A 72,089-nucleotide genomic window follows, 5' to 3' on the forward strand; every position below is an offset into this window, starting at 1 on the left:
TCTGATTTTAGGCACGAAACCGCATTTCCGAAAGTAAGTCCGGGCACCATAATTCCTTTCCAAATACCCCTCAAAACCTCATACCTGTTGTATCCCACAATGCCCTATGCTTCATTATCCCGGCATTTCTTCGCCCTTTGGCCTTACGTGATTGCTCATGCTTTCCAATGTATGCCAATTACCCATACCCCCAGATATTGATATTCAGCTACTCTAGGTATTTCATGGCCTTCTATTTTAATACCCTGATCAGTTGAGCCGTTGAAAATCATCAGACCCGACTTGACTGCACTAAAACTGAAGCCCGCAGCGACACTTTCGATAACGACGCAAACTCGAAATACGGACACGAGTTAACTTGATCCATCTTTTTTCTTTTTTCTGACGTCCGCCTGTGCCGGTGCTGTTGCATCACAAAAAGAAAGTTTATTTTTTACCTCAGTTCTCTTATTTAAAAATAGGGGCAGGTTTGCCTAAAAGGCCTTGTATGTCGATGTGTTTTCCATCGAAGCCTGGCCCAGTCGTTTTTCTGCGTGCAAACGGGCCATCCTCGCATTCGTTGAGAGAAAGCTTTCCCTCCTCTTTGCTGTGGACGGCAATGGCGTCTTCAATGAGCGTTATAAAATATTATCGTTTATAAGCATCCTCTCCGCAGTCACGGGCAATGGGCTGGAAACTCGACCTGCGAAAAAACGAACAAACAAACGCACTCAGTAGTTACACGGCGTTGCCAGTTCTTCGTTCAGGTGGCTATAGTATGTTCACAATGGATGACATCAAGTATAGAGAAATGTACATAGTTTTCATTTACTCCTTCTGTTATAGGGATAACCTTTGCAGAGTGTCGGTGATCAATACAGATGTTGACGGATGCTTTGTTCATCACTTCTGTCTGGGAAGTTGGTTCATTCTCAGATGTACAGATCGCTTCGCCTTTACGGCATGGTAAAGGAAATTCTTGGACTGTAAACTTTTGACAGAGGCTGCATACGCATTTTACACGCAAAGAATAAGAATAAATGAACTTATTTCTTAATTTGTCTTCTTTTCTTTCGGAAAAAGCTCACATTCAAATGGCCTTCGCTATCGTACGTATCTAGAACCAGAGTTGTCGGACGTAAATGTCGCATTTAACTATTTCGCTACCGAAGAAAAACTGGTTCGTCCACAAAGTTTGTACCGATACCGCTACGAACTAGAACATACAGTGTAGCAGACGGGAGAGATTTCCCATGGGGCGCCTGTCCTCGAAAATGAGAGTCGGCGCTGCTGTCGGTCACTCTTGAAAGCGTTTACGTGCACTGCTATCGCGTTCATGCGTTCGTCTGCAAACAGAATCGATAACTTCTGTTGTACTGCGTGCCTGTCGCGTAAAGCAAATAAATATTTGATTTTAACTGCGTAGTAAGTACTCCGACAGTGTTTAGAGAGCAAAAACAGCAACTGCTCAAGCGCGACTGTAACCCGTACGTTTCTGGCGGCGCTGCGATCGCACTTTCTTGAGAGTGACCCGAAGAGGGCGACATTTTTGGGGTCACTAGAAGGCCCCCGTCCGCTGCACTGTATATTCTAGTTCACTGTACCACTACCCCCGAAGAGTACCTGGGCATGTCATTGCTCGCGCAAGTTCCCACCCTGTAGTAAAGATCAGTTTGGCTGTCCCGCTGCGATCAACTTTACCATTAAAATAAGACAACACAAAAATATATGTAACTGGGCCGGCAAATCAAGACGAAAATAATTTGAACGCTTATACCAGGCAACTAGATATTCGCTTCCTGCAGTGAGGCGACTTATTCGCAGACAGGTCTGGTCAGAAAAAAAGGGGACTGAGAATGAAGGTGTGCTAACATATCCTCAGATTCAGAAGCTAAAATCAATACGGCTTTTGATAATAAGAGTAGGGCCACTGAGGTTTTGTGATTCGCTTCGGTATGGACAGATTTTGAATACGGCGAAGATTCGGCGTGCCGGCAGTGCACGAGAGTCAACTTCGATTTTACCTCGTCTTTGTCTTCATATGTTTTTAATTTAGCGATAGGAAAGAAGTGCATCTGGACTTCAGGCTGGACGTAGTGAAGAGCCGGATGACAGAAGACCTTTAGCCTCACAATCAAAATGAGAAATAATGTTCGTCCGACGATTAGGCGTCAGATCTTTGGTTATCACTTTCTCTGGTGCCTAAACGCCTCTTCTTCATTTGCTTCAAGTGATAAAAGGGCAACAAAAATAACCCGAATAGAAGCCAGGACGTGGCGCGAAGAATACGGGCTGTTCTCGGTACCCTGCTTCAAGAACACGATAGAATACGAAAGGATAGTTGCCAGACCGACTTTTTGACGTCACTTATTACTCGCAACCACTTTTCTTGACGGTAACGTTTGGAAGCGATTATTCTGGGCGAACATTTTAACCATAACCACGAAATCCTGAATGAGTTGCACAACGAGGCCCAACTATAGCAAGAATTTTGCACTGAAGCTGAACGTTTTGTAGAATTTGCAATAATTTAATTTAGTATATTATGCGCAAACAAAATTCAGTTTGGGGCTGTTTCTGCAATTCATGTTCTTTGTTGAGTCAAGTGGTGCAACAAAAATTTGATTTTTTATCACTTTTTTTTTCGGGAATAACGATTTTGGAGGAGTTAATTCTGCCGTATAAGTTTCCACCTTTCCTCCTCTCGCGCACATACTTCTGTCATCTTCAACACTGTCGTCAATTTGGTGCAGTGCTTTTGGCGCTCGACTAGTGTGCTCAAGGATGCGGGATCAAATCCCGGCCTCGGCGGCCGCTTTTCGAAGGAGGCGAAAAGCAGGGCGCCCGCGTGACGTGCGATATCAGAGCACGTTAAAAAACCCCAGGTGGTCGAAATTTCCAGAGCCCTCCACTACGGCGTCTCTTATAGCCTGTGTCGCTTTGGGACGTTAAATCCCATAAACACAACCCAACTTTCGCCAGTTTGACCTCTCTCCTTGTGTTCCCCTGTCTTCAACTAGCTACAAGGTGGCTCCTTCCTCGTACCAACGCATCCCTCCTTCCAGCAGCGACCGGTGCGAGGGCCACCCGACCACATGGTTTCAGAATATGTCACATCGTCCCTTGTGCTCCCCCCCCCCCCCCCCAACTCTGCTCCCATGATTAAGCCTGTGCCATCACTTGGCGCGAAAGTCTGAGCTCTGAAACTTGGCTGGCGCCAAGCGCGTATCTAAGGGAGAGCAAGCACTCCCCTGTCGCTATCGTAAAGTGATTGCTGATTGCGTGCCTGCTGCGCACAGGGTGGAGCTGGTTGGCCGGATCTATGGAGCCTTGGATTGGGGTTTCTGAGCATCCATTTCCCTTTACAATAACATTTGCTACTTCTTACCCTATTCTAGTTAATAACCTCTGTTACTACTGTTCTTGACACAGGGCCAAAATTGTTTCGTTTGAGAAAAGCTGCCGTCGCAGCCGTCGAAGAGATATTGATCCAGGCGATTGGTGTACTTACAGCTCAATATTATCTGGACCAGCTCCGTGACGGGCACCATGAACTTCAAGGCTCTGGTCTTCTCGAAGAGTTTTATCATGAGGGTCAAAAAGTTGCACGCCACGTCCTTGACCAGCCTCAGCACATTGAAAAACGGCAGCTTCTTCAAGATGCACTGCAATGACGTCGTGAGAGTACAGAACAATAATTAGAACGAGCGCGTTATTTGCGTGAGTATATTGGCATTACAAATATTTAATGCTTTTGTGAATACTTGTAAGCCAACATCTCTGTTCTTTTTCCTTTTGTTTTTTTGCGTTTTCGCAGAATGACAAATGTTGACAGTCCACACTTGCTAACTTTTTACACAATTCTATATGGCAGTGTGGAACAAGAAATAGAAAAGAAGAGAAGGATATGATACAATACAATACAATACAATACAATACAATACAATACAATATGGTACAATTCAATCACCCTTAAGGCACATGTTTCACAATATTTGTACAGAGATCGGGCTAGACATATATAGGGCTCTCAAGAAACAGTTGGCAGCCGTGAAGTGAAACTTTCTATTGATGAGCAATTAACCACTTCATCGGCTAAATCATTCCATTCGCGGACCGCCTGGAGAGAGAAAGAGAACATGAACTTATCGCTGTGTGCGCGATACTCGACTAGATGCTTGGAATATCGTGTTCTTTCGTTTCTATGTGGTGAGAGTGAAATGTGTCTATTGCGGTTTAAGACTATACAAGCCCCATTTTTTAAGTTACTATGTTGAGCCTTTTACCACTAGATATAAATGAATCTTTAGCGGCTGGACATAAGCTCAAATAAGACAATGAGCAAGTTTGAAACACGTGAACGCTCTTTTTTATTTCGTCGCTCACGAATCACGAAGGAAGCGAACCTGTCTTTGATTTATTGCTTTATTTTATTTATTGAGTGATGACAGCCATCTTTTGGTAGTCAAGGCAAGGATGGCGCAATGACACGTCTCGTGATACATACTACGCGCTCAGTATGAACTACACCGCGCGAGCCAGAATGTCCAGGCTTTTTCCTCCACTGCTAAAATTTAATATTATTTATTTATTCGGAAATACTGCTCTTTTTATTGATTTCCAGTATTGATGTACAAAATTTTAAAACGAAACTATGGCAATGGACAAGTTTGACGTCAGTTGACATTGCGTCTCCTTGGTCGGTCCATGTTCTTTTTGTCATACAACGATCACGAAAATCGGAGGTCACAGTAACTGATTGCTTTCTGATTGTGAGAAAACCTTAGCCGGTGTCAGTTGCTGTGATAGATGTCCCAGTTCATTCGCGTTTAACAAACCAACCGAATCTTAAGTGCTCGCCTTGTAATCTACATTGTGCCCAAGGAAATTGATCTTAAACGTCAATTAGCAGCAGTCCGTAACGTTACACCAATGCCGCTTGTATCCCTCACCGTTCGGCTCTTGTATACAGACAGGAGGTGAAAAACAGACGCCGCACAGTGAAGAACACAAATACCCGAAGCAGCTCAAGTCTACTCACCACCACCATGGACAGAACCGAAGTCACCACAGATGATCCGATCTGAAATAATAATAATAATAATAATAATAATAATAATAATAATAATAATAATAATAATAATAATAATAATAATAATAATAATAATAATAATAATAATAATAATAATAATAAATAAAAAATGACGCAAAATGGAGCGACAAGCCGAGGCGAGTTTTTTTTTGCGCTTGTTTTCTCCATTCGCGTGAAACGAATTTATACTCACGTCCAAGCTGCCGGTCTTGCTGCACATGAAGTGTTCAGGGCGAACGCACTGCATTGTAAAAAAACAAAAAAACAAAAAGAGAGAGAGAGACAGTGTAATAGCTGTAGTAGCTTTTACTTCCCCCAAGCCGCCGCATTGGCTTGTGTGAGCACAGTCCGTGTTACAAGTATTTGCGTATGCTTGTATGTCTTGAAGAGCGTTAACCTCCCCAAAAATCCTAAGTCCGTTTCGACGATTCACACTTTTCGCATTTTGAAACCTCCTGCTGTTATTTTTCGTTTGTCGAAGTAAGGCCAGAGTGCGGTTTTATAGGAGAGGTCTCGCGTTAGTTTTAATCACCAGGCTTATAGCGTTGCAAAATGGATTCTTTTCTTGCTGCGAGTAGAACGAGACAACGAGCTGTATTTAGGGGACGGAGGGTGGCGAAGTGCTGGAATGGGTAGTCCGATTTGCAGAATGCATTTCTTGCAATATATATTTTTTTTTTGGTCCATAAAATTCTAAGCCAGTGTAGTTCACTCCCTTAAAATTTCTAGCCTCCGCCCCCTCCCCCTCCCACACGCCGTATTCTTAAAATTGGCCTTTTTCTTTTTTCGTTTCGGTTTTACCAATCGGTTAAGTACATGCGAAATTCCAGTATCGAAAGTTGTTTCCTCATTACCTCAACTCAACGTGTGCACATGTGTGCTCCTTATTGCTGTCAGCTGGTGTTCTCAAGAATGATTGAACAAATCTTACTGTCCGCGGGAAAAAAAGTTTACCTCGAAAAAATGTCTGTCGCCCCTTTTACGCCGCAGTGTACTCTGTGATTGCTTTGAGCAATGGCGCTCGCGAGTTCTGAATTCAGCTTTACACTAGTTGCGAAGAGAAGAAACCACCGTCACTTACATCAGCAATTCTGAGGAAGTCGGGAAAGTAAACTGGAATCGTGTCGTTGCAAGGTCTCGACGTGAACAAAATCTTGCTGGGTTCTGGCTGCCTTCTTCTCCTAAACAAATTTTTCACTCTCTGCCAGAATGGGTACACAACAGACGTCGCTGGAACAAAATAACAATATTTTGAGAACGTGGGAGATACTGACACTCTCAAGAAAGGATGTCAGAAATACCGAAACTGTGCCGCACCGTGCAAATGCGTATGCAAGCAGTGGTAGCTGGCCAGTGCCTAGCATTAACTAGCATGTTTCTATAGAATACGGCGATGCAGGCAGTGCATGTATGCATTCGGCTTGCCCGAGAAAGATTCGCTCGCTATCCATCGTGCTATCTGGAGTTACCGATGTGAAGCAGTCGCGTCATAGTGTGAGATGTTAACGGATCACATCTACAGGAAACGAGAAGCCACGTTAGGCAGGTAGATTTCTTATCCTCTAGGCATGCTCAACATTTTACAACAAGAGCAGCATAAGCAGGCGCCGGTGAGGGAAACCGCACCCTGTACGGCTTCGGAGGTTAAGTTGTGGTCGCCAGCCCTCCTGCGATGGAAGTCCTGCAAGGCCGCTGCTCGCGAAAAACAGCCCTCTTCAGGGAGAGTTGGCGTTCACCCCAGCTCTTCTGTCGCCGGGTTTAGCGCATTAAGACGTAATTTAAATGCTGCGTAAATTTTTGTGCCAAAAAAAGGTTGCCGAAACCCGCAAGATCTATGTACCTGTAAGCAGGATCGTGCATTTACTCCCTTAAGCTGCCTCGGAAGGCTAAAGGCGCGCTAAGTTCCTTTGGCACCTCCCAAGTGGTACAACGATCCAGTTTCTTGCTGTCCACGTAATTGCCTGGGTACGGCACAGTATCTCTTTTCAGTCAAAGCAACTTATAACAGTGCCGGTTAGGACAATATATTGGATATAACGATGGCCTGCCGCGGCAGCATATCTGTGTTTTCTATGGCAAAATAAACCGCTTATACAAATGTTATCATAGCGCATCGTCGGTTATGATAATTAAAGCTGGTCATCGAGAGCCTTAAAAGATAAAAACACAAAGATGCTACAGCCACGGATGCTAAACTAGAGCGTGCTACTCTGTAGCAAAACAACGCCCACAGTGCGCGGAGCCGACCGATGGATCGAGCCGATGCTGTGCCCGCGTGGTCATGTACTCGAGCGTCGTGCTTTACGGAGACGTTTAGATGCCGCGGTGGCTTCGGGGGGGGGGGGGGGGGGGGGGGGAGAAGAAAATACTGAGACGTGTCTGTGGGTGTGCCTCTCGCATGAAATGCGCTGGGGCGCCAGTGGCGACGCGCGTGCGACATAACTCCTTCAGTCACCGAGGTGCACGCGCCTTCACTGCTCCCTTGGCCCTGCAAGCTCATCAGATATGCTTCTTTACTTCCTCTCACAAGCTGTTTGTAGCTCTGCGAAAGGCAAGGGCGCCCTCGACCAATCAGGACCATGCGCACTACAATGGGTAATTGTGGTCCGCTGTCGCCCCCGCTAATTCGGGGGCGAGGGGCCCGTAGGATCACAATGACCTATCATAGTGCGCATGATCCTGATTGGTCGAGGGCGCCCTTGCCTTTCGGAGTGCTGCAAATATCTTGTGAGACGAAGTGTAGAAAGTGGGCTTCGTTCGTAATGCCAGTGACGCGAAATCATGCGAAGCTCCCATCGATGTAGCTATGATAGCGGCGTGTCCGGACTGACAGAATTTTCATATTTTAACTATTCAGCCGTGAAAAAATTCTACGAAAGATTACGATACCCCCTAATGGGAAATTTTAGCCTAAATATATAAGCGTATTGAGATGTATTGAGACAAAGAATTTGAGAGTTGATTCTATATGTATACATGTGCAATTACCAAGCACTCTTTACTTTACTCAGGAGCCAACGAGGATTTCTCAGAAAAGAGCCACGATCGAGCGGCACAGAGCTCGTGTCTCTTCTTTCACTGATTATGAGAAATTATCTTCGGATCGTGACTCTTTTTCTCGCTCGGCATCACCTGCAACGGCATCACCTCAGCTATCACCTGCGCTTACAGCGACGAAGAACAGGAACTCGTGCAAAAGAGGCCTTACAAATGACAGAGTCCCTCCAGGACTTTATATTTGTTAAAGGTTCCCCTCCCCACCTCTCTTTCCCTAATATATGCTTTAGTTAGGCTCCCTGTAGAGAGGTATGGATGAAATATGCCGTGAAGCAGTCAAAGCTGGCTGATAAGTGTTTTTTCCTGCTAAGAAATCTACATTGTAAGCTACTTATCTTATTAAATGCTCTGAAGTTTATGCCACTTTGTTTTTGCTTAACCCGGTTATAACAATTACTGGACATAATGATATTATCACGGTGTTGTTGACCAGTCATAGTACAGTCACAGTACGGTCACAGTTTAAAATACGTCCTACGAGGGCGGAGCTAAAGTGCGTAGCTCACTTTAGCGGAGCGGAGCCTATTCACTTCAACGTCTTTCGCTCCGAGCGCCCCCTGGCAATATTTTCTTAACACTTCAATATTGTTACAAGTAGGTTTAACTGTATTTTTGTTCACATCAGTATTTACGCGCTTAAAGTTCTTGTAATATGAGGGGGATCGTTACTGATGTCATGCAGGGCTGTGAATGAAGAAAATAAAAAATATATGAAACTTCGGCATGGCTTAGGCTAGAAATGTGCAACATAGTGTGAAGGCCAGTTCCTTCCAGGCGAATATAAAGTGTTAAATATGAGGGCAACAACAACAACTACGTATCTGCAGAAAGCTCAGGAAGCACCCGATGCTTGAAGGGATGCAAAAGCAGTGAGAAGAACAGCATGTTTTGCTTACATCCAGGAAAAGCGATCCTCAAGACAAACCGGAGGCCAGCTCTCAGCATGCCCAAGATGATGGTCAGGAAGTTTTTGGTGGCCAGCGATGCCACCAAGCACTGCGAATAAAGACGACAACGCGTTTAACGAAACACAGTTCACCGGCGAATACTCGAACATCTTTACTCCTGAAGCTCTAACTATGAGTCTTTGCATTATAAGCTACGTTCTTTACGTGTTGTTATGTTTCTATCGAAATGACTGTGTGGCATGTACGTTTATGACAATGGCTATTACGAGCTGTGCCCTTAACTAATCAGCTGATATCCTGCTCCTGGTCCTCAAATTCTTCAGTTCAGTTCAGTTCAGGCGTTCAGTCGTGTCCGACTCTTCGTGACCCTATGGACCATGTCACGCCACGCTTTCCGGTCTCTCACTATCTTCTTAACATCACATAGCTTCATCTGCAATGCCTCGAGAATGCCATCTAACCATCGCGTTCGCTGCCTACCCCTTCTCCGGCGACCCTCAACCTTTCCCAACATCAAATCTTTCTCCAGCGACTCCTCTCTTCTCATCAGATGACCAAAGTAGCTGAGCTTTAACTTTAGAATTTGACCCTCCAATGAGCAGTCAGGGTTTATGGTCGACAATATCGACTGATTTGATCGTCTGGCAGTCCAAGGAACTCTTAAGAGTCTTCGCCAGCACCACAATTCAAACGCGTCGATTCTTCGGCGGTCAGCCTTTTTCACAGTCCAACTCTCGCATCCATACATTACAACTGGAAAGACCATAGCACGGGTTATACGGATCTTGGTTGGCAGACTAATGTCTCTGCTCTTTACTAGGCGGTCAAGGCTAACCATTGCTCTCTTTCCCAGAAGCAGGCGTCTCCTAATTTCATGGCTGCAGTCTCCTTCCGAGGTAATCTTGGCGCCCAAGAACAGAAAATCTGTCACAGCTTCCACTTCTTGTCCATTGATGCTCCAGGACTTGATAGGGCAAGACGCCATGATCTTCGTCTTTTTAATGTTCAGTTTAAGCCCAAACTTCTCACTCTCTTCTTGTACGCGCATCAGAAGTCTCTTGAGATCCACTTCACTTTCTGCCATTAAAGTGGTATCATCCGCATATCTAAGGTTGTTGATGCGTTTTCCAGCGATCTTCACTCCAGCTGAAGACTCGTCCAGACCTCAAATTCTTAGTGTGTTAAATAAATAAATAAATAAATAAATAAATAAATAAATAAATAAATAAATAAATAAATAAATAAATAAATAAATAAATAAATAAATAAATAAATAAAAACATCGATCAAGAATTGAAACATGGTTCTTTGGCTTAGTCTTCGGCTGTTCATTCCAGTGTTGGCGCGGAGCGCAAAATGCTCTCGCGTTCTGTGCGATGCCTGCGCGTAGTTTACCGTAATTATGGACCGTCAAAACCGTCAAACTCTCATACTTTGGCCAAATCAGCCCATCGTTTTTTGATACACAAACACTGTGAGAAGCTTCCCAACTGGCAAATATATAGAGGTCTGGCCTATAACTACTCAATAAAACGGAGGTTTGAGCTAGTTGGTACATATTTGAAAGGAATAACAGCGCAGAGACGAGAGACAAGGAAGGAAGACAACACTGGCGCTGTGCTGTCTTCCTTCCTTGTCCCTCGTCTCTGCGCTGTTATTCCCTTCAACTATAACTACTCCTTATTGCGCAATCTGAAGACTTATTCCGGTCTCTAGAGCTTCCTTCATTCCATTCATTATTCTCCTACATTGTGTCCATTTACACATTTTACTTAAACTCAGAATTTAAGACGACCTTGGCTGCTCCCCGTGAAGGTTGCGTTTGACCAGTGGAAGTTTCTCTTCCCAATAGCGACACCAGATTTGTTCACCTATTACGATCCTGAATCATTTCATAGACTTCCACACCAAGTGTTCGCGGCTACTTCAGTTTGCGCGTTAGAGTAAATATGAGGAACTTGTCTATAGCGTTTTCGCGAGGCTTGTCTTTGTCTTCAAACATTAAACAAGTGGCATACTGTGCGCTGTAAATTAGTATAATATATAATATACTGCTTTGATTCCTCCCTATTTGCATCGCACGTGTGACAAACGTCGCAGAAAGTTGTCTTGAACAGTGGCGCAATAAGTTGGGTATCATGCACCAACTAGCCCCACAATCTGTGCGCTGTGACTAGCCAAAAGTTTATCGCTTTTTTTTTTTCTGGCATTAAATGTTATTGACATCGTAATCTTTTGTTATACTCCGTGTTTTGACTTTGGTGCTGCGCGCATAAGCGGTACTTTGTACTTGACTCACACACTCACCTTGCCAAGTGCTCTGGATGCGCTCCTGCGGGTTTGCTAGAAGGATGAAAAAAAAAAAAAAAAGCATAAAAAACAGCCTTACGGCTTTCTATCACCTTGCTACGTGCAGTCGGTAGATTGCTATAAGAATTATTTCAAACGCGCACTTTTTTCTTTGTACGTTGTTTATAGGGAAGCAAGCAAAGCTTCGAGGTTTCGTCATCGATCCTGATATTTAGTTAGATTTTTTTTCACTAGCAGCGGCCTGTTCTCTGTCTTGATCTACCAAAAGTTACGTAAGTGACGAAAACTCTTCGGTGGCTCAAGAGAAGAAAAAAAAAAGCGAAAACGGTTTTCTCTGCAGTGCTCTATCCGATGAAGTGGTGTGTGCGCACTTAGTGAAAGCTGGTGGCGTAATAACTTTCTTTGAAGGCCAATAAATAGAACTACGTAAATCGTAGCGTGATGGAAGCAACGTAGCTAGTTATTCTTCGAAGCGATCTATAACTTTTGTATTGACATTTTTTCCTGAAGCCAGTAACTTAAATCTTTCTCACTAGTCTTTACTAACTAATTATGTTTGGTGTACGAAACCCCGAAGATTAGAATAAGCGACCCTGAACAACTCTTAGTTTGGTTTCCCTGGGCCAGGGCACGCCGTAGGTTTTTAAAAAATGTTGGTTTAGAACACTTAGCTCTGAGGCTTAGCTAAACCTACAATCCAGTTCGGCCCAAGCAGGAGTGGCGCAATACACAAAAGCTAGCTGTCAGCTTGATATACGAGACATATTGCCCAAAATTAAAGTACACGCAAGAACATACAAAAACATAGGAGAAAACCATGACGAATGAGTCACAATCAGGATTAAATTACATGAGATAATTGTCAAGCCGGTTTGCAGAATTATTCGATTCAGTTATTGTTACTGGCAAGCAATTCCAATCTGCAATATTTCTGGAAAAAAAGCTGTGTTTGAATGCTTCTGTGCGCGCGAAAAATTGGGACTAGGCTACGTCTGGTTCTTCGCGGTGTTCTTTTTATTTTGCTGTTATTTTTCATCTTTATAAATGACAGCTACTCTTGTATTGCTTCTCATATATTTGTCTGTTCCCGGATGCTTCTGTGTTGTATAAGGTTATTAGCTTTTCGAATGATTTCATTGCGTTACAGGATGATTTGAATGAAATTGCCGAGTGGAGTAAAAATGGGGATGTGTATTACTTGCAAAAATCTGCATACATGAGCGTCACAAAAAAGAAAAATTCATTTCTTTATCAAATCAATCGAATTCATCTTTCATCAGTATTCGAATACAAATTCAGTATTCCAATACAAGCCTCTACATTACACTCTTTAATTTGGGGTAGCACACAGTAATTTAGTGCAGGAGCTTACTGTGGTTACCTTGCTTGTAGCTGTTTATTTAATCTCTAATAATGCTATAGAAGCTAAATGACTGAAGCAGCATTGTGAATAGCTACTTTTATAGTGAAATATGTTCGTGGTTATGCTTTGATGTGGACTCGCTGCTACTTTCATAATTAATCTCAATCTTTTATCTTATTTTAGTTCAATGGGTAAGGCTCCCTCTCATGTTTAACGGGTACCAACCAGCCTTACAAGATATATTAAGGGGCAAAGATTACTCGTGAGTGGGCAATTACCGTGATGAGTTTGTGTGGCTCGTCCTGATCTGTGCTTTTCTACTTTCCTGGTACTGTGTTTTTGCGCTTGCAGTTTTTCATTGATGTCAACGCCTCCTCTTTTTTTTTGTGCGTTTCAATTCCAGTGGGCATGAGTCAGCGTAAGTATATGCTCTGTGGCGTCCCTCATTGGTATCGGAGATTGAATGTGCAGCGTTCAGTTCTTTGTTTCGGTAGGTCATAACTGACACATTACGTACGCACACTATACTCTAAGCAGCTAGGAACACACATGCCAAACTGGCGGCCTTTTTTACTCAGTTAATACCACGACCTTAATTTACAGTAACACGGCAGTTCTGTTTCTGGTCACTATGGTTTTAGCGAAATGTTTATCGTCTGCTTCTGCTCAAAAGAGCTGCAGTACTGGAGCTTTACTGATGTGGGTTGATAAGGGCAGCTAACTTCTTGGCATGGTAACCGCTACTTCCATGCAGGTTATTATCCCCACAGTTAAAATTTTGCTGTACTTTTGCTGTACTTTTGCTGTATGAGGTGTGTTTCTTACTGAATATTTATTTCCTTCATCTGTTATAACTGCAGCGGCTTTTTTTAAACATGCGCACTTTTATTTGCGAGTGAGCAACACTTAAATCAACCTCTGCTTGGTAAGGTACTCGTAATGACACCTAGCGTCATTGCCCGTATCACTAAAGGTGGGGCAGGTCGGGTCACATTTGTTTAGAGCGTCAGCTTTACTGCGCACATTCAGGTAGCTTGGGACGATGTCGCTATAGATCCTTGACATTACCGCTACAATAGATGTTTGCCTCAGCGTTGAAACAGTGTACCTACCACGTTACCTCATGCATACCGCGTGATCCAACATCATAATAATAAAAAAACAAAGTTAAACAAATTTAAGTCACTAAATTGACGCATGACTGGTACCATCGAGGCGCCCTCGACATGGGGGTTTCATGCTCGATATACATGTTTGGCAGCGTAGAATGACTGGTAGATTTTTTCTTCATTGGTAATGCTGACAAGGATGATAAAAAAGGCACAAAACTTCATGTATAAACATTTCATTTCAATCTGTCTGTGCCAATTCGATAGCAAATAGAATATTTTGATATGTGAGCTTATACGTACACAGTTCAGTTCAGTTCAGTTCAGTCGTTCAGTCGTGTCCGACTCTTCGTGACCCTATGGACCATGTCACGCCACGCTTTCCGGTCTCTCACTATCTTCCTAACATCACATAAGTTCATCTGCAGTGCCTCGAGGATGCCATCTAACCATCGCGTTCGCTGCCTACCCCTTCTCCGGCGACCCTCAACCTTTCCCAACATCAAATCTTTCTCCAGCGACTCATCTCTTCTCATCAGATGACCAAAGTAGCTGAGCTTTAACTTTAGAATTTGACCCTCCAATGAGCAGTCAGGGTTTATGGTTGACAATATCGACTGATTTGATCTCCTGGCAGTCCAAGGAACTCTATACGTACACAGCGGTGCGCTAATAGCGCGCACACTTCCGGTAATCGTAAATACCTTTTTTTTTTTTCGTTTACCCGACGTAATTGTGGCTGAAACGCTTAAGGTAGATTTTGCAGGATTTATTACTTTCACAATTCAGTATGTCTGTCTTACTCCAGTTACAGCATTGCAACAACTCAGCTTTATGCCGGAACTCTTTCTAGTGGAGAATTTCTTTTTTAATAACTATTTCAGGACATCACGTAATTTATTGATGGTAGCCCTTTAGTGAAATGACATAGGGTAACATGACACTGCGGTTTTCGGCACACACGTTGTGACAAATCCAAAGAGTTGGGAGCGATATTGCTGCAGTAATTAACCGTCTTTTCATGAATGGCCTCTGCAAGCGAGCTTTTATTAGAATATTTCGCTGACAGACAGCTACAGACAGAGCCACAGATCTGTAACGGCCACGAGTCCGCTGAATAAAGTTCATTTACAAAAAGGCGCGAGTGTAAATAGTTGAGTTAAATAGTTGCTACTTCGCGCCGGAACCATACCCTCATTGTTTAATTTTATTTTGTGCATAACTTACTTTGTTCAGTCCGCACAGGTTCAGTGTCCCGTTCAGGCACTGTAAAGGGGCACAGGTAACAACAAAACAATATATAGTGACCAGCAGAATATATCAGTGCTTTAAATGCCACTGAAACGGATAGACAACCAAATCGACACTTCGATGTGACGGATACGCCGACCCTGGCATGTCATCTGTTGTTCTGTGACATCGACCGTCATATAGAGAAATGCTCGATGCACTTCTTTTCGTATTACACGCAGTGTTGTTCCAGCAAGAAATTTCGGACATCCTGAAACTAGGGTGAAAAATAATACATTACAGAACATAGTTTCAGATGCGGCGGGTGCCAATTTCTAAATGACCACTAATTAACTAGCTGTAAAGGTCATACCGAAAGAAATGAGCAACATTTCTCTTCATGACTCATTGTGCTGCATTGCCGGAAACTAAAGCGTACCACTTTATTTTTTCAGAATTTTCTATACGTTTTTGGACACCTGTCCATTTCATACACATATTTTCAGCACTGATCGGGGACGCTGGAGAACACGCCTCCGGTACATCGTCCTTCGTTCTAGTCTTGTAGAGAACAGCGGTGTAAAGCAGCAAAGATCGGCGCTGAAGTCTCGCATGGTCGCACTGGAATTTTGTTCTTCGAATATCCGAACATAGGAGTCCGAAGGAGCCAGATCAGTGCTGCATAAGGTGACTACCGAAGGACATATCAAACTCCGTCGTTGCCAGTTTTGTCGGCTATTCTGGGGTAGCGGCGACCGGGCACGCATTAGAGAGATTTAACTTACCGCGATCCGCTACCCTGATCCGCCACCGTGCTTTCCACTGCGCATGCCCAGATCCCCTTGACGCCGATAGATGGCGCCACATACTTGATGTCGGCACATAGACCTGCCGCGTCAGGACCAATCAGCTTGTGCGCCTGCCCACGCGCGGTAGAGGGTCACGGTGGCGGATCGCGGATCACGGTAAGCTAAATCTCTCTATTGTCGCTCTGAAAAATTAGGGTCGCGGCTTTCACCAGCGCCACCGAATTTTCTAAATGTCGCAACTTGACGAATGTCTGCAGATAAATGCTCCAGGGTAGGGTTAGGGAGAAACTTTCTACTCGCCGACCGCTGAAAAAAAGAGAGAGAGAAAAAGCAGCTAGACAGTCATTCCGCTGACAAAGGATGCATGAATCGAGACATTTAGTTTAGCGCTATTAGCCACTGTAGCGCTACCACTGACAGCCACCGCTTGCCGCTACCGCGCGAGCGTCAGCGCGCATGCGCAGATCACCTCTACGACGACAGATGGCGCCACATTTCCACCAAATGCCGGCGGACCAGACACGCGGGGACCAATTAGCGCGCTCTATGATGTAGGTAAAACCGTCGACAAGGAAACCACGAAGCTGCTGTGGGATGCAGTTTTGGATAGCTCCGGCTTGCCCCTGGCAAACGTGCGTTCCGACTGCACGATATCTTCACATGGTTGTGAACAAGGAGGTTCTAATAGAACTGTTCTATTATAACCTCCTTGATTGTGACCTATAGTTGAGCCGCTGAGCCGTTTGTCATTACTGCGGGCGTCTTTATGATTGGCCGCTCTATGTCCGCTGGGTTCAATATAAAAATGGCTTTCGTAATGCAATAAAACAAACTGATGGGTAAGTGGAATGATACGAAGGAAGAAGAAGGAACGAGGCATAGCGCTGATTTGCAACTGATCAATTTCAAATCAGCGCCGTGTTTCATCGTTTCTTCCTTCGTGTTTGTGCAGCAGCGCTGCTGTACCCTATAAATATTTTATGCATTTCATGTTCCAATTGCATTTTTCTATCAAAAGGACATTAAAAACAAAGCCTGCATTTTTTGAAAAAGGGATACAGTATACAGTCGATGCTTGATATCCAGCTTCTGCTCTCTTTATTCTTACCTTACTTATGCCCATGACATCAGGAATGTACACAGGATGGCAACGGGGCCCTGTAGGCCCTGAAAATGAAGGCGAGGAAGCAAATCATGGCATTATGCGCAGTCCTCGTGTATTTTCGCGCTGTCGGTCTACAGCGCGTGCAGTGAAATGTCTACTTACTGCTGGTGGTGGGAGGAAGCTGTGTCTCACTTCCTTGCGCCTGTAACTGGGGGTAAAGCTGTGTCTCAATTTCTTGCGCGTGTACCTGAGCCAGAGCGAACGCAAAGATGACCACGCAGCATGCTGCTGGGAGCATTCTCGACACACCGGCCATCCTGAAAGAGAACGAAAACATAAGTTTTAAATGTATACGCATCTGAAAATTTCGATTACTCTTTCTTGCGCACATTCGAAATTAAAGTGAATGTAGCGATCGCAATGGGTACTGGGGACAAAAAAAAAAAAAGTGAAGCCCCAATGTTTCAGCCGGCATGTTTCGCCAGTTCAGTACGTGACATTTTTTGCTCTGGTAAACGGTCGTCGGATTTCTTCCCCTCGATCTCGAGAGGCTGTGGCTTCTACAACTATTGTACTTAAGCTCTGAAGGCATACTCCCTAATAGAGCATTAAGACACGAACTTAAGTTACAATAGATCTATTTACTCTATACTTTTTTTTCTAAAGAGCAAACGAGCCCATTTCCCAGAAAGCAATGAAGTTTAGTTTGTGGTCTTTAACGTCCCAAAGCGACTCAAGCTGTGAGAGGCCGGTATCATGCCTTCGCGCATAACATGTCTTGCTCACGTCTATTCGGTACACCTGATTTTCCTGACACATTTTTGCACTCTTCCTGCACCTTACCGTTTCACCTATGATTTTTATTTCCGTAACTCTCTGCGTTATCTTCAGTTAAACCTGAACCCTTTTTGCTGACCTCCACGCTTTTGTGGCACAGGTAAGTACGGGCAAAATTAAACTGCTGTACACTTTTTTCTTGAGGAATATACTCACAAAGTGCCATTTAAGATCACAGAGAGGGCTCATCAGATACGTTCCACATCATTGTTATTTTTCTATTTTTTTTTTTTTTTTTTTCATTCTTAGGGCCCAGATCTGCGGGCACTACATGGCAAGTAGATGTATTCCCTTACCACTTACAGCGCCTCGCTACCTATATAAACGGCTGTTTCCTTCTGGGACTACTGAATATAGCTGTAGTCTTCTGCATTTGAATTTTTAAGCCCACCGCTGTCTTTCCAGGCATTTGGTCGTCCTTTGAAATTTGTTCCCAGGAAGTGACATATCAGCTTATTGAAGATTATTTAGATATTATCCATTACCTTTTATCCTTAGCTGTTCTCAATCCAGGTCTCTGAATACCTTAATACGTAAACAAGCTATAAATAGCATTGGGGATATCGTGCCTTCAGTTGAATTTTGAGATCAGCTGATGTTATCTGTGAATGTTTTCGTGAACCATTTTCAAGAGTTAGAGTCAGTTGATCGCAATGAAAGACGAAATCAAAAGCCAAATGGCAAAACGTGAGCAAGCAAGTGAATCCGCGGCACTTAACGTCATGAGCGGCGCGTAAATATCAAACTGAAGTGGCTTAACGAAAATAAAATAAATCGACCAACTTTAATTTCAAATTTCTCACCAAGGAAAACCTCTTTTGTAACCAAGCAAATGATCACGAAAAGGGCTAGCTATTAGACTTTACTAGTAAAACCTCGATGGGGTTGTTTAAGGTAGGTTTTTTTTTTTTTTTGTTGTCGAAATAATGTATTGATATATATAAATTTCGTACAGATGATTTCTTTATCTTTAATAAAATATATTACACTTGGGTATACGTGATCACGAAGGTGCTTTTGATCGTTTTTAGCAATAAAGTCGAACGTTGAGCTCGCTTTATTTGCAATTTTCTTGTTAAAAAAAAAACAACAACTAAATTTGCAAGCTTGGCAACCTGCTGGTAACACATTTCTTTAGTTTTCGTAAAATATATACGATTAGTAACCAGCAGCTTCAAAGGTGCTTTTCTCAGCCTTTTTCGGTGTCCTCTCGAGCGAAAGGCAGCGGTTTTCAAAGTCTTTGCCTGCATTCTCGGCATGAAAACATTTTTGTACATTTTTTTCCCCGAAACTATACGGTGGGAGCAAACAAAGAACTTTTCCACAGATATTATTCCACGCCTTTTGCGTACCATAAATAGTATAAGAGCTTAAGTCAGTTTGTACATCTGTAACTAGAAATAGGTATTCGTGGGTAGCAGTCACAGAAAAGCAAGAATGAAAGCAAAAATAATTGTTTTTTCCAAAGTGAAATATTCCAGTCGTCGTGTATATATCAGGTCTCTACATCCAGTAGATATTGAGGAAAGGTACACAAATGTAAAATAATAAAAACAAATATAAACTATACCAGGTAAAAGTTTAATTTAATTCTAGCTCTTGCGCAAATTGCATTCAATTAGAAGATTTTTAGCAAATTTAATTGCCATAACTACAATTTGTTACAACTACTGTAGAGCCACTCTTCGAAAGCCATTTTCAATGTCTCACTCTATCTTATAAGTTCGCCTTTAGTTGCAAGTGAGTCCGAGAATTTCAAACTAAAAGCTAAAAGAACATTTGAGAAATGTGTGAGAACATTCATTAGGTTTTGATATGAACACAAACCCTTCGCCTCCCGGTAACTCGGCGTCCCAGCAGCTGAAGGCAGGAGGGCGAAGAAAAAAAAAAAAGGTGACTTCTCAGCGCAGAAAGTCTTATAACGACGAAGGTAATCCTTCGATGCCGGAGTGAACTGCGTAGCTTCTCTTATTCGACTGGTAGAATAAAGAAGGTGGGAAGCAACCGGCCAGACATCGGTGTAATCACTCAACTAGAGACAAGCTGTGCGACGGCTGACGTAAGCAGGACTGTGTGGGACATTTTTCGGAATATGGGCCGACCACCCCGCGAACAACCGGAGTTGTTCACAACACGGAGGTAAGTCCTGTCACACAGATTCAATCGCCGTCCGTGATCAATTTCACGATGTGCGAGATTGCCTACACAGTAGTGACAAATGTCGGGATGGCGCTGACAAAGCAAAATAAAGTTGTCCCAGTGCAGCCATCAAGTCTTGTTTGTCACGCTGTTGTTGTTTGTCACAACTGACATTAAGCAAAAATGATGTCTTTTCCAGTGAAATTTGGCGACGACAGCATGCCTAGAAGATTGTTTGTTAGTGTACACCTTACCCTGGGAAGCTGCCAATCATGTTAAAACTGTCGCATGTGACACGATGTGCCATTGTCATCAACGGAACATTTGTCCCCACCTCGCAAAAAGCCGTGGCCACATGGGGATGTAAACAGCGCCAAGCCTGTGTTTAATTTCGACCTAACGAGGTAGAATGGAAATTTCCGCACTTAGTCCAGGTGAACGGTAAAATCTGTGTATAAACCCATTGTCGAAGCAAATTCAGCCAACCCTCCAAAAAATGCCGTCCATTCCTTTCTTAGCTGCAAGAATAGAGCCAATAGGTAAACCCACACGGCTTACATAAAAATTGGTTTTGAAGATTGGCGCGCGGGTGCTGGCTTTGGGATCCCATTGGCAGGTTTGAACGCTGCAAGGCATGAAAGCATACCGCAGAGGGCCCGTACAACGACGTGCTGCTAGCTCCTAAATCTTATCGACGATCATCGGTTGTCTGATTCACAAACCCGTGCGATTCACAGGACCAGCTGTACGAAACAACTAAGAGGAAAAAAAAAAAAAAATTGGCCCGCACTCTTTAGTTATCAGTCTCTTCGGCAAAATAATAAAAGTGAAACTGCAAGTGTATACTCCTCCTTTGAAAGCATTCTTTTAGAGATTGAACGACTTTCACTCTGTTCATGCTTAAAAGTTCACCTGCCATAAAAACGCTCAAAATTATGCGCATATAGCCTTCAGCTCATATATTCAGTTACCTACCGATTTGTTCAGAATTTTAGATCGGCTATTTTTTTTTTTTTTTAAAGAAAACGATTTTGAACAACTTTCAGCCGCCCCGCCGGGGTGGTGCAGTGGTAAGACGCCCAACTACTGTGCCGGAGTCCCCAGGTTCGAACCCTACCACGGCGGCTGCGTTTCGATGGAGGCGAAACGAAGTGGCGTCCGTGTGCTGTGCGATGTCAGCGCACGTTACAGATCCCCAGGTGGTCGAAATTACTCCGTAGCCCTCCACTACGGCTCCCCTTTCTCTCTTTCCACTTTCACTCCCACCTTCATCCCTTCCCTTACGGCGCGGTTCAGGTGTCCACAGAGCAAGTGTGACAGATACTGCGCCTTCCCCTTCCTGTGAACCAATTATTATTATTATTAACAACTTTCAGCCTCCGCCTGTGTCTTTAGCGGATCGCATGTATACTGGATGCGCGTTGTTTTTAAGTTGAAAGCTTTACTAGCCCCATTACTAGCCCCATATGCTGACACATTTCACTTCCAGGAAAAAAATGAATGCATTTAAAATACATTTACATATACACTGCGGCCCCACAAAGAGTAATGTTGTCGCATTCTCACATTTAGGTGGTCCTAAGTGTCTCTACTGAATCTTTTGTTGAAGATAACAACAACTGAGAGAACAGTGCCGTAAGAAACCCGATACGGTAGAACATCGAAGACACCGGTCAGATGCGGTTGCTGACGAATCGAAGATTGTCGTATTCGTTCCCGGAAGACCGTCTTTAAGTAATTGGAGATGAAGATGCTTAGTGGCGTGCGTGACAATCAAAGGCACACCTTAACGATGCAGCATGCTATACGCGAAGAGGGACTGCGAGCGGAAATAAAGATCCTCTTTAGGACCTCGACACCAACCCGTTCGCTTCGAGTTTTCTATGCCTCCAGAATCTAAAAGATCAAGACATGATAGGAAGGGATTTGCTGGAAGCGTCGACATAAGTACGGCAAATAGCGTTTTCGAAATTCGGTTTTAGCCAAAAAAGGCTAGTATTTACGGCTCACTGGCTTTTTAATAAAAGTTAAACTTACTCATAAGCGAAATTAATAACGTTTACAGGTGATGGACGAGATGGGACGGTGTCGTCATTAGGCTTAGTGGTTACGGTGTTGGTCAACGTTCTTATAGATCCAGGAACGTTGGTGTTGGCTGAACATTTAAGGAAATATCCCAACGCTGCTCAACTGCACGTTGGTTAGTTGCTCAACTGTACGTTTTCAGGCACTGCTTCGTTACCTTATACTGTTATGCAGACTGCATGGTTATGCTAGTCACAGCGTTTCTTACTCTTACGCAGAAGGAAAGCTATGCCGCCATTTATGGGAGTTTGTATGGAGTTTCCTGACGACTAGTTCAGCCACCATGGGCACCCAAAGCATCATTGGGCGGAGAGCTATCGTGTGCAGAACTACAACTTTTGGCCAAGAACAATGCAAAAATAAACTTTGTTCTACAATGAAAAATGTCCCAACATTCAATATTGGGACTATAAATTGCAAAAAGCGAGCGGAACAGCATGTAAGTGTAAAATTTGTCCAAAATAAGCGATTGCTCTCTCTCCTATTGGCTAAGTCTTGAGCAGCCCGGGAACCAATATTTCGCCCCTAATAAACACGTTAAAAAAATGTTTTGAAGCTATAATGGTTGCTCAATTATTTTAGGAAGTTTTTTAGGGGCATTTCGGAAAACAGAGACCTCTTATTGGCGTCGTCTGCTTTTGCGCCTTCGCTACTATGGCTTTGCTTGCTACGTTTGCGACTCATGATGATGATAATGAGGAGGAGACATCTTAGTAACGTCACTCCTTGTTCTCGACAAAATGCGACTGTCGTGCACCAAGCAGCTCACCGGCGCATGATCCGTGATCCGTGGTGGCTGAAGTGCAGCGCCCCCAGCTTTCCCTTTAGGTAAGAGTAAGAAACTCTAAGCTGCTAATCGCGAAGCCTCGTCTGCTAGTGTATAGTGTTTACCGCTAATAAGGCTCCATCCGCATCTGGCCAAACGTCGTTTGCTAGCATAGTGCTGGACACTATCTCTAGCCCAGAGCAATTCCTTCGTTAAGTATACAGGTTGCTCCACTGCATAAAATTCATGCACCCCACCGCGGTGACGCAGTTGTTAGGGGCACTCTACTGCTGTACCCAAGGATGCGGGATCGAATCCCAGCCGCAGCGGCCGGTTTTCGATGGAGACAAGAAGCTAGGCGCCCGTGTGCTGTGCGATGTCAGTGCACGTTAAAGAACCCCGGGTGGTCGAAATTTCCGGAGTCCTCCACTACCAACGTTTATAGATCTATAAACAATGTACGCTACGGCGTCTCTCATAGCCTCAGTCGCTTTGGGACGGTAAACACCATACACTAAACAAAACTAAACTAAACTATAACCGTCATGCATATTCGTCACGAAAAAGTGTCTTAAGCAGTTGCAACAACGGGCTAGCGGTAGTCGCATAGCTGCAAACAGCGCGTATGCCACATGCATGATGCCCCGCCCTCTTGTTCAAATAAGATTAACACAACCATGCAATTCAGTTTTTAGAAGAAAAATTTAATTCGCACTTTTTGTTCGCCTGATCCATCATTTAACTTCTGCTGCTTTTTAAATGGCAATATCGCTTCTTTTCACAAGCACAGCCGTACGCACAGCCAAAACTTACTGGTAAGCTGCACTTCGTGCTAACAAAATGGTGAAGGCATACGCTAAGTGGTTTTGACTCCACTGGAATACCACGTTATATCATCGAAATAGAACCGCTCGTCCACCTGTTGAAAATACTATGCACCCCCCCCCCCCCCTTCCCCCAAACACCACAAAAAGAAAAGAAAGACGAAATCTGCGTTGCGTTGAGAAATGAACACCGAAATATATTTGACGACTTAAAAAAAAAAAAAAAAACAGAAGCAAATAGTCGAACTTGACATGCTACATGCTGTTTCGCCAGTCTTTTGTTCTTCTGTTTGTTAAATAGCTTATAATTTTATAATGTATCAGTGGTCACTAGAGCTCCGTTTTACTGCCAGGGCTCTGTATCTAGCTTTTAGGTACACATGTTACTGACATGTATACACTACTGACACAGATATTTCAACAATAGTGTTGTGACAAAATACGCAGACTGCTTCAGAGCTCGCATGCGTGTGACAAATATACATGGACACTCAGCTCATTGTGCACCTTGCGCACCAATATCCAGATCGTGCTGAAGATGGGATACATCAGACTGGCCAAAAACATTTTTGTCAATGACGTGGTCGCCTGCATGGCCGCGTAATTCGTAGTTCGATCCTTTATAGTTTCGTTAATTTATATAAATTAAAACACGCACGCACGCGCGCACTCACACACACACACACACACACACACACACACACACACACACACACACACACACACACACACACACACACACACACACACACACACACACACACACACACACACACACACACACACACACACACACACACACACACACACACACACACACACACACACACACACACACACACACACACACACACACACACACACACACACACACACACACACACACACACACACACACACACACACACACACACACACACACACACACACACACACACACACACACACACACACACACACACACAAGAATGGAAATCTGAGCTAGTTGGTGCATTGCAAGATCAAAAAACAGCGCGGCTACTTGGGACAAACAGACCCATGGTTCTTGAGAAAGCGTCCTGGTTCTTGAGAAAAAAAGTGTATATTACATGTGCCTTTTTCGAATAAACTTCAGTTGTTAGTCAGCGCTTGTCCGTTATTCTCCTCTCTGTTTGTCCCAAGTAGCCGCGCTGTATTTTGATCTTACACACAACAGTAGAGTGCGAATGTGACACTTGCGCATTGGTATCTAGTTTAAGATAACATGCTTATGACAACTGGCTGGTGGAATCATCGCTAATTCGCTTAAGTAGGGGACTACGTGGAGTGCACAATTATTGGACCAGTAGCGCGTGGGGAGGACGCAAGGCCATCCAGAACACGTGACGCCGTTGCAAGCAAGGCAGCGCTGTAACCGCCTGTGGACATTTCCCACAAAAAATAGCAAAACAAAACGCACGGCTTTCTAGCACTTAGCTAAAGAAACATATATTCTGGAATTAGTACAACTCTAGTCCACAACCCTTCGCTGTCAAAAGCGGGGCTATCGACAGTAAAGTTTTTGAAGTAAAGAGCTTTTTAGCGTATACCAGCTAGCGGCTCTTATTAATATAAATTTACAGTTTTAGAATCGCCACTGTTATGACACACAAAACCGAATATTGCAGCGCAGAGCGGTAGAAAATTATTCTTTTCGCATAACTGTCAGTTTGAAAATACAGGGACTTTTTTTTTTTCATTATCTGCCCGACACTTGAAGACATTACAGAACGCGTCGTTACTATACACGAGTTGTTGCATATCGCTGTTTGCCACCGCACGACGCTACCTGGAGCAGCTTGGAGAGGTTAGTCGAAATTTATCGGTAACGAAGCATTCATTCTTTGAGCTCAGTGCACGAAAGAAAAAAAAAAAAAGGTATACTATATGGCGGCCTTCTTGTTTTTACGTGTTGTATATGACGGTACACATCTTCTGACGTTTACCGCTCAGCGACAGTCACTTATTCTGAGCAAGCGAGAAGTCGACTGTCAGTTGTTCGTGCACCGCCATTTGTGTCTCATGTGCTCTTCGTCTTTTCGATGAAAAAAAAAAAAAAAAAAAAGCCAAACTGTACTAACCTATCTACAATAGTTGTTTAGTGGTTTAAATTAAGCAGAAGAAGTTAGGCTGAACAGGATGTAATTCAGAGTACTGACAACCGGAGGTCTACTAACGGGACAGGAAGAAAGACCTAATTGATGACGGCCAACAGTACGGCGAAGTGACAAGGTTTGGCAACTGCAACGACGTGGCAGCAGCAAGGAACAAGCGGAAATTATCCGAGCTCACTGGGGGGGGCCTTTGTCCGATCTTGACGCCAAACGTAGCTGCTAATGACGACATCATGACGTAGATGCGTATAACAAAACACATCTACTGATGGAAAAGTACTCATGCAGCTGCAGTCTATGTCTTGCGGCTTGAAAATTACGTTAAAACACTTAAAATACTTCACCGCAAAATATGGCGGCTTTATATGTTTGTTGATATGTGTTTTGTAAGCAGCATCGCGAATGAAGGCGACAATCACGTTCTGTGTTTGACATCCGTCGCCTTTTTCCTATTCTTGATATTCTTCGTCTAAATCATCAGAAGCAGCATGCAATGTCATGCCTTCTGGCGGGAACCGACTAAGACTTCTGTATAAACGTTTGCCGTTTGCAAAAGGTTATATATGACAACTGCCATTACACTCCTTTAAATACATAGCTGGGTACATAGCGACCCCGCAGCTTTTGTCTGAAAGTGAGCCGCATTTACAAGAGGATTCTTTGCTGCAGGCAATTTTTTCACTCTTCATATCGTAAATGAGGGGGTTTTGAACGATAACTCAGTTGTTAATCTTTTCCTCAAAATGGCAAGTTTAGCATCATGTCCTTCACCGTTTTTATGCTGACTGACAGCAGCGATAATATTAAATTTCTTTTCTATTATATATTGTCAAGTGCATCTTCGAAGCAGAAAATGAGTTCACTATCCGTTGTTTGGTTTGGTTTGGTTTGTGGGTTTTAACGTCCCAAAGCGACTCGGGCTATGAGAGACGCCGTAGTGGAGGACTCCAGAAATTTCGACCACCTGGGGTTCTTTAACGTGCGCTGATATCGCACAGCACGCGGGTGTCTTGCTTTTCGCCTCCATCGAAAAGCGGCCGCTGAGGCCGGGATTCGATCCCGCGTCCTTGGGCACAGTAGTCGAGCGCTGCAACCACTGCACCACCCCGGCGGGGCGGTCTTCATTTCATAAAGCCTAGTATTCCGACATTGCACTTTTCGACCATAGTATCTCCTAGTAAAAGGAAAAATCATCCACGCAGGTGTTTTGCAATCGGAAATTAACAGGCTGGTTTTCTTTGCATCTGTAAATAAACATTAGGCCTTGTGTACTCGCTTGAATCGCAATCACGTGTGGCTCTTGAAAGTGCTAAGAGGGGCCAGTATCGGCGTTCCAATCCAGCAGGTAAGTTTGAAACGGAGCGGCTTGCGTGCGGCTCGCGTGACAGTCCAAGGCTATGAGTTAAGACGGTGTTACGCCATTAATGCTAGTCAATCAGCTTCACTAACAAGCTAAAAGTGCACGTATACTGAAATATACGTACCGAATGGCGTCGAATTGAGCGTAGCGAACTCTGTAGGCAGTGTGTCGCTAGTCGTGCAAGGTGATCCCGACAGGTGCGATTGCCTCCAGATCATTGTTCTTTGCTGTCGCACGTTTCGCCATTGTCCGAAGTCTTCGGGACAAGCGTTCCCGTGGAAACAGAGAAAACGTCAACGCGCTTCCAGCGTAATCGAGTGCTTCGCTGTGTTTCATTTATTGCGTTACATTTTGCGACTCGTGTCCGTTGTGCTCGGATGAGCAGATGTTGACCCAGATGTTAATACAGCGCACGACTGACCTAACTACTGCTAGTAAGCATGAATTCACCGGCTTTCCTATTTTCTTTAAGGAGCACATAGGTTCCTTCTGTCATGTGCCTTCTTCGTCAGTTTTTTATTCTTATATCTTCTCAGCATTGGTGATCGCCTTCTAAGGTCGATCTCGATCCTCCATTGTTGATTACTTATATTGCACAATGTCGGTATTGGCTATTGTACGCTCATCAAGATATATAATGAACTTTGAAAGTGGTTTTTTGTACCCCTGAAATAACAGAAGAGTGTCATTGATCATAGGCTTAACTTCTATCCAGAGAGAGAGAGACCCTTTAATGAAGAACAGAGATTTTAGCCGGCATTTAAATTTCGCTGACATGCTACTCTGTGTAGGAAGGGGAATTCGGGAAGTAAAGATGGAAAAATAATCGTGAGGAGATTAAAAGAAATGAAGGGGGAGATAAAATGCGGCCATCAGGTGTGTTCTAGCGCATCGTGGAGTAATGGTATAAAATGAAATGATGAAATGCATAGTCCGATAAATGTGCTTAGAGTTCACAGCCTGAAAAATGCCGGAGGGTAACATTCAAGGTGAACTTAAAGTTTGTCTAAAAGTCCAATGTCTTTTAAATACGCAAATAAAAAGTTCATTGCGAGTCTCTGTTGCCTAGGGCAGGCTAAGGAGCCTAAAAAAATATCCATTGTTAAAGGCACTGGGGAGAGATTTTCCATGCGAAGAATTGACGCGTTTGAATTGTGGTGCTGGCGAAGACTCTTAAGAGTTCCTTGGACTGCCAGAAGGTCAAATCAGTCGATATTGTCAACCATAAACCCTGACTGCTCATTGGAGGGTCAAATTCTAAAGTTAAAGCTCAGCTACTTTGGTCATCTGATGAGAAGAGAGGAGTCGCTGGAGAAAGATTTGATGTTGGGAAAGGTTGAGGGTCGCCGGAGAAGGGGTAGGCAGCGAACGCGATGGTTAGATGGCATTCTCGAGGCATTGCAGATGAAGCTATGTGATGTTAAGAAGATAATGAGAGACCGGAAAGCGTGGCGTGACATGGTCCATAGGGTCACGAAGAGTCGGACACGACTGAACGCCTGAACTGAACTGAAGTTCGTAGTACACACGCTCGTCGGCATACGCAGGACACTCGAACAGGATATGTTGCACAGTTTCAACCGAACCACAGTTGCCACAAAGCGGACTGTTCATTTCACCAAAATGGTATCGCAAGCTATTTGTATATGCACAGTTCAGGCGAAGTCGGTGGTAAAGAGATTCTAGTTGGCGGGGAAATTTCGGTGGGAGTTTTGATCTTAGATGTGGGTCAATCGAGTGAAGAAATTGATTGTGATTTGTCGGCAAGCTCCAGAGTCGATAATTTGCTTCGGTAGCAAATTTGTTATCCAGTTGGGATGCATCAGGTTTCGTGAAGTAGGTCCGAATGTATCTTTGATGTTAGTTGCCTTTACAAACCGCTTCATGAGCTTTTTCATTGGCTTTAATGCCACAGTGGGCTGGTATCCACTGAAATCTTATGCAGTGGCCTGCAGTAGCCAAATGATGCAGATACCCGATTTCAAGGAAAACAGGCTGATGATTGGTTTCTTCAGCAAAGGCCACCAACATCAAATATACATTAGGACCTTCTTCACGAAATCTGATGCATCCCAACTGGCTAAAAAATTTGCTTCCGAAACAAAGTATCGACTACGGAGCTTGCCGACGCATCACTACCAATTTCTTCATTCAATTGACTCACATATAAAATCAAGACTTCCTCCGAAATATCCTCGCCAACTAGAAACTCTTTACCACCGACTTCGTCTAAACTGTGCATACACAAATGGATTACGCTACCGTTTCGGTGAAATGAACAGCCCGTATTGTGACAACTGTGGCTCGATTGAAACTGTGGAACATATCCTACTTGAGTGCACTGCGTACGCTGACGGGCGTGAAAACTATGAACACAGCATGGAGAAGCTCTCCCCAGTGCCTTTAACAATGAACAGTGTTTTAGGTCCCTTAGCCTGCCCTAGGCAGCAGAGACTCGCGATGAACTTTTTATTTGCATATTTGAAAAACATTGGACTCCTTGACAAACTAATGTTTCCCTCAGGCATTTTGCAAGCTGTGAACTCTATAATAAGCACATTTGTCGGATCATGCATTTCATTATTTGATTTTATATCATTACTCCACGAAGCACCTTAACACGTATTTAATGGCAGTGTTTTATCTCCCCCTTCAATTCTGTTATTTCCTTCACCATTATTTTTCAATCTTTCCCTCCCCAATTTCCCTTCCTACGCAGAGTAGCATGCCAGCGAAATCTAAACGCCGCAAAAATTCTCAGTTTTTCCATTAAAGAGTCTCTCTCTCTCTCTCTTCAGAAGGTTATCTATGATTTTCAGAGATGCTCTGGAATCCGCAAAGGTAACCCATCGGCTGGGGGTCTTGCGCAGGAACAACTTTGATGCCATGGAGCACAGCTGTCGTAGATGATGTCTTCAGCTGCAGCCGGTAAGACAGGACACGGTTTGTTGAGGGCACATAAAGGCCACAGGAAGAAGTGTCTTGAATAGTTGAACCGTCAGTGGGTATGTGGGTGTACTGTGCAAATTTCTTGGCTAAGTAGATGAGAGCGGCTTGCAGAAGTGCTGCCTGTAGCATGCGGCTCTTCGCATCCACGCCAGGAACATACAGGTATACTCTGGGCGTATGGATTTGAGGCGTTGTTCGTGATACACGTATCATGAAAACAAGCATTCACTGAAACCGAGGAGATTACGGGGAATATTTTGCTGTCCTTTTTTTTTGTTTTTAGGAATCAATAGAACATTATAGTAGTGCAACCGCGTTTTACGTAATAGATATTGAACTAGAAAGCCGAGGGAAAACCAACTACATTCGTCTTCTACCTGTATATGCCGCGTGCGGTGATTTTGAAACGTATCTACGTCAGAAACTGCGAAATCTTCTTTTTTCGAAGATATTTATGTAGCAGGTAACGTAACCTTGAGAGCGTTAACCAGCGCCACCCTTGACAATTTTAAGACCGTCCTTTTGTATCGCAAGTGCTGTGTTGAACGGGATCGAATGATGGGAGAGGTGGCAGCGCGGGAACTTTCTTATCATTCCTGTGGAGTAACAGACGTAAACAAATGACTAAATGAAAAAAAAAAAACAAAACAAAACACGCTAACCTTAGCTTATGGCTTATATTGGCTATACAAAAGACGACGCAAATCAGTTGTACAATAGAGACGGGCCTGTGAGATGGTATATGCCGACCCGACCGGTGATACGCTCGGTACAAGAGGGAGGGAGGGAGGGAGGGAGGGAGAGAGAGAGAGAGAGAGAGAGAGAGAGAGAGAGAGAGAGAGAGAGAGAGAGAGAGAGAGAGAGAGAGAGAGAGAGAGAGAGAGAGGGGGGGGGGGGGGGAGCACGTCATCCCGACTAGAACACGAACACCAAAGACGCAAGAGAAGTCTTCTGGTGGGGTAACTTCAAAATTTGTCGAAGTGCTTTATCAACATTTTTGTCGGTAAGCGTCGTTAGCACAATACCACATTGCACAGGCTTCGGAGTCTGGCCACCCGCGTTGACTAAAGCGTTGCGGTCAGATTAAGTCCTGAAGCCACGAGCATAGCCGACTCAGCCCCTCACTTGCGCATCACTAAACGTAGGTGTAAGAGATGGGTTGTAAAACAATTAACACAAAAAAACCGCAATGATGAATGAAGTGCTTGCATCGACTGCATCCGTCTCTGCTTTCTTCGTCTTTCGTCCGACTACCGCACGGTTAGGAAAGCACTGTGGCCGTACGACGCTTAGCACATGCACTGCTTTTCTGACCATTCGTGTCCCTGTATGCAGGGATGCAGGAGCTCACATAAAAGCACTACCTGGCCTTTCTCACCTTGCCGACTAGCGCCATATTTCCGCCTCAAGCACACACCATATTTACACCATATTTTCATGTGTAATTGAAATAATTGAAATTGTAATTGAATTGAATAATTGAATTGTAATTGAAATAATGAAATAATTGCGATGAATTAGCTATCAAATATTGTCGCGAACTATTGCAATGTATTTCTTGCTACCAGCAGCCGCATACACGCGGCCTTATCATTGTTTCATAATGTGCAAGGTGATGTAACTTTTATGCAATGACAGGAATATTCTGTTCTTTTCATTTGTACATGCTCAAAGTCCCCGGGTACGGCTTTATCATTTTCGTCCTCGCGCAAGATACGCCTGGGATGTGTCTGTAATGATTGTAGCCACTTGCGTTCCACCTAGCTTGTTCCGGGTTTTTTCTAGTCACCTTTACGTACGGCGTTATCCAGATGTATCTTAGCCGACTTTAAATTGAGCGCTAACGAATGCAATGAGGATTCATAGTTCTGCGACGGCGATCACGCTTGCTGTTGTCCCCGCAGTCTAAAAAATTATTCCAGTACCTGCAGCGCTGGCAGATGAATGACTAACAGAGAATAGGCACAGGTGCGCTGCAGTGGTTTCTCTGTTGTTTCTTTGACTGCCAGCGCTTCTCGTCCTATAGAATACGCCTGGAAACCAACTCGCCTAGCAACGTACTTTGACATTTAAAAATGTTCTCAGCTCTCGCACCGGCTGTTCCTGACAACCACAGGTGCTCAGTAGGAGTGCACCCAACACCAAATACTCCAGCGGTATTTTTAAATTTTCGCGCCGTGCAGCTCGTGGCGACCGCAGCGAAAACTATGATCTCCGTTTGACAAACTTTTTGTAGCATTACGAAAGGAAAGGACGATCTAAGCCAATAAAGCCAGCGCTCCCTAAATGGCTATATTCCTACTCTGTCGGCTACAGGAGCCGACGATGGCTCAGGAAGATATAGGAGCAGAATATTCAGGTAGCCCTTATATTTCGGATAGTGCTCCAAAAGAGCTTGTGTAAAAAAGCATAAAAGTGTCTGGCCAGATTTTTTCTGCACTTGATCTCGACCAAACCTTGCACTTCGAATATATTTCTACTCTTGGACGCTCTGTACGCGACTGCGTAATACAATAAAGGAATTAAGGAAACTGTAAAAGGGGCAAGCAATATAAGATAGGTAACATTTACATTTGCTCTTGCTGAGGGCCGGCGTACCTAGCGTGAGTGAGCTGAACTAACTAGACTTTTGAACACTACACATCTGTGGCATATAAATAACATCGGATGCGACCCACATACACTTTATCGAAGCGCCAGTAAAACGTGCTGGAAATGCCTGTCCTTCCCTGCGTTAGCACAGCCTTCCGTCGTTCAACGTGTTCGCACGTGGATTGACTGCTGTGCTTTTCTCCTTGCTGTCTATCTGATGTGACATGCGGCTTCAGCGGGTACAGCCTTCCGCAGCTCCTCTTCTTCCGGTCTATAGATGATAGTTTGTTACATCTTGGATTGCGTATGTGCCTTCTTGAGAAATGCGTGTTGATGTTCTCGAATTCGTCCGCACACGCAGCTCTTGCGGTGCAAACTGCGGCCGACGACGCCAAAAACGGTATTGATTGATTGATTAATTGATTGATTGATTGATTGATTGATTGATTGATTGATCGATTGATTGAAAACATTTTTATTTACAGTCTTGTAGACCATGTGGGTGGGCCGCCTAGTCCGGTAGTTCACTGAATATTGCTGCCGCTTTGGCCTTCCGCACCAGCCAATTCTGACGGTCAGGATCATCGCTGAGCAGAATAGCCTAGCTCCTACAGCTCTTCTGATGGGTTTGGAATGGGATCTACTATGGACACGTTTCGTTTTCCGCTCACCACGAGCGTGGCTACGACTCCGCGGTTGGGGGACACTCTGACGGAATAAAGCTGTGACTGCACACCTCGTTTAAAAGCAGCTGGTTAGACTGACGAGGTGTGACACATAAAGAACAAAAAAAAAAAAATGAGACTGGTCCAATAAATTATTGTACTTACAGAATCATTTCTCTGTGACATTATAATCTTCAAAGTATAGTCGCCTTCAGCGTTCACACACTTCTGTATTCGGTGCTGCCACTGCTGGCAACAGTTCTCGAACTAGGTTTTTGGAAAGCCGTTCAGAAGATTCTCCGTTTTTGCCGGAACCTCTTAAACTGAGGTAAAATGCGTTCCCTTTAAGCAAGATTTAACTTTAGGATATAAAAGAAGTCTCATGGAGCCAAATCAGGTGAATAAGGAGGATGCTCCATCACGGATATGTTTTTGCTGGTCAGAAGTTGCTTGATAGATAGGGCCGTGTGTGAGCGGGTGCATTGTCCTGGTGCAACAGCCATGCATCACTCCGCAACTTTGACCTTTTCTCCCCCTAACTTTTTCACGAAGTCTTTTTAGTACTTCAATGTAGTAGTGTTGATTAACAGTCTGACCACTGAGAACCCACTCAATCATTACAATTCCACTCTTTTTTCAAGCTACACACTTAGTCTCGTTTCTTTTGTCTCACACCTCATATGTCGGATTACACATAAGCGTGAATGTTCGGCTCTATTAATATCCGCATTGTTTTTAAACCCGGCGCCATCGCCGAGAAAATGAATTGCACCCATTGTGTGAATGGAGAGGAAACTGTGGCCTATACTTCGTCTCACAAGACGTTTGAAGCATTGCGAAAGGCAGAGGCACCCCGGTCCAATCAGGATCACGAGCAATACAATAGGCAATTGAGCTCCTACTCGCCTCTCACTCCCCAAAGTGGCGGGGTGACAGTAGAAGCACAATTCTCTATTATAGTGCGCAGGGGCGAGAGGCACTTGGGAGCACAATTTCAAGGGCTCCTCTGCCTTTCGCAGTGCCGCAGTATATGTGCACGCAATTCAGCAAGCAGACGTTTCGGTTGCGCCACCTTTTGAGCGCTGTTGCAGCCAATGTCGCTTTTTCTCGTTCCGACGTATTGCGCCACTAAAGTCGCTATACTCGGTTTCAGAGACTGTTTGGAGCACTAAGAAAGGCAAGGGTGGTCTGGGCCATGCATTCGGAATGACGCACATGACACCATTGCGTTCGTTCCACAATCTCACACCGTGGTCAGTACGCGCGTAGGAACACAATCATGTAGTGCACACCATGCCGATAAGCCTGAGTGACAATTATATTTTTCGCAGTGCTGCGAACAGCTTGTGAAACAGACATGTCTTTAGGTAGCCGAGGGACACAGCTAAAGCCTTTATGCGCAGCCATCACCGAGTATAGCTAATGGCGAACTCCAATCTGGGAGCACGCGAGGTAGCAAGATGTCTAGCGACTCTATACGAACCACATAGCGACGAGATCCAGTCACAACTTGAGATCTGAATCCAAATCGCCCATTGAAGCACGCTCTTCGGTTTCTTGAAGCATGAAGACGTTTTCCGCATCGCTGATTGGAATTCGCCATAAAAACAGCGCGTCGAGACGAGGAGTGTGCGGAAGGTTTGTCCTTCGTCGGCTGAGCGTGTGCCTCAACGAAAAATAGCGCGCATTCCTTTTTGGTTAGGGAAAGTCCGTTTGCGTGGTTTTCAGAAGCAGTGAAAGGAATGCGATGCGACTCGTGTGTCGCGAAAGGGGTTTTGCCGTGATACGTGCCTGATGAAGGGTAGATGGCGACGCAGGGCGCCCAGCTAGCCTTCCGTGCATTGCTGCGACCGGTTCCAAATAAAAAAAGAAAATAGTTAATTTTCGAGTGCTCTGTACAAAGTGGGAAAAACAACGCAGGTGCAGAAGATTGCGGCCACTCGATATGTGCGGTGGATACGTCAACGGGGACGTGGGGAGGGGGGGGGGGGGGGGGGGTCATTTTTACCTTAACAATTTCAGACTTCACTTCCTTCAGTAGACCAAGGAGCTTTGCCAATAATGTTTTCTTTACAGGTGCACAGCAATCGATTTTTCTTGTGCGTTCTGCACCTTTCTCTAAAACAAAAAAAAAAAAGATTTATAATTTATTTGTTTATTTATTTACGTATAGTCTTCGTCAAAAATATACGGCCCAAAGGTCGCTTTAAGCCCTGTAACGCGGCTAAGGACGAGTTTTGTTATCTATGGCATTTGGAACGCCAGAGTTGCGATACGAGCCCCGTTACGGGGCTTAGAAGAAAAACTACTGGGTCGTATACTTTTGACAAAGACTGTACATACTGCAGACCCTTGGTGAGGTCCAAGCAGGCAGGGCAACAGAATTGAAGAATACAATAATATACAACAATGGCATACAGCATAAACAGACATGGCTTGGCAATGCAATATTAGTAGCGAAAATACGAAATACAAAGAAACACAGGTTACAATGTTAAAGCCTTTCACGGCAAAAGAAAAAAAGAAACATCTGTCTTCATTAGAACCCCTACAATACTGCTTTCATGACATCTCTAAAATGCGCGTCGTGACAAAGCCTAACACAATTCTGAAGAATACAAACGTCAGGGAATCGGTTAGGTTACGTTACAAAACAATTAAGTTCGTTAAAACGAGATCAAAAGAAGAAGGATAGAGAGTACCAGCGCTGACATGTGTCTTACGTCCTTTTACTGAACAGCAGCGTGTCGGTAGATTTACAATGTTACAGATTTTTTTTCTTTTTACTGCTGTTCTACTTCAGTTTTGAAATCTCACCTTAATTTATTTTTCAATCAGCAGGAAGGAAAATGAAAGTGTTGCACTATAAAATGCAATCACAGATGCGCAGTCTGCACGAGTTAAAATGCTTGTTCTCTGTCTTGGTTAGGCTGGCGATGTGGCGCCTTCTGTGCATTAGAGAACTTGAGAAAGCATGGAATTAAAAAAAAAAAAAGCCTCAGTTGTGGAGGATAGCCCGCGGTGCCGCGCAATACTCCGCCGCCGAATCGACGAATCGCAACAATAAATGTAATGAGCGTTTCGATATTTGAGCATATGAAGCAAGCCAGAAAATATGAAAGCTTTGGCCACAAGTAGTCGAATGAAGACAAAGGGATCGGTATTAGTCATGATGCGCGGTATACAGGTAATTCGCTATACCAGTGAACTGATAAACTTTTCAGTGCTAATAAATAGCGGTAAAATACAACCAACAACATGCTGAATCGTGTTAAGATTTGGTGTTATCTGTATTAACAGCGCTGATATCACTGGTTTTATACACATCAAGTCACTTCAGCATCATCAACAATAAATAGACTGCAATATTTGTGATGCTGCATTGCGCTATGAAAAGGAGAAACGAGTCGACAGAGGCCAGCATTCTTTTTTTTTTTTTTTTCGAAAAGTTTGCCATAGGATTCTTTTCAAAGGCAAACTCAGTAGTGGGTATGGTTAGATTCGGTTATGCAATCCTGGCTATGATGGATGCCGTAGTCGACTGCTCCGGATAACCTTGACCACTTGGGTTTATATAACGCGCACTTACATCGCACATCATACGGACGCCTTGCTTTTCACAAAGCAGTCGTAGTGGCCGGAGTCGAACCCGCGTTCTTGCGACCGGCAATTCAGCATCCTCTATACTTTGCCATAAAGTGGGGTTGGAATTCGGTGAAAAAGAGCACCTGTGCCTTACAAGTAGATTCACAACGTGTAAGTGAAACTAGATTAAAATAAAAATGCTACTCTTCTTACGTTTAGAAAGTCGCATATATTACCCAAGACGGTAACTACATAAGGACTAGCATATACACTAGTTAGGCGTGCAAACTGGGGAGTTCTGCTTCAGAGTTTGGCTTCCAAAATTAGTGCGAAGGTAAGGACTCCTCCACACCTTTCTGCAATGTTTCAAACGTGTCAGCTGAGCAGGAATCACCTATAGCTGGAAAAGCCACCTGTTTCTATAAACAAGCGCCCGTGAGTTATGGAAACAGGAAGCCCCCACTGGCAGTACGTGTGATTGCATTCCTAAATCCACTCCATCTGGATGCCAAGCACTGCAATAGAAAGCATCCGGCTGTCTTCGTATTTACGGTATACCGTTAATATAAAAAAAATTATTTTTTTTGTGTGTGTGTGTGTGTGGAAGTGGAGCCAGCTATACTGTTCGGCTGTTTTCTAATCACAGAGCCCGCTTCCGCCGAAACCATTAGCGTATGACACGTGGCTACGGGTATACCTTTTTCTGAATTCCCTCTGTTCCGCCTTCTGACGATCCATTTGCACCAGGCACGCCTGAATGAGAGGCTCATCGAGTTCATCCGCTCATCCATCTGCAGAAATGGGACGCTTTGTTTCCCTCGCAAGCCCATGGGGTCCATGAGGGCGTCATTGGGGCGGACAAGCAAGATCCGCATTGTGATGAAGAGGCGACCTCTGCAAGATCCGGCGAGACACGTCACAGGCTGCACCGGTAAACAGTCGAAATAAAGGTATATATGCACCATTTTATTGCCCTTTGTACGAAAACACTGTTCTGTGTCTCACCAAGTTAACACCCGCCATATACTATCCCAAATATGGTGTCATACACCTGCAGCATCGTCTTCGTCGTTGCGTTGGTCATCATTGTTCCAGGGCCTTCTTCTGCCTGTAAGTTTTGGATTTCAGTAGTTTGTAAAAAGTGTTCACGAAGATCGTTTTAGGCGAACTTGGTTAAAGTACTTAGGGGGCTATTTTCATACACGAAGTCTTATTCGCAGCGATGGAATCCATGGTCCCGATCCTCCTAACCCAGCTTTTTCTGAAAAGAAAAGAAAGATATATACGTGAACGTGGATGTTGAATGCATTGGCCAGAAGCCTGTGAACTTAAAATCAGAAAGTCTGCTGTAAGTAGCAGCAGGAAGCTCTGCCAGGAATCCGGTAAACCTATAGGCGACCCCGGTATACGCTGCCAACAGGAGTAGCGAAAGTGCAGATTGTGTAGAATGCACCGGTGTTTAGAATAAAAAAATGACTTCCTTCTTCTTTGGTGGCAACTCTGAGCGCTTTCCTCTCATTTGTGGGAGCATTTGTTGGCAAAGACGCTTACAGGCGAATCGCATCTCCTATTGCCCATTTTTCGGAAGAGGTCGTGTTTTGTTGTCTTATTTCTTTCCTTTGTGGGTAATGCGTTGTTCTCTTCTTTCTTACAGCTTCCAGCTGCCTCACCTTTAACATCAGTGATGTCTTCAACATCTCCAGCGTGCGTTTTCAGTTCCACAGTCCTGCTATGACTTTTTTTTTCTTTTCGAGCTAGATTTTAATGTGCTATCGCGCGCAGTATGTCCTTTGGTCGCTGGCCTTTTCTTTTGCCACGCATTAAACATAAAGGATTAATGTATATATTGGCTGTTAAAGAAAATTTAAATAGAGCTTAGCCCAAAATAACCTTAGGACTGTTTTCACCCTCACCTCAGTGTCTGTAACGAATAGAAAAGCTGTGATTTTGTTTGTATTCGCTGACCAGAAGTGGGGCGAACTAAATATTTGAGGTGTGATATGGCTGTTAGCAGTTTGAAGAGGGATTAGCACACTGATCGCGTATGTGTGGATCAACGCTAAGAATCTCATTCTATATAAGCAAAATTTAAAATAACGAAATGCTGTATGTAAGCATAGGCAGCACAGGCCGTACGTTACGGTCCTAGCAATAGTGAGCATTCACCTACAATACAGGGCCATGTGCGCACTCATGACGTGTGCACCGCGTTGAACACAGTGCGCTGAGAAGACATCTTGATGGCCGATCGACTTTCGTGCGGGTATACGGTTATTGGTATATTCGAGACTTCTTGCATGTGAATCAGGGGGCTACGTCTATAGGCTTCCATTATAAAGTTCTGACATGTGTGCTTGCTCTTTCAGTGCATCGGTGGGCCAGTGAACCTCTGCTCTACGAGTGGCGTGAGTTCTACCTTTCATCATTCGCTGAGCAATCAGCGTTGAAATGCATAGATCGCGCTGGTTCATAGACAAGGAAATAGAGAACATCAAGAAATGGAGTTTTGCCGGCGAAATTACCCTTAACTTAAAATTGGATCCAACATAATGTTTGACCAGAATCTAATAAATATTTGGTCGGACTTCCCTGTCCCATAGTTTTGGCCTCTGATAGCTTCTCCATTTGCGGAAAGAAATTTCGTGGGACTATTAGGCACCATGTATTGAACAGCGTGGACAGCAACACGCATAATAGACGAAGAAACAGACGAACATGGCGATGTGTATTATCTTCGTAGAATTACTTGCATGAGATCCCCCTATCTCGTCTAGGTCTTCCTCTATCTGTTGTGATTCTGCTACTCTTCGGGGCGAGTGCCAAGGTTCGGAGTCCAGCAAAATCATCTCCGACAAAAATATCGCGAGATTTTGTATCAGCCGGGGCCCCTGCTCAGCGTATTCATTTCCTTTTCTCAGGGTCTTAGATCTCCCCAAGTCAGCTTAAACTTGTATTTTAGGGTGACAGATTTGAAGGGCACGTTTCTCACTTGTGAGGCGTTGATGTAACACTGTACTACGTTAAGTGGTCAGCACGCAGTGATGTCACTGCAGCGCACCATATGGCAACCAGCTGTGTTGAATAAACTCACTAACGTCACTTGCTCTATAGAGGAGAATAAGATTTTACAATAGCCTATGCCCGCTTGCGTATGCTCAACGCAAGTATTTTGCGGGGTGTTACGCTGTTGTAACCTCCTTACATTTAGTTCAGCTTAAGAAAAAGGAGTTACAACAATAAAGTCAGCCTAGTGGCGCCATCTGGAACCGTGTCAATAAACCGAAAGTCCTTTTTAGGCCTACGAGACGCAGAAAGTTCCCTTCAGTTGAGCCATAAAGCAAGTTTATCACTCACGTGTTTTGGTACATGCGAGATGAGACGAAGCGAAAGCCAGATGCCCCATTTATCGCCAGTGCACACGCTCAGAAATGCAGTAGCGATAGTGAATTCACTGTGAAGCGAGGGGTACGTTCTGTTTCAAAGCACGCCGCCATGTTGGAAACGATATTTTGGCATGCGCAGGAGGCCCTTACGCTACATTCGGGAGACAGCGTACGTGGTGCAAACGTACGTTAAGGCTCGATTTGAAATAACGTTGGGCGCATGCGAAATCTGAAGCACGCTATTTTCAGCGAACGCTGACGCTTTACTAAAGCTGCGTAATCACAACAGCAAACAGCTGCCTCTGAGCCTTCTGTCCCGCTGTGGTAACTGTCCTGTCAGTACTCTTTTCCCCCAACCAGTTTTTTGCCCACCCATGGTGAACATTGTTGTGACCCATGGCAGCCCGTTTCACACCATGCAGCGGCTTGTGGAGAAAAGGGATGGGTTATAAAAGCGTTGTTCTTCTGTGCCTGACTTCAGTAGAGGATGATAACTATTTCTTATAGTAGTAAATGCTCGTATCTTATGGTCGGAATCATTAGCCTAGTATTTTCGGGAAATTACTGAGGTGAGTCGACCCCTTGCTCCACGCGTTACGAGGAAACGGCGTTAAGATGAAGCGAAAAGGAGAAAAAAAAAATTAATCCCGTCTCGTCAATTAATTCCTATCGTGTCGCGTTTCTTATACTATGCACATAATATATCGTTCGTTGTTTTTCTCTCCAACCGTGCACAGACCACCGCCAGCCTGGGCAAGCTTCTCACTGTAAGTAGCTCGAATGAGTTAATCGCAGCTGATTGTTTCGTTCGAAAAGAAAGGAAGGAGCTCGGTCTAAGTGCTGCACTCATGTAGATAGAGGCCTGTTGGGAAACTGGCGCATATTGGCTAACAAAATTAGCGTCAAAAGATATTGAAAAGGTTAATAAGTATGCCTGCACAAACAGAACAACGTGTTATAGAGTAGCGATTGCAGTGATGGCCACTTTATGAGCATTGAGAAGCGAACACGTGATCGTGCGTGAGAGCATATGGGAGAGTGAACATGCGGGAGCGGATGAAAGCGAGGTTTTTAGGATTTAAAATCAAAATAGTGCGCGAACATCGATATATAACATGACTGAAAAGCTATTGGCAAACTATTACGTACTCCTTACGGTGTACTCCTAAGGTTCTACTAATGTTTATCTTATATATTCTAAATTGATATATATTTATCTGATATTTAATACATTGCACAATTTAATTGCATATGTACCTGCAACATACAAGCTGCGCAGTCACCAGCACTGCTGCGATGTTGTGCAATGTCCATGCGCTGCCTTAGACACACTGCATATTAAAGTCATTGCTTCATCCAGGGCCGCCACTGGGCAGGTTCTCAAAGGAGCCAGAATTTAAGGAAACGTAGCCAAAAGCAGCGCCAAATTTCTCGCTATTTAATAGGACACGAGCAATGTTGCGAATACAGGTTTCATTATCCAACAATACATAATAGGGTTTTGAATCAGTACAAGAAGAAAAAATGGAGAGCACGAAGGTTAGGTCCTCTCGCTATGTCTTCTAGTCACAGTAAGTTCCAAAGGAAAAAGACGGTAGACTCTTTTCATAAATGTTAAGTTGATCGGCTTCACCCAAATGCTTGATGGCCCACTAATGGTGGAACAGCAATTTTTAGATCTTTATGATATATGCAACCCACCTAGCAGCCGTACATGCATCTGTGGAGCAGTAAATTGCAATATTTTTTTATATATATATATATATATATAGATTTTTTTATTATGACACAGCTGTCATGCGGGAAAGTCGGCGTTAGATGTATTGATTGTCATGCGGTTAAGCAAGCTACTGATGGATTGAGATGGTTCTCGGGGTGTCTGCATGGCCGCGGAGGGCGCCTCTGAAATCAACTGTACCATAATTTCAATTGGGGTATCATTGCTTTTACAGATATTAGTATTAGAATCACATCTTTATCTGCGATGGCTTTTTCCAAAGCACTATTCATTGCAGCCTTGATGTGAGCCTCAACTCCAATGGCACATTTGCCGCACGGTGCGAGACGCGAAAAGCGCGACCTCCGACGCTCCGGTTGGCCCTTGCCACATATTTGGCGCGTGAGCTCGCGTCGACGGACCGGCATGTGAAGGTGCACATAGTGCGCCCTCCATTTCAACACCTGGTCTACGCCTGCGTATGCCTCGCGAGTCGCCTCATACGCGGCGAGCGGTGTTATATTGGTATACCAGCAGACAGCATATCGCTTTGGCAAGCATGTCGCCTCGTGGGTGCACATGTCTGGGCTACAACAGGGAGGCTCATCCGTAGTAAAATTTTATATATCGAATCACCTATATATCGAACTGTCAGACAGAGGTGGGGTAAAAGGACGGATTAGTGCAGGCAGTACAAAAAATAAAGTGGCACAGCTCTCCTCTGAAGTCACGAGTCGCAATGCTGTGACCGCCCTCCTAATTAATCTCGGGAAATGGGTTGGTTCTGGCGAGTGAAGCGCTGCCACTGCTTACCTAAGTCACACTATGACGTGGCTTCACTCTACGCCTAGATTGGTGATTGGAAAACTAAGCGTTGTTTGTTGTCTAACTCCCATTTTAGTGCTTCATACCGGCCATCTTCAGCGTGGGAACTCCGCAAGGCATTTTCAATGCACTCGGACCCTTCTTCCAAGTTATCGGGGGCCGGCTGATACCGTGTAAGTATACACTCGACATTGTGCGGGCAACTTTTTATCTCGTTTCACTCGTATCTCCGATCATAGCCGGGCCAATATTTTTTCTTGTTTTATTTATTTCCCGTTTGTTCCCTCGAAGTATCGCCAGGGAGCACAACGTTCGCTTGCTACTGCTCTCGCATGTAAACATCTAATTCGTTAGCTCAAGGGAAATGCTATGAACAATGAATTTTAACAACGAACAGTAGGATCTGGGATCAGATGTGCGTGCGTGCGCGCGCGCGTGTGTGTGTATGTGTGCGTGTACGTGTGCGTGTGCGTGTGTGCGTACTTGCGTAAGAGCGTACGTGTCGCTGATACAAGCCTATTAACGGTAGTTTTTTCGCCACTACATACTGTACGGCGAAGTCGACTAACTGAAAAGATGCCGGTCACCTTTCAAGACCACCTTAGTGCCGGTCGACCTGTCTACATTTCTTTTCGTTAAACTATTTTCTCTTCCTCTTAAGAGCGAAATGAATCTCACGATCATCATTTCAAGGTCAGTGGTCGTTTACCATAGCCTTAAGATTTGGCTCAAAAGACTGCAGGTCTTGACTCACAGCAGTTTTCCTGCGCATGGTCAAATTCAATTTTTGCTTAATGATTGTTTGAGATGTAAGGAGATTCTTTTTCAGTGTAGATAATATGGCCATGTCTTCGGCATCGTAGCAGCAGGAAACGGGAAGTACACTTATAGACACTTGAAGTTCTGGTGTGAAACTTTCACGAATTTCGAAGAACTAGCAAAATCTTACAGTTTGTAACTTTTCGTTGAGGTAAACGAAAAGCCGAAAACAGCTCAAATTACTCCAGCAGTATCCACTCATGTTGGAGGGACGGTCGTGTCTTCCCACCAAAGTGACAGAGACATTAAGGTGTTCAGTTGCAGCGTACTATGCTTATTATTGACTGCGCTGGTAAGCCCCCTTACTGATTTATCCTTAAAGGCTTGAACATATTATGCAAATATTTTTTTCTTCTCATAAGTGAATATCCGAGTGCACATTTTTGAACGAATCAACGACGCTTGTCAAAATTTTATTTTTGGCGTTTTTTTTTTCTCTTAGTTTTTAGCTTCCTACCCCTCGGCAATCTCTCGCTCTGCGGATCTCAGAACTGCTCCAACTTCTTCAGAACCAACGCCAGCTGTGGAAACGCCATCACCCTTCAGCTTCCCAGCGTAGGAAACTTCAATTCGGTGGGTCTTTCAATGTTCCTCTTCTTTTCATTGCGGTATACTCCGTATGGGGAGTATCGTGCCTATTCGGACAAGGTGTCTGATGGGGGGTGTATTTTGCGAAAAGTTTCCAAAAACATGAGCAATCGAGTCATCCTGCCGGGTCGAAACTTTCACCCCGCCGCTGTGGCGCGTGACTATTGTTCCGGAGTATCCGGGCTCGAACCTGAACGCCAGAGACTGCGTTTTGATGGAGGCGAAACGGAGAGGCAACCATGTGCTGTGCGATGTCAGTTCACCTAAAATAACCCTAGGTGGTCGAAATTTTCGAAGCCCTTCACTACGGCGTATATCAGAGCCTGAGTCGCTTTGGGACGTTAAGACCCATAACATAACTGACCGGTCTAAACTTTCGCTTAAATTTGGCCGCTCGGCCTGGAGATGGCTATGTTGGCAGTGGTGATAATGTCGCTGTAGGAAACATCTTTTGATAAATGAAAGGCACTGTAAATGTTTCATGTTTCTGTGGAAACCTCAAGCCCACAGTGAGAGAAGACACAGAGCAGACAATGTGAAAGAAAAGAGCTCCTCTTTGTATATCTTTTTATTTTAATCACAGCAGGGCCAGAATAGATATTTGCTAAGGAGGTATTTAACTATTGAAATGACAAGCACCGCCCTAACTAAACTATAGGAATAAATTCAGACGCACAGAAAATGCTGACGAGCCTCATTCGTGTGGCGATTTCAGACTCTTACACACTAATCAGCAAGACCCCGCCGGTGTGGCGCAGTGGTTACGGCGCTCGACTACTGTTCGCAAGGACGCGGGATCGAATCCCGGCCTCGGCGGCAGCTTTTCGATGGAGGCGAAAAGCAAGACGCCCGTGTGCTGTGCGATGTCAGTGCACGTTAAAGAACCTGAAGTGGTCGAAATTCCCGGAGTCGATCCTCCACTACAGCGTCTCTCATAGCCTGAGTTGCTTTGGGACGTTAAACCCCACAAACAAAACCAAACTAATCAGCAGGAAATACACCCTTCACTGAGCAGTACGTGCGATGATAACGTAGTTCTTTTCTTTTTCACGTCGAGCTTTTTTTTTTACTATGCTTGGCTTTTGCCACCGGTCGGTCCGTGCTTGGTCATTTGAAGCAGTAATGGATGTTAAGCATAAACATTTGCTTCTAACGGCGACTACACTTAGCTAAAGATGTGCTTCCACCTGGGAAGAATCTTTTCCAGCGATTTCCGGTGCTGCTTCAGGGCGGCGGAAGTGAAAACCAGAGGTAAACCGCGAACAACCCAGCCGTAAACGAACCAGCTGAACTACAGGTATTTTATGATAAATTAATTTTCAGAGATAAATTTTTCAGTTATACGTTGATTCAGACGCAGGTAACTCGGGACAACGTTTTTTATGCGCATATGATGTGCGCGTGTGTTTATTCTGAAAAAAAAAAAGAAAATGTCAAGCATGGATAATTTTTCGCCACCTGAAACTACATCCGCACCCTGTTGGTTGGTTGGTTGGTTGGTTCATAGGAAGGGAAAGGCGCAGTATCTGTCACACTTGCTCTGTGGACACTTGAACCGCGCCGTAAGGGAAGGGATGAAGGTGGGAGTGAAAGTGGATAGAGAGAAAGGGGGGGACGTAGTGGAGGGCTACGGAGTAATTTCGACCACCTGGGGATCTTTAACGTGCGCTGACATCGCACAGCACACGGACGCCACTTCGTTTCGCCTCCATCGAAACGCACCCTGTCCGCCATGTGAAAATTGTGAAAATTTTGTGTGCAAATGAATATATGATTAACTGTCTGTCACGTCTCTGCGCAGTGTGTGTCCGACCTGACTGTCTGCAGCGTTGGATCGATGGCCACGGTACGTAGAAAGAGAGCAATCACGCTCTGGTTTCGTAATTAGTAACTGTATAGAGTGCAATATCATCATCATCATCATCATCATCATCATCATCATTATCATCATCATCATCATCATCACCAGCCTGACTATACCCATTGCAGGGCGAAGGCCTCTCCCATATTTCTCCACTTAACCCGGTTCTGTGCTAGCTGCATCCACTTGACCCCTGCGAACTTGTTAACCTCATCCACCCACCTAACTTTCTGCCGCCCTCTGCTACGCTTTCCTTCTCTAGGAATCCAGTTTATTACCCTAAGCGACCATCGGTTATCCTCTCTTCGCACTACATGTCCTGCCCATGTCCATTTCTTCTTCTTAATTTCCACTAGAATGCCGGTAACTTGAGTTATTTCTCTGACCCACTCTGCACGCTTCCTATCTCTTAATGTTACCCCTACCATTTTTCGTTCCATAGCCCTCTGGGTTGTCCTCAACTTAAGTAGAACTCTCTTGGTTAGCCTCCACGTTTCAGCCCCATAGGTGAGTACAGGTAAGATGCAACTGTTGTACACTTTTCTCTTGAGCGATACCGGTAAGCTGCTAGTCATAATCTGCGAGTGCTTGCCAAATGCGCTCCATCCCAATCTTATTCTTCTTGTTATTTCCTTTTCGTGGTCCGGATTTGCGGTTACTACCTGTCCTAAGTAGACATATTCGCCTACTACTTCCAGTACTTCGCTCCCTAATGTAAACTGCTGTTCCTTCCCGAGGCTGTTGAACATTACCTTAGTCTTCTGCATATTAATTTTCAAGCCTACGTTTCTACTTTTCCTGTCTAGGTCATCAATCATTATTCGCAGTTCATCCCCCAAACAATATAAGTGCAATATAATCGTTTTAAAGATAGGGTAGTAACGTCCCCCAAACGTGATGATAGTGATGGTCATTGGTGTCTTCCCTTTTTAGTGGACGGCTACTGTGGGATTATCGTGGCTAAAACGCAGTCGCGAGAGCGAACAGAGGGAGAAATAAAAAGAAAAGAAAGCAAAGCAAACACTATGTGAATCAGGCCGCACGTGCTTAAGCCATCTCAGAGTTCCACTTGTGCGCGATGTGCCACTGTGATCTCTGGTGTCTTTTGCGGCTTGTCTATAGGGTCATTTGTCACCACTTCTGTGGGCAGTTTTTCGTTATATGGATGATGCTTGGCCGTCGCGAACCTGAACACCTGTGTCCAAAATATGACGCTCTCTGGAGGCTGGATAGAGTGGTACAGTGGTGGGGTAATAAACTCAGCACTCTCCATCGGGGTTCTGCAGCTCTTGCACACGGCATCCTACTGAAAAACCAAAAGTTCTACGGGGCAATAACCTCATAAAATCTCATTTAATCGCATAGAGTCTCATTCGGTGCACATCATTATCATAAAATATCGTACATAATTTATGATAATGTTCAAGGAACTATGAGAACTTATGCAATTATTTGCGACTTGTATGTGATTTCTTATGTGAATTGAGTGAGATTGTGTGAAAAAAATGTGAGGTTATTGCCCCTTACAGTTTTTTCAGTACGTACGTACACAGTGGGTGCTTGGTTGAACCGATGGAGGTACAATAGTGTCTTTAGTACTCCGGCACGCACCTTGAATAGTCTGGCACTAGCTTCAGTGCTATTGTCTAGTACCTCTTCTGGTGTAGCACCTTTTGGGTTAGGTCGAACTGCAGCGTCGTTAAGAGAGCGCGTTGCTGGCCGAGTCGGTTAATCATGATAAATGAAAGGGTGCTTGAAAAAGAGTAAAGAACACGTAGCTTTTGTAGTTTGAAACCGTCATTTCACAGACTATGCGCAGTCCAAAATTCTGCCTTGATTTTTATACAGTTTTATTCATGGGTCGCTTACACAATATTTAACCTTCATTTTTATAAAGTACGCATCGGACAACTCTCGTGCCTGGCCACGGCTCCCCCCTCAACGCTTTTGTTTCTGCCAGTAAAGTTTGGCATAGCGTAATTGCGTGTAGCATCCGGGCATGCGTCACAGTGCAGGGATAAACTCGACCCAATTTTTCATTTAACAAAAGCTGGTGTTCTTTTAATCGATCCCTCAAACATCGACATGTTTACCCTCCCAATGGTTTGGGGGACCTCGTACAAAACAACCGCCAGACAAGTGACCAAAGCAGCGGCATGTCACTTCTAGTTGTTCGCTATACTCTTTTCTTCAAGCGTAATCCGAAGGAAAATTGAGGCCAACTTGCACAGGACGGAAAAAACAACCGGCACACAGTAGCGACTTGCTGCATTTTCACATTGTGGGAAATCCTGTGCACATAAGGTAGAACTACTATCATTTTCTTAGAACGGCCACTATATCCCGGCACGTGCTATAACTTTCAGTTATGGCAGTTATGTAAGTGACCCGTCAAACAAATATCAAAATGAAGGCAGTTGTTTGGAGTGCGCATAATCTGTTATAGCGGTGTGAAACTGAAAAAGGTGAGCATTTTTTTTTCAAATAAAAGTCAGTCACGAGTCCGCGCCTGTTGTCCTCCCATCTTGTCCTTAACTATATATCTGCGCAATCCCCTTTTGTCATGACACTTGGCGGGGGGGGGGGGGGGGGGGGGGGGGTGCACTAGATGGCGCTTTTGAGGTTGACAGTTGTTGGGTGTAGCGTGGGGTGAGGTGGGAAGGTGTGCCGAATGTGGTGGAGGGTGGATGGCTCTCGCCTACCTAGAAGAATATGGTGCGGAAGAGTTTATGTGTAGGATGCCTCTGGAGGTAGAAGCTTCACTGTTGGAGGCTTCACATAGACAAGACTAGCATTTTTACCAAGTGCCACTGGTAGCTGTGTCGCAACGAAAGTAGCAGAAAACAGCGCAGAAGAATCACCTTTCCAGCCATATGCAACTTGTGTATGAGCCGTGCGTAGATATCTCTCCTACCTGAATTTGCGCCGCACATGTGTTTGTCAGGTGAAGTGAATGTTGACACGGTACAGTCATAACAGACCTAGCCGCGTGAACACTGATATAAAAAAAAAAGACAAAATGCAGTCGCCGTGTCTGCCTCGTGTCTCCTCTGTCCTTGGTCGTTTTTCTGGTTGATTTATTCAAAACTTTGTACCAATACACAAGATTGCAACTTTCCCGCGTGAGCCCTTCAGTCAGGGCTCATGAGATGGATTGATGCTCGACGGTGAAAATTGTGCTTCTCTTTCATCTTCGTTACGTGGCATTTTAGTTATTGTGTGTCGTTTCTTATGTGTGTTTTTTTTTCTTTTCATTTTAGCCTCAGTCGGTCGATGGCTTCGTGGAAGTGATCAGTGTAAGTTAACAGCAGTGCACACGCTTCGCTCTGAATTTTGACCTGGGTATTTTACCTATATTGCAAAGAGCATGCTGCCATAAAACTAGATACTAAGGCCTAATATAAGGGTCACAGTAATGAATAACAATTTCAAAAAATACTGCAGTTGTCACGCGCGCTCCGCAGTGACTGTGTAGGTGGAACTCTCTGACACTTTTCTGACAGCTTCAAGTGTCGGCCCTACCACACCTGCTGTTTTTTTTTTTATTTGGGGTTTCTCAGTATATTATTTTGGGAATTGTTTTTGTCGAAGTCCATTATTATAAAAAGGCTAAAAAAGTAAATGTTCTATATACTCTTGTAGTCCTTGATAATTTTTGGAAACGAAATAGGAGGCACCGTGTACAGTAATTATACAATACTACAGTTTAGAAGAACCGAGGCTGATACACCATTCATCACGGTTAAGTTTTCTCGTTTGCTTCTTTCCTGAGTTCCCTTTCCCCCTTATCCGCCTGGAAAGCTGGCGAATGTTGTGCCAGCCGATAATGCCAGCCTGTTCTTTTCCTCTATTTGTTCCTTCATTTTGAGCTTACAAAGCGTTATAATAGAGTAAAGCTTTCTGAATTCACCTTGCGCTAGCAGCACATTGCGTGGCTGCGCTCACGGTTGGATTGAAAAAAACTTTATTATTGGCGTTTAGTTGATGGTGTGCTTGTCAGTCTATGATGGCGGCAACCTCTTAAGATCTGGCCACTACCTTGAGTTGAGTTTGCAAGCAGCAGCTGAGCCGTAAGGATAAAGCTTCTGTTAAAAACTGGCGCCATCTTTTCATTACAATGGCGACGACTGTCTAACCCAAAGGGAATATTTTCTTTCGTTATGTTCAGAGAACACAAAATGTGCTGCGGTCGGGCCTCGACTACGCTAACTGCAGTGGCCTGTGCTCTTCTTACTGTTCGCAAAGTATTGTAAAAGGGTCCATACAGTCACAATCATTAGCTATAAAGGCCCATTAACCAATCTCATTTACTTACCGTCTGAAACTGCCCGCTATAATTTGGAACATTTAAAGCCACCCGGCACATCATGACAGCCGTGAAAATATTTCGTCCAGGTTTTCTTAGCTTGTTAGGAAATGCATTTTTGTGTCTTCACTCACCCATGTAATTGGCCAGCCATGGGCCATAGCGAATATACAAGAACCTATAAGCCTCTCTGTGACCCCCCCCCCCCCCCCCCAAAAAAAAAAAAAAAAATCTCAGAAGTAGCAGTGCTCGTTGCATTCCAATCCCAGCTCGAAGTGAAAGTCTTCCAGAAAGGGGGGTAAGCAGCAAGGTTGCTGGTCCTGTCGCTTCGAGGAGCTGTCAAATATCCCGTACTTTGCTTTGGTGGCTCTTTAAGCACTTCAGGTGGCTTCCTTCGCCGTTTTGTCAAGAGTCATGGCTGTCCACATATTGAATATAAGTTTCCTTGTCAGGGTTGTATTTATGCCTTCTTTTTCGCAAATTTTATGCTAGAGCCTCCTATGTGACAAGCAGCATGAATACCAGACTGGTTCTTTCCATACTTTTTTTTTTTGCGTTCTGTTCAGTTATGTTACTTATCTCCCCAACTAAAACAAAGCACAACCAAAGAGCAACAAGAGAAACAATATAGAGATACCGGCAACTGAATTTTATTTTACTCATAAAATATTTCAAAAGAGTTAGTTATTTCTGTTGAAATTCGCAGCGAAGTGAAATAAAGTTTGTTAGTCTTTCTTGTATATTGATTTTGTTCATTCATGGTTACGTGCAGTTATGCTTCAGCCAGTTTTTCATCATTATTCAGCATCGATTGCCTAACTTGCAAATATGCTGGATCCTGCTGAAGCGTAGCTTTCTTGGACATCACTTGCATGTGACGCCACCGTGGAATATTTTAAAATACTCTTATTACATATCGGCGCACTTTGTCTTATCTTTTGATGGGTATCTATATCTTGCTTTTAAAATTGATTCTGTGCTCGCAAAAAAAAAAAATCCAATGCTGTATGTATTTGAGAGCGAATAGCGGAAAACTAAAATGATCTTCAGGCAGTATCTTCAGTTATTACGCAGTAATACACTTAGGGATGAAAAATCCGCTTTATATTTGGAACACCACGTTTATACATGTTCGTCTTAGTGGCAGTGACTTGCAAGAGAAGGCAGATAAGCTTTCAAGTCCGTGTAGTGAGCTGGGGATGCATCTGCGGCTGCCTTTAAGAGGGTGACTTCTGTGAAAATTGCACAACTAGAGGCAGCTCCACTAAACGAAAATGTTTGGTTCGGTGAAGCATGGGGCGTAACAACAATGCCCAATCACGTGTCCTTTCAGTGCCTCCTGATGCAGCTGTCGTTCACGAACTTCATGTCAGCCACCTCGGGAATTCTGTGTCCCTTCGTCCAGGGACTGAGGGGCATCACCGGTTCCCTGACTGGACCCCTGACCTCCATGCTGTCCACGTTCATCACTTTGTTGTCCTTCATTGCTCCTACCTGTGAGTCCATCGGTAACCTGAACGTGCGCGTTGAGCGAACAAGAAGAGCCTACCAAGCGTTTAAAGGGCGTCGGACGGCAAATCGAGGCACATAATTTGTTTCTAATTTTTTCAGTTTTTTTTTTTTTTTTACCTGCCACGAAAAGAAAAGTTCTAGGTAGCTTAAAGAACAACACAATGGTGAGGAATACACGGTAAACAGCCGAGGGATATACTTGGCAGCACAATACAACAATTTAGCATAGAGGAAACGTATTAAAGTTCGCGGTACCGGATTATCGGATACATCCTGAACACGCACAGTGGCAGAGAAAGGGTCTGGGGGGTCACTGCTCGTGCGAAACTGTCGTGCAGTGGACCCTTATAAGACTGGCCTAAAGATCTCTAATATGAACCATGGAGCGATAGGAAAGTCATAATCCGCTAATCAGCATTTCAACAAGAAGCCTTTTCGTTTTGGAGTAAAGTGGACTTCAGCTAGCGGACTGAGGCCTCCATCCTCTCGCCCTTGACTCGTCATGGGGAGGAAAAGACTCAGGTCAAGTAAACGAGGGCAGTACCGCTTTATGCTTGAGGTCTGTGTTGTTGTGGCGGCCTGGACGGTCGGGCTGCGCAGCAAGAAGGAGACGTTGCAGTATTTTTTTAATTTTTTGCTTTTGGAGCGCTGCGCACAAATGGGATCGGAAACGAGCATGCAACCCGCCGCTGTGAATGGTTTCTGGCGCAGGCCCAAAGATCGTCTCAGGATGGGCTCCGGCAGTGCCAACGCGTCGCACGTGTGCCGGAAAGAGTTTTTTTTCTTCCATTAAGAAGGGATGTATCAGGTGAACTGGATAGTGGCAAGGTATAGGATGTTGTTTCGGTCAGCGATAAATTGTGGGTTTAGAATAAGCGAGAACTCTGATACTATTGTATCTGTAGATTCAAGTGCGTGATGTTCTAAGCAATAAGAAGGAACATATTTAAAAACCAAAGGGGGGTGGGGGGCGGTAACATATTCCCGGAGAACCTCTGCGCCGCCGAAAACACTCATTTTCTCGAAAAACAAACGAAACGAGTACATATGAAACTCATTATTATCAGTAAGTGCTACATCAAAGTAATTTTAAAAGAGCTTGGATGTAGGCCACTTGGTGGGACATCGTAAAATTAGTCGCGGAAACGACAGGACGGAGCCAAGAATATAGCACTTCGTTGAATAAGCTGCTGAATTTACTGGTGTAAATGCATTGTGTCTCCACAGGTGGCACCATTGGCTAATGTCCTGTGAACAAGACAGCACGAGCATCGCCGATCTCTTCTGAGTGTGCGTTTGCAGCAATGCGTTGCAATAAACTTATTCCATCGCAACATGCGTTACATTTCGTTTCTCGCTTGGTTCTTGAAATCCTTAACTTTACTGGTTTCCATGTGCTCCCGCAAAAGGCATGGTACTGCTAGTCAAATATTGCTTAAATACGGCATAGCAGTCGCTGAGTTCCGAGATGAGGCGCTGTGTGCTCAGTGTTCAACTATTACTGATGACAAGTGAAAAAGGAGGCATTTCAAAGCACCTGTTTTGTGTTCAACAGTGTGCAGTAAATATAGGTTCCAGTTACAGTAGCGTGTTAAAATAGAGTGGTGAAAAGGATAATGATCAAGAAAAATGGTTAGGTTTGCAGCATCTGTAGAACCTCACACGAAGAGCGGGTATTCGAGGAACTTCCCACAGCTGTCAGTGCAGAGCATTCTATAGATGTCACATTGAGATTCAGTTTATTATGATTCTTTGGCGCATAACGAAATACACATGCCTTTTCAAAACTCTATGCCACACATGAGAAGTTGGGCCTGTGTTTCCTGTGTTTATAACCCGTATGCCCGACACCTTGCATAAAGTCTGCTTCGAGGCTGCGTGGGAAATTTCCTATAGTTCTCAAACTTTGCTGACAGGTTTATAAACTGATGAGCTATATTTGCCACAAAAGTTTTAAAAACATTGGCAGGGTTTATCTTTGTTAATTCAAACATATCGGGAAAGCACGTGCGTGTTTTTGTCTTGCTTGTCTTAACATGGCGTAATCGCTGTTCTTGAACGACGCCTGATACATACTTTATGATGCGCAAATGCAGCGTGGATGATGAGCGATAGCTGATCTCTATGTTGATTTTGCGATTTAATGTTCCCCACAAATCTGAAATTGGATTCATGGGTGTTTCATAGCTATTGATTGATTGATTGATTGATTGATTGATTGATTGATTGATTGATTGATTGATTGATATGAAGAGAAAGGCGCGGTAACTGTCTCACTTGTTTTCTGTGGACATCTCAACCTATCCTTTGCCTTTGGTGGACGAAACTAAAGGGCCGATTTTAACGTATTGCACGGGGCAATTCTGCTAGTTTGCCCGTATAGTTGGGGATCTTGCATCTTTATCAGGCGTCTTGGAGCTACACCCACACCTCTATGTTTGCACGGGCTTCAAGTTGGGCTCGACTAGCTGCCTTAGCAAACAGAGGAGGCTTGCACACTACTCCAGTGGCGCTACCGCGGATTAACTACGCTATACAATGAATTTCGAGCATAAAACTACACGAACGACTGCCTCTAAGAGTTTACACTGCGTGGACGTCTCTCCAACTGCACCCGAACTCCCCTCTGGAAACTATCTTCGTACAGCCGCAAACTAACAGTTTATTCATTTTGGGTGTCGCACATTGGCTTTTCGTTATCCGTGCATAAGCTACACTTCGTTTTCAACTGTGTCAAACTCTTGAAAGTAGAGCTGGCGAGCCAGACAAGCCCCCATCCACGGGCCAGTTCATTTCCCGCATTGCGCGCAGCCCTCTGTTGCGGCAAAACAAAGAGACCTCGTTGCGTGAGGTGATGCGTCCGGGTCCACTGGCGCTCGTTAATTCTGGCAGCGCTCCAAAATACACGCACGCGCGTGTGCTCCTCTTCGCTCAGTGACGCGGGTCGACCCGCATGACTGAGTCGCGCGACAGTTGAATGCTCCTCTCCCTGGGCAGGACAGGGCCGTTTGATATGACTGCGACGCAGCTGTGAGAACAGAGTGAGAAATAAGCATTGCCTACGCCCAGTTTGTCTGCAGTGAGAGTGGCCCGCAGAACAGTGAGTTTGGCTTGTTGTGCGCAAAGTGAAACGGCGAATGGCAAATCGGCGATGTGTGCAAGGTGGCGACCAGGAAAGCCTCATGACCAGGGAAGCTGGCCCTAGTGCATTATCATGTGGGCCGAGAACACTGTACCTTCGCGTAGGGTGGCCTTAACTCTCTGCAGTCTTATTGTGGTGGTGTCTGTGACGTGGCTTTACTGCAGCTGCCCTCCATACGCCAGAGGTGAGTGTGCAGTACGAGTATTATGAGTCCTTGGAGCGAATTTTAAAAGCGCTTCATCTCCGCTTGTTATAATAGAGATCGGAGCTTTTACTGAAGTAGCCGCCCATCTCCTACAAGTGACCAGTGGAACTACTATGCACAGCCTCTACTAAAAAAAGTACAGCTGGTTTTACACTCGAGCGGCTTGCGCAAGGACGGACCTGGACCACGCCTGCACTTCGTGTTCTTTTCATCATGGCCTAATTTAAAGTGTTCTAAAGCTTAATTTACAGACTAATCTAAAGTGATTGCTGGGAAGACTGGCAGAATCAAGGATAAAAAGGAAGTGGTGGATGTGAAAGGTGTAAGAGGATAAACAAAATGGAATTGGAGGGTGATAAGGGGCCTTCTTATAGTTGATGTTGAGTTAAATTATCAAAGACGCTAAACTAAAGTTAACTCAGTCTGTGGGGGCCTGAACGGTGTGCTTAGAGCGAATGAAAGTGGCGATCGTGTGGAAAAGCTAAACACAGCGAACAAGATCTAGGCGATAGCGGCTATTGGGCACATTGCTATGTCCCGTATACCAGGTGTTGCCTTCAAGTAGTTTTTGTTAGACAGCCGAGTACTCTTAATAAATAATTATACAATTACTAATGCAATATTTAAGGATTATGCGCTATGACCCTATTGCTGGAAGAAAGTAAAGTGCACTGGAAAAGGTATACGTTTTACTGAGATTAATACTTACACCCTTCGGGTACGCAACCGGAAAGGTGCTTACCTTACGCCTTTGACCATCGGCCATCTCCTCCCTTATATATTCGACGTCATGGAAAAGTGATGCACTTAAGGGGTGTGGGGAGATGGTCATGGCAGGTTTATGCCAATAAATCAGATGATTTTACAACTGATGGGCCAAATGCTTAGCTACTTAACCACCCAAGAAGATGGCCGGCATAGCCGGGGCAGTTCAGCGAACAACTTTGCAAGCTAGACAACAATATATAAAAAAAAACAGAAGAAGTAAAGTATAAAGCAGCCTCGACGTCATTATGTCTTTATTAAACACACACTGACAAAGTAAAAACGTAAGGAAGATATGCTTGACTAATTAGGCACATCACACAAAAAGAATTAAATACATACCGACAAAGTATAAACAGAAGTACTTGCTGAAGGGATAGTTGGTTCATACTAACCAATGAAACGGCGCAAGGAGACCAACACAGGAAAATAAGTGGAATAGGCGCTCTTTATTTCCACCTATTTTCCGGTGTTCGTCTCCTTGTCCCGTTTCATTGGAAAGTATAAACACAAGGGAGATATTCGTGGCTAATGAAGCACATTAGACAAAAAGAACAGGTTCAAAAAAAAACAAAACAAAAACGTAACGTTTTGACAGGACACGGGAGACGAAGACAGGACAGAGCTGCAGCTTACAACTGAATGGAAAAGTCCGACGAAAAAACGTCCCATCATTAAGCAGGAATACGCGTGCCAGTTTGTGCATGCGTATTCTTGTTTAATGATGGGGCGTTTTTTCGTCGGATGATTCCGTCCATTTGTAAGTTGTAGCTCTGTCCTGTCTTCGCCTCCCGTGTCCTGTCAAAACGCTATATTTTTCATTGAAGTAATGTCTGACAAACTGGCCCCACAGTATACTCTGTTAAAAAGAGCACGAGCAAGATCAGTCATTTTACTCAAATTTAATTGGGGCTAACAATAATTATAAACAATTGAAAAAGGGCTGAGAAAATTCTAAAACATAGTAAAATTTGTAAAGCGAAAGAATGAAACGGTCTAGATTTATAGCTTTTCTGCGAGAGGAAAGTGGACGGGAAGGGGGGAGGGGACATTAAATTACGTTAACCAAGTAATTTAAAAGTATTAGCGACGTTTTAAGCAAGACTACAAGCAGAAATGGCAGGTGTATGCTTTGAAAGGAGTTTCCCTGACGAGCCGCAACTGCGAAAAGGAAGAAAATAATAAACTACAAGCGCTAAACAAAATGCGAAGAAATAAACTCAAAAAGCATGGAATTATTATTATTAACAGAATAATTGGAAAAGATCGTAAGGAAAAGGCAGCGCGCGTGTCAACCTATCGACCAGACGGCTTGTCTTTGTCCGGGAAACTATTTTGTCCCAACCATGGCCAGCTGAAGAGGCCTCCTCTGCGCCCTTGTTTAATCTTGCTTCTCCTAGAATTTTATGTGAAAACAAAAAATAACATTGACACGTAATTTTAGTCAGCATAAATGAGGTTTGTATAGAGCTCAACGCAATTAGTGACAATTAGTGATAAGTGATAATTAGTGATAAAACTTTATCGACGCATAGGTATCATGTCCCCAAAGCAGAAAAAAAAAAACTATGTCGCGGATGTAGCTAAGTTGGCCAAATGCGAGACATGTGCACGAGCACGTCACGCTTCATTTTGTTTGCGGTTCGCGGTTGCGATTTCAATATCAGGCTGCAGGTGAAGGTTTACGAACTTGATGACCGAAGATCTTAGTGGTAGTGCACTATAAAATTTTGGGACCGCTTAGCGCTTAAGAGGACGTCCGAATACAGAGATGTGTTCGAATACATTACGCACGGATGGTTGTTGATGAAGACGACGAGATGCTACGCACAGCGTGAGATTGATAATTGATTGATTGATTGACTGATTGATAAACTTTAACTGAAATGCAGTGCGAGAGAGTGGCAGTTAAACACGCCAGATGATCGGCTGTGCCGATAGCTAAGTGCTACCGTATAGGCGTTTCCCACGAGAAATGTCTGTGCTCGAAGCACTCCATCAAAGTTTTTTTTTCTGCATTATTCTTTTTTTTTTTGTGGGGGGGGGGGGGGGGAGGTTTACAGGCAAATTGTTGAAATCACTCAGTAATCACTCAGCGGCCAGCAATCCCATGTAGCTCCTGTGGTACCAATGTAATTCAAAATGCAATTCAATGTAATTCAAAGCCTATTCAAAATGCCCGCAGTGTTAACGTTGGTCCGGTCCGGTCTGTGGATGTGCATGTGTACTGTTAAGAAAGGCGTATAATATTGTAACGGGAATATCTATATTTACAAAAGAGGATTGAAGACAGAAGAATACAGCCAAGAAGCTAAACAATCACTGCCAAGCGCTATAACCTTCTTTGCCTCCTTCGTCGACCACACGGCATCACCCCACTTAGTCCTCCTATTCTTTCTCCAATGTTAAGGCAGTGACATATACGTACTTGATAAAGTTCAGTTAAGGGCGATTAGTTAAATGAAAATAACTAATGTGCTCGCCGTTGTGGCTCAGTGATTAGGACGCTCAACTACTAAACCGAGGAACCTGAGTCTTACCCCAGTAACTATAAACCAAACCAAATACTAAAGAGTTTCATGCTTCTGGATAGGGCTCAATATTATAATGAAAAATGGAAGTTTGCCAACATCTAAGGTGAGGCCAGTTTATAAACTTTCGAATGAACATTGTTTTTTAATATACTGAGCGTCAAAAATTAGCTTTGGGGAGCTCGTTGAGTTGGCTTTGCTTTGTCGCCCAATCCTTAAATGGCTTTGATGGTTCCCAAAATTACTTTAACGTCCTAATGAGATACACAAACTACTTCCTTGTTAGGTTCAATATATATCCTGGTGACACCAGTTTACCAGTATTCGACGGGAGACAGCCAAGTTAGCGAGCTTGCAAAAGCGATTTTTTTTTTTTACCTTATACCTTCCTTATTTTTATCCAGGATGCCACACCAGAAACCATGATCAGAAAACCTTCTCATCAATTTCAATATTGCGTGCGAACATGAAAACGAAACGTTTGTTAGTTAATATGAGCTAAAGTAATAGTCCGACTCTATCACGCATATAATGCCCCCTGGTGTACCATCCGCATAAAAAAGCCGCACGGACCTATCTCTCACGGGCTTTAAAATAGGCCCTGTGAGTAGAAAATGTCAAATGACTTACTATATGTTATTCGTTATTAAACTATTCTGTCCCGCTAATTTAGACATTTATTTCTCCTGTTCCTTTCTTCTTTTCTTTCTTACACAGCTCTCTTCTGGAATGTGCTGAAAACGCTTCGAAGTATTTTCTTGGTTATAATATTCCTGCAAAAAGTTTTCTTCTAATTTTCAGAAAAAATACGTGATTTTGTAATGAAAATGATGGCGTCACAGCACGCGCTAAATTGATACGCGGTATGTTAAAACATGATTATATTACAGTATGGTTACACATTAGTAATTTAATTAAAACAGCACATTGAAGGACTTATACATATTTCCTTTTAGTCAGGGCAAACAATAAACCCTGAAATTGCATGCACATTTTAAAAGGTCAGCGCAGCACAGTTTACGCAGCATGAGGGTTTAAATTGACGTGCAGTCTTCACTTGATTTTGCTAAATTTTTACCCCCGCCATACCGGAACAGTGTTGGTTTTTTAAGGTTTAACGTCCCAAAGCGATTCAGGCTATGAGAGACGCCGTAGTGGAGGACTCCGGAAATTCCGACCACCTGGGGTTCTTTAACGTGCACTGACATCGCACAGCACACAGGCGCCTTGCTTTCCGCCTCCATCGAAATACGGCCGCCGCGGCTGAGAAAGAACCCGAAACCTTGATGTCACCAGCCGAACGCAAAAGCCAACGAACTACTGCGGCGGGCTGTTGGAGCAAAATTAGCCAGACGTCCTAGGAAATTCCATGATTTTCTCGCTGCAATATTGCTACAAGATAATGTCAGTGTTTTTCGCAATGAACCCGACATCGTGCAAATACTTGATGAATACACCTGCTTTATTTTTCTTTTTTTCAGGCATCGTCCAGTTCAGTTTCCTGTCTAAGCGGATTCGTTCTCAGCCTTCACCTAACCTCCGCGACGACTCCTCGAATGCAGATAACTTAACGATATGGTTCGTCGAATCATCGAACGAGACATGCCTGAACGGCCGCCAGGCTTGCTCCGTTGAGTCCGCTTCTCTGCGAAACCTCAAATCACGCGTTGTCCTGCTCACGACGGGCCCACTGTCCCCGGACTGTGACTACTACCGTGCGCTCTGCACGTTGCCAAACTTCAGTGATTTCAGGCTTAACCTAACAAAAGCGTTCAATAGCACGCCGCTCGAGTCCTGGCACAGGTCCCGCAACTGGACTAGTGGACCGTACGGAATAGAGGACCTGAGCGACGGCATCCGCCTGGCGGTCTTGTGGAAGAGTGGCGGCATTTACTTGGACCTCGACATCATCGTGCTCAAGGAACTGTCTTCGCTGTGCAACAGCGTCATGTTCGAAGTCACCGGCCAGCTCACCAACAGCGTCCTATTCTTCGACAAGGAGCACCCGTTTGTGGGCGAAGCCCTCCGCAGATGCGCTGAGGAATACGACTCTGTCCGGTGGGGAAGCTGCGGGCCGTCGCTCCTGGGTCGAATCTACTACTCCTGGAAGAACGGTCCCGGAAGAGCGGGAGTCAGGTTTCGTGAGCGCGACACCTTCTTTGCGGTGGGGTACAATGCGTGGATGTCGTTCTTCGAGCCCAGCAAGACAAGTTGGGTGTTCGAAACAACTGTCAGGAGCTACGGTGTTCATTTGTGGAATAAGCTCAGTCATGGTGTGAGAGCTGTTGTAGGTTCTGGCACGGCACTCGACGTATTGGCCAGGTTTAACTGCCCAAGAGTGTACGAAGTAATGATGGCAAGAAAGTTCTTCTGATCGTCGCTGAACACTATCTGCCATCAAAACATTAAAAAAAGAAATTATTTGCCCCTTTTGTATGTCTCAAGCTGCCGCAGTGGGCGAGATGAGATAATGCCCGGATAATTACTGGTGTATCAGGAAAGCGAGGATTTCAAGCAGCATACCACACAAGGTATATTTCATAAATACCGTTTGAAATTACTCCTGAAAATTCGACAACGGCGCCGTCCTCTGCGATTGGCCTGAAGAATGACTTTCGTGAGACTTTTCTTTTTTTCTTTTTTGCATGGTGAAGTATTTTTGATTTCCCAAGGTTTCCTTTTCACAGTCGCGCAACTCCAGCTCTCCGCTGTCTTGGTGCCTGGTTCCTGCGGCTGAGGGGGTCGAGAAAAGAATGGGTCACTAGCTGACCTCAGTTTATGCTAACAAAAAAGCACGTTAATCATGGCGCTGTTTGATCATGCTGTACCTTTACGACATTGAGACCGAATTACAATTTGTTTTTTGTCAGTGCTATAGCTTCACGTCTTGCCGCGATTCGGCACCTGATGGTATAAGACTTCGCGCAGGGAACTCATTCTCCGACCGCAATGGCCGCATATGGTGAGGTTTTCAGCTCCGACACTATGAGAGGGCCACCACGTGAGGCACATTGGGCTTTCCAAGCTTAACTGCGCCCACAATAGGAACAGTTCCTGTGAAATAAAAGATGGAATATTAACTTGGAAGACACTGAAAGCTGATAAAATGTTACTCTACATTCACCGCCGCTCTTCCACCTGTACCTTATGGCTATACAGTGTAAATATGCAACGACCCCCCCCCCCCCCCCCCCCCCCTAGCAGGAAATTTATTATCGTGGTGGGTATTTGGATGGCTTTATCAATTTCGCTAGAATTCTTTTTAACTCAACAACCAGTGCATGCCGCAGGAACAGATAATTCTTCAAGGATTATTTGCCATAAACATCACGATGTGTTCAACAATTTCTTCTCACGAGTGGCTACTTTATTGACGTATCGTTCTTTCCTACGACAGTTGCTGACACACAACTATGCCTAAGCCTTTACTCCAAGGCCCAGATAAAAACAAATATGACGAAAACGAAACAATCCTTTCAAGCAAAGAGATGTCTTTTTTGAGTGACTTTTTGTGCAGCAGGTGAACCCAGGGGTTGTTTCACGTGATTGTTTCGTTTTCGTCATATTTGTTTTTATCTGGGCCTTGGAGAAAAGGCTTAGGCATAGTTGTGAGTCAGCGCTTGTACTGTGGCTTCTTTTTATCTTGTCCTTTGTCTTCTTGTTCGCGCTGTTTAAATTAATAATGAATGTGTACCAAATCGAAAAACAAAGTATCTTGGTTGCCGACAGACCTCCCGCTACGTACTGCTTCTGGGTATTGTTTCCTTTCGCGCATTATTATAACAAACACAGATACCATTTGTTGGTTTGCTGTGGCCCGGTTTTCTTATGTCGATTGGATCCATTGATACGATGCTGCCACTATGGGTAAGTGATCAATAGAGAAGTGTTCGAGGAAACCTATAGTGGCCCCATTTTTGGAGTGCGAATTCAGGCGATGAAACACCCTTGATGCTTCTTCAGTTGTTCCAAGTTTCAGTTATGCTTTCCGGTCGATAAATGTCACTCTCCTTTTACGGTTCGTGCTGCGCCAAGCTTCACAGTCTACTTGCCGATCTCTTTTCTGCTCCTTTTCGCCCTCCAGCGTTCACGCATATATACGCAACACCTTGACTCGTCAGGCTCCCTTGGGACTCTAGTTGCACAGGACAATCGCTCCTGCTGAGCAATGATGTGTAGAGTAATTGTGAGCGGCCTTAATAAGCGTGGCGGAGGTGCAGAAAGTCGCGATAAATGGTGTCAGTGGAAAGAATAGACAACCCATAGTAATAACCAGTTGTCAGTGGTATCTACTCTGCTGCTGGGAGTGACAATTTTTATTATTTCATACAAACCAAACTCGCATTCCCAGAAACTTATAACACTATGGTCTGCTAAAGGCAACAACTGCCGCTCATTACAGGTTGTCATATGATATGCTTTAAAAATGTAGGTATTCGGCCTAATTCCTTTTGATGGCTTTTTCAAAGAAAAAATCTAAGCCTAACTTAACGGTACCTTGATTTTCGGTATTTAGATATCGCGTCCCCCACCGGGGCGGCGCAGTGGTTACAGTGCTCAACTACTATGCCCAAGGAAGCGGGATCGAATCCCGGCCTCGGCGGCTGCGTTTCAATGGAGGCGAAACGGAGTGGCGTCCATGCGCTGTGCGATGTCAGTGCACGTTAAAAGAACTCCAGGTGGTCGAGATTTCCGGAGTCCTCCACTACGGCGTCTCTCATAGCCTGAGTCGCTTTGGGACGTTAAACCCCACAAACCAACCAACCATTTAGATATCGCGCATTTCGAAAAAAAAAATCAAATCACCTGTCATGCACAAACCAGTTCTAAAGGCCGCACCTTTGCATCAGTCAGTTTAAGAATATGTATAGCTCTCAATATGCTGATTCTGACTCCTTAGCGTGCTGCTGCTGGCGACGTGAAGAAACCATTGAGCTCGCCGGCGCCGCTGTTTCCGCTTCGGCACTTAGCCACTATCTTTCATTGAGCGTATTGGAAAACGAAGAACCGCATTTTTGGCCTTCGTCAGCACACAAGGACAATATACCGCTCTGCTTCAATGTAGAGCGACAGGCTTGAGTGGCTTTGTGCAGACGCTTCGTGGGTGTCTGTCGTCATCGTCCACCCTTAGGCAAGCGGGTCGGCTGCCTGGAGGATCGTTCTCCCTTCACTTTCTTCCTTTTTCTCTTCCTAGTCTAAATAAATATAATATCCTCGGAAGAATGCTTTTCCGAATGCGAGATCCGAACGGGCGAGCATGTTCACATGGAAATCTGCTACGTTTGTTTTAATAGAGAGATTTAGCATACCGTGATCCGCGATCCGCCACCGTGACCCTTTACCGCTCGTGAGCGGGGCGTACAAGCTGATTGGTTCCAATGCGGCAGGTCTACGTACCGACATCCAGTATATGGCGCCATCTATCGGTATCAAAGTGATCTGAGCATGCGCAGTGGAACGCGCGGTGGCGGATCACGGTAGCGGATCGCGGATCACGGTGTGCTAGATCTCTCTAATGCCTGATCTCACTCCTAGTCAAGGTCTACACAACTTCATTGCGACTGTGACACTATGCTATCGTCAATAAAATCTGTTCTACGTTATAATGGCGTATTTTGCAAGCGACATGTGCATATGCAATCAATCATCACCAGATCGTCAGAAACATAACTATTTAAATGTGTATTGTCAGGGAGAAGGCATTTACGAATTCGATTACTGCGTTCAAGCGCGCACAAGTTCGAGTGAAGGGGAACTTACTGATGTCATAATGAGAACTGCAGAATTATTCCGCGTCATCTTCAATTGCACAATTACCAGGTCAGACTACATAATTTTACACCGTGGATCAGGCTAACTTGATTAATGTGAATCGAAGGCCAATCAAATGAGTGCGCCTCACCCAAGACTCTCCTCTGCTTTGGCAGGAGAACTATGAATGTTGCAACAGGGAAGGAATTCACACAAAAGCCAACGAACGAAGTTACTTTTCCAACAGTTCAAGCAAAGGGCAGCGCAAGCATGCTAGTGCGACTGACCGAGCTCTCGGACTACGCGGAAATCGCTGATGAAAGCGATGTCTCTAGTGCGTTCATCCCTGTGCATCGAATGAGAGAAAGGCGAAATGCAGGCAAATTGCAGGACAGTTGAACGACTGTGGCATATGTGGCGCATCTTGAAAAATAGGCGCTTCACTGCGCTATAGCACACCGAGCCGCCAGCTTCTTGAAAGTTGCGAAGGCGCTCGCGTTCAGCGAGAGTACACACCAGAGCACTTAAGGTAAAAAGAAGTCACCGTTCCATTTCAGTTGGGGCCAGGAGGCATTCTAATACCATGCCCAATTTCTTTCCTCTAAGCCTTACCTTCGTCGTCAAGGGCCTGGCGAAAACTCCGCCTCTGGCAAGAGCGGCACATGTGTAAGAGGTTTATACGAGCGTGAACGCCAATGTTTCGGATTGTTCGAGGCATTTTCGCATTTCATGGAAGCTCCCACATGAGAAGGACATATATGCTTCACTGCACGTGGCTACGGCCCTTCCGTGAGCGGCGCCTATCGGTGACCCCTGTCCTGCGAGCTCATTCATTGCGTCCTACAATGGGCGTAGCCATATCATGTACACTTTAGGAGATAGTAAGGAGTCATGGGACATTTTGCTACGCAGCCAGTACCTTGAAGAGCAAAAAAAAAATCACCATCAGACAAGCCTTTGGAGCCGCCCATTCCCAAGGGATCTAAACCGTCACAGACGGGAGGTCAAGGTCGCTCTCCTGATAATTGATCTGATAGGAATAAGGTTTTTTTTTATGCTAAGCTATGCTATGCTATGTTATGCTTTGCTATATTATGTTTGTTGCAGCGGTGTGCCAGACATAGCAGAGTTTAAGCGCGCAAGGCGTGCGCACTGGTATCCACGTGGAAAGGAAAAGAAAAGGAAGGTAAAAAAAGCACGGGTGATTATACGAAGTGAAGCGACAAATATGAGTTAACAGCAATAATTGACACATCCACCATTGTAGTGATCACCTTCTCATTGTCTTTGTCAAACTGACTGCACCGTTGCTTTTTCGTGCCGGGTATGGGTGAGGGTGAGGGTGAGGAGGACGTGGTGTTGGTGGAGCTTATGAAGAGCGAGGTGGGCGGAGCAATGTACCATGGAGATACTTTTTTTACCCGCGGAGCCCTGGATCCACCCGCACGCGCATGCACAAGCACCACGTGCTTTCTCGTGGAAAGCGGACTCCTTACATATTAAAAAAAAAAAAAAAAAACCTCCCCCCTTCCCCCTCCCGCTCACCATACTTGAGAGCACAGCCATGCTTCAGTTGTGGCAAAGAACACGTATTTGTAACAGGACGCAGAGATAGCCCAGCCTCGAAGCGAAGCAAGAGTGCGCCCCCAGTGAAAAAACCCTACGAGTCACAAAAACCTCATAAAGATTTCTCATGCTAAGCTCTTACAAATCTCATATCATCTTATACAAATATCATTCAATGTACGAGAAATATATGAGATTGAGATTTGAATGAGTTTAGTATGAGTTTAGTATGAGAAATCTATATCAGGTTATTGTGACTCATAGGGTTTTTTCGCTCATATTTTCATCGTCCTATACAGTAGATGTCGCAAGCACTTCGACCAAATTATGAAATTTCAACGTGATGCTATGACAGTTACATTTTTTTTTAACGATTTGGAGGACGAAAACGTGGCTTGTATGAAGAGGAGCGTTCGGGTACGGCCTGGTGTCACGACACGAAATATTTACGCAGCAAATGTTCAGGGACACAATGCAGCACCCGCCAACATAATGTCGCTTGACTGTTCCTTGCTGTGGACAAAGGTAGCAGTTATCTTTCCCTTTTCACCTGCCAAGTTTTCTCGAGAATAAAAGATAAAAGCTACGCGTGCGTCAGGTAAAGTACGGAGTCACGCTGGTGTCTGAAATTATTGCCCGGTTGGATGCAACCCCGCTTCTGGAATATTGCACAAATCAGGCCGGAACGAGTTGGGTGAAAAAAAAAAAAAAAAGAAGAAACATTGCAACAGTTACGTTAGAACGCAGTAATAATTCTGTCGTGATCATGTCTTGCACGCAGAAGGAACTTGCAAGAGCCCGGTTGAGAACTCAGTAAAAGTACTTGGCGTATATTTTACAAACATATATTGCAATGGGACGCTCATGTGGATTTTGTACTCCAGAAGTCAAGCCACATCACAGGTATACTAAATCGAAGATGGTACCTCGTAACAAGGTAAGCTAACCTGATCGTTAATGATGAACTCTGCGCCTCGATGTATACTATTCCGACCTTGTGGTTTTGGTCAAAATATCAGTTTCCAAGCTATCTAAAATATTATTAATAAAACACAATGCGTGTCATTGCCAGAATGCCCTATAACTCACACACTAACATAACGAAAAGCCATCGACTCTGCAAAACAACTCTCTTAAATACGTACTATTCTTCTCTAAAAGGTAAAGGCAATTTAATAATAAATTTAACATGCTTAGAACAGAATACACCGCGAAACGCCATAAAAAATGGCTAATCTTTGTTTCTAAAACCTACTACAACCATCAAATGATTGAAAACATAATGCCATGGCTGCTGAATTCTTACCTAGGAGCCGGCATTGACATCCATACCCTGACATCGTCGGAGTTCATCTATCCTGTGAAATATATTATTTAAATCGCCCTCTTATAGTGTAACCATGGAGTGTAACCATATAGTGTATAGTGTAACCATCTCTTCTTTTTATAAAATGTTCTTTGTAACCCGTCCGCCAGTATGTGAGAGGGGCCAGAGACCACTCAAGCTGCAAAGAAGCAGCTTTTACCGTGCCCCCCCCCCCCCCCTCCCCCATTTCCCTGTAAATGAGTCCAAATAAATTAACATATGGGTTGGTTTACAAGTTTTAACGTCCCGAAGCGACTGAGGCCGAACGCCGGACACTTTAGTGCAGGGCTGAAAATAACGTAGGATACTAAATACTTTTGATTTCTTAATGTGCACTGACGTCACGCAGCACACGGGTGCCTTACCTGCATCGAAACATTACCCCCGTGCCTGGGATCAAATCTAGATGTCATGGCTCACGGGTGTGCTATCTTAACAGTGCCTTACGCATATGTATTCACACTTAGCCACTTCATGTGTACTAACAGTTCAGTTCAGTTCAGGCGTTCAGTCGTGTCCGACTCTTCGTGACCCTATGGACCATGTCACGCCACGCTTTCCGGTCTCTCACTATCTTCTTAACAACACATAGCTTCATCTGCAATGCCTCGAGAATGCCATCTAACCATCGCGATCGCTGCCTACCCCTTCTCCGGCGACCCTCAACCTTTCCCAACATCAAATCTTTCTCCAGCGACTCCTCTCTTCTCATCAGATGACCAAAGTAGCTGAGCTTTAACTTTAGAATTTGACCCTCCAATGAGCAGTCAGGGTTTATGGTCGACAATATCGACTGATTTGATCTTCTGGCAGTCCAAGGAACTCTTAAGAGTCTTCGCCAGCACCACAATTCAAACGCGTCAATTCTTCGGCGGTCAGCCTTTTTCACAGTCCAACTCTCGCATCCATACATCACAACTGGAAAGACCATAGCACGGGTTATACGGATCTTGGTTGGCAGACTAATGTCTCTGCTCTTTACTAGGCGGTCAAGGCTAACCATTGCTCTCTTTCCCAGAAGCAGGCGTCTCCTAATTTCATGGCTGCAGTCTCCTTCCGAGGTAATCTTGGCGCCCAAGAACAGAAAATCTGTCACAGCTTCCACTTCTTGTCCATTGATGCTCCAGGACTTGATAGGGCAAGACGCCATGATCTTCGTCTTTTTAATGTTCAGTTTAAGCCCAAACGTCTCACTCTCTTCTTGTACGCGCATCAGAAGTCTCTTGAGATCCAATTCACTTTCTGCCATTAAAGTGGTATCATCCGCATATCTAAGGTTGTTGATGCGTTTTCCAGCGATCTTCACTCCAGCTGAAGACTCGTCCAGACCGGCCTTCCTCATGATGCACTCTGCATATAGGTTAAATAGGCAGGGCGACAGTATGCAGCCTTGCCTCACCCCTTTCTCAATCGGAAACCAATCAGTAAGACCATGCCCAGTTCTGACTGTGGCCTCTTGCCCTTCATAAAGGTTCCTGAGGAGACAGATGAGGTGAATTGGAACTCCCATCTCTTGGAGAGCTTGCCACAATCTGCTGTGATCTACGCAGTCAAACGCTTTCGCATAATCAATAAAGCAGAAGTAAATGGGTTTCTGGAACTCTCTTGCTTTTTCCATGATCCAGCGAAGGTAGGCAATTTGGTCTCTAGTTCCTCTGCCCTTGCGAAACCCAGCTTGCACGTCCGGAAGCTCCCGATCCACATACTGCTGCAGCCTACCTTGCAGGATTTTTAACATCACCTTGCTAGCATGCGAAATAAGCGCGATCGTGCGGTAGTTGGAACAATCTTTGGCACTGCCTTTCTTTGGAATGGGGATGTAAACTGACCTCCTCCAATCCTGTGGCCACTGCAGGGTTGTCCAAATCTTTTGACATAATGTATGCAGTGTGTTAACAGCGTCGTGGTTGAGGTTTTGAAGCAACTCAGCTGGAATACCATCAATTCCGCTAGCTTTGTTCTTAGCAAGGCTGGCTAAGGCCCATTCAACTTCACTCTTCAGGATGCCCGGCTCGAGATCAGTAATCACAACTGTCCTATGTTGGGTTTGCACATCCGGGTCCTTCTTGTACAGTTCTTCTGTGTATTCCTGCCACCTCTTCTTTATCTCTGAGGCTTCAGTGAGGTCCTTGCCTCGTTTGTCCTTTATCACGCCCAGCTTAGCACAGAAGCTTCCTTTGATATCTTTGATTGTCTTATACAGAGCTCTTGTGTTCCTTAATTGGCTGTTGTCCTCAACTGCTTGACACTGTATGTTCAAGAAGGCATTCTTATCTCTCCTTGCTATTTTCTGAAAATCCGCATTGAGAACCTTGTATCTTTCTCTTTCCCCCATACCTTTTGCCATCCTCCTTTCCTCAGCTATTTGCAAAGCCTCTTCAGATAACCAGTTTGCTTTTTTGCATTTCTTTTGCTTTGGAACTACCTTAGTAGCAACTTCTTGTATTATATCACGAACATCAGTCCACATCTCTTCGGGCTCTTTGTCTTCTAGATCTAATTCTTGAAATCGATTGCTCACTTCCACAGCATATTCTAATGGAATCTGATCCAGATCATACCTGAAAGGCCTTCTAGTTTTCTGCGTTTTCCTCAATCGAAGCTTAATTTTGGCAACAAGAAGCTGATGATCGGTGCCACAATCGGCCCCAGGCCTTGTTTTTACTGCTTGTATAGCGCTTCTCCATCTCTGCCGGCAAATAATATAATCGATCTGATTCCTGTACAGACCGTCCGGTGAAATCCATGTGTACAGGCGCCTCTTGTGCTGTTGAAAATGAGTATTCGCTATGGTCAGGTTGTTTTCTTGACAGAACTCTACTAGCCTCTGCCCAGCTTCATTTGGCTCACCAAGACCGAACTTGCCTGTAATTCCGGATATTTCTTCACTCCCGACCTTAGCATTCCAGTCTCCTATGAGAAAAACGACGTCTGATGATGGGGTGCGGTCTAAAAGGCATTGTAGGTCCGCATAAAATCTCTCAATGTCAGCTTCTTCAGCAGCAGTGGTCGGTGCATAGACTTGGATAACTGTTATGTTGAAAGGGTGACCTTGGATCCGAAGTGAAATCATTCGGTCGTTTTTGGGGTTGTACCCTAGCACTGCTTTGCCCATTCTTCTGTTTACTATGAGAGCGACCCCATTCCTTCTCTTGGATTCGTGCCCACAATAAAAGACATAATGGTCGCCGGAGTTAAATTCTCCCATTCCGGTCCACTTGAGCTCGCTGATACCCAAGATATCAATGTTCAATCTGTCCATTTCTCGCTTGACGATATCCAGTTTACCTTGCGTCATAGATCTTACATTCCATGTTGCTATGTGATATATCTCCTTGCAACATCGGACTTTCCGGTCGCTTCCCGACACATCCACAACTGAGCGTCCTTTTGGCTTTAGCCCAGCCGCTTCATTCGTCCTGGAGCTACTAGGAACCGCCCTTTGTTCATCCCCAGTAACATGTGGGACGCCTTCCAACCTGGGGGGCTCATTTTCCAGCGCCATATCGATAATGGTATTGTGACTGGCCATAGGGTTTTCTTGGCAGGAAATACTGGAGTGGGTTGCCATTACCTTCTCCAGTGGATCACATTTTGTCAGAACTCTCTGCCGTGACCTGTCTATCTTGGGTGGCCCTACACAGCAGAGCTCACGACTTCATCGAGTTTCGCAAGCCCCTCCGCCACGACAAGGCAGTGATCCATGAAGGGGATGTGTACTAACAGCTGTATCTAAACACTGGTTTAACATAAGGTAAAAACCCTGATCCAGCGTACCTCAAAGGATGACCAAACCTATCCGCCATGTGTATCATCTCTTGAGTAATGGTACTAAATTATCCACCAAGCGTCCATCAAAGGGGATTATAACTCATAGGCGACAAAACAGATTTATTTGGCTAAGCTGTTCGATGAAGGAACGGTGACGTTTCAAAACCACCCGGGATGTTCATAGCAGTTCGATTTTCGCATGGATCGGTAGTTTCCAGAACAACTAGAGGCCTCGAATATATGTCATGAACAAGAAGAAATAATGACATATAAACAAAGACTGGTCGGTTAATGAAGGGATTAGGTCACATGTAGAAATACTACTTACTGCGCTACAAAACAGCACACAAAAATCAAACTAGCAAGCGCTAACGCTTACAGTTTCTTCGGTGCAGTGGTACTATGTATTTTTGCTGCGAAGTACCAGCAAATATGAGCGTGAAGGGAAGAGACGCTGAGTTAGGTTTAAAGATTGAAAGTGATGAGGAAGTAAACAAGCAGCATTATGACAAAAAGCTTTCTGACTACAACGCCGTGTCAGGAACAGAGCAGTGTCACGTCCTTTGCCCCTCTCAGCTACAGGAGCGGCGACAGCAACTGCGCTGGCAGCGAGGCACTTCAGCGGACATGGGAAAGGTTCCTGCCCGAGAAAAACGTACTTTCCGCGGCACCTCTCAGAATCCAGCTGCCTCTCCGACACTGGGCGCGAGAACGACACGGCGCTGTCGCAGACCGACTTCTTTCCCGCGCAGCAGTGGCCGAGTCACGCGAGGAATGAAACATGGGCGCGCGCACTATTCACGGGCGGCCGGAGGAAAGCTTCGCAAATTAATTTCGTGCGCCTGGAAACTCCCTGACTTTCTGCCTTTCTTCTGGGAAATGCGTCGACGACGCTAGCGTTCAGCTACGCCTTCCCTCCTTTCTGTGGTGGTGGCCCAACGACGCATCCGGAGAACGGCTGCGAGCGCGGTAGACCACGTCTCAGAACGGCGCTGGAGTGGGACAGTCAGGGCACCGCCTGTCGCGTGTCTATGCGCTTGTCGATGTTCAAGATTGACGGCTGCTTGTTTCCATCGACTCAGGTG

At 44.6% G+C, this 72,089-nt stretch overlaps 3 protein-coding genes across 3 annotated transcripts; 2 read left to right on the forward strand and 1 right to left on the reverse strand.

The window, feature by feature from the left end:
- Positions 1–378: 378 nt before the first annotated feature.
- On the reverse strand, positions 379–27,352 carry LOC146189641 (uncharacterized). The gene is made up of 11 exons (XM_084603306.1): positions 27,230–27,352; positions 17,125–17,279; positions 16,966–17,024; positions 15,046–15,084; positions 11,344–11,379; positions 9,025–9,124; positions 6,153–6,301; positions 5,265–5,312; positions 5,021–5,062; positions 3,491–3,644; positions 379–682 (listed from the first exon to the last, which is right to left on the reverse strand). Exons 2-11 carry the CDS (start codon positions 17,276–17,278, stop codon positions 618–620), a joined length of 846 nt encoding a protein of 281 aa, XP_084459432.1. The 5' UTR covers position 17,279; positions 27,230–27,352; the 3' UTR covers positions 379–617.
- Positions 27,353–37,338: 9,986 nt separating this feature from the next.
- LOC146189642 (uncharacterized) lies at positions 37,339–53,246 on the forward strand. Its single transcript, XM_084605314.1, has 11 exons — positions 37,339–37,364; positions 37,782–37,846; positions 38,551–38,600; positions 39,263–39,301; positions 41,017–41,046; positions 42,898–42,994; positions 44,083–44,213; positions 46,030–46,074; positions 49,350–49,385; positions 51,729–51,891; positions 53,135–53,246. Exons 1-11 carry the CDS (start codon positions 37,339–37,341, stop codon positions 53,149–53,151), a joined length of 699 nt encoding a protein of 232 aa, XP_084461440.1. The 3' UTR covers positions 53,152–53,246.
- Positions 53,247–60,090: 6,844 nt separating this feature from the next.
- On the forward strand, positions 60,091–61,123 carry LOC146189643 (lactosylceramide 4-alpha-galactosyltransferase-like; the record flags this gene model as incomplete). The annotated part of the gene is made up of 1 exon (XM_084603307.1): positions 60,091–61,123. A coding segment is annotated over one exon (834 nt), but the record flags the coding sequence as incomplete, so codon positions are not given.
- Between the last annotated feature and the right edge of the window lie 10,966 nt (positions 61,124–72,089).

The sequence above is a fragment of the Amblyomma maculatum genome, chromosome 5, assembly GCF_055883805.1.
Source record: "Amblyomma maculatum isolate TAMU_Amacu chromosome 5, ASM5588380v1, whole genome shotgun sequence".
Classification (NCBI taxonomy): domain Eukaryota; kingdom Metazoa; phylum Arthropoda; class Arachnida; order Ixodida; family Ixodidae; genus Amblyomma; species Amblyomma maculatum.

Bases quoted from the DNA above. Each gene is read 5' to 3' on its own strand.
- LOC146189641 (XM_084603306.1), bottom strand. From the start codon at position 17,278: ATGGCCGGTGTGTCGAGAATGCTCCCAGCAGCATGCTGCGTGGTCATC. The intron at 15,085-16,965 runs GTAAGAATAAAG...GCCCCTTTACAG, and splicing joins ATGTCATGGGCATAAGTAAG to TGCCTGAACGGGACACTGAA. The intron at 9,125-11,343 runs GTGAGTGTGTGA...CTTTATTCGCAG, and splicing joins CATCCAGAGCACTTGGCAAG to TGCTTGGTGGCATCGCTGGC.
- LOC146189642 (XM_084605314.1), top strand. From the start codon at position 37,339: ATGGAAACAGGAAGCCCCCACTGGCA. The intron at 37,365-37,781 runs GTACGTGTGATT...ATTGTGATGAAG, and splicing joins ACAGGAAGCCCCCACTGGCA to AGGCGACCTCTGCAAGATCC. The intron at 46,075-49,349 runs GTACGTAGAAAG...TTTTCATTTTAG, and splicing joins GCGTTGGATCGATGGCCACG to CCTCAGTCGGTCGATGGCTT.